This window comes from Mytilus trossulus, chromosome 10 (genome assembly GCF_036588685.1).
Source record: "Mytilus trossulus isolate FHL-02 chromosome 10, PNRI_Mtr1.1.1.hap1, whole genome shotgun sequence".
In the NCBI taxonomy this organism is placed as follows: domain Eukaryota; kingdom Metazoa; phylum Mollusca; class Bivalvia; order Mytilida; family Mytilidae; genus Mytilus; species Mytilus trossulus.
In genome coordinates this window covers 5,506,423-5,565,418 of record NC_086382.1, presented here as the reverse complement: position 1 = coordinate 5,565,418, position 58,996 = coordinate 5,506,423, and the positions used below count along the sequence as shown (strand labels likewise).

Here is a 58,996-nt window from a genome sequence, read left to right as displayed (position 1 = left end):
TATTTACATCTTTTATGTCCTTACAAGTAGAAAGAATATTAAGGTCAACGTTAGACTCTTTAACAATATTTTTAGCATATGTATACCATGAGTAAGTTCCTGTCAAATCTAGAGACTGTGCTAGAGAAAAAGCTTCAATAAAACCACTGAATCATCAAAGGTAAGTGTTCTGCAACATAAGATTATCTCAAAAATAAAGTAATTAAGTCATACATACACTATAGTTATCCACAGGAACCACAATGTAAAAGTTTGATTTGCGTTACATGCCGTGTGTTCACAATAATAAAGGGAGATAATTAGCAAAAAGTACCTATGACGCGCAGTCCACATTTACGGCAGAAAAGGTGTCAGAACAGTTCAATACTGGTTATACTAAATACAGAAATACTTCACGATGTATCATTAGTTCAATGATAATATGTATTTCATAAAAGTTTTTATAAATAGCTTCAACTGCATTACTAGTATATAACATTGGTAAAGTGCAACCTGCCTAATTGGACACCTGAATATATCAACATTCAGCTGTAACCGACATGCGTTTATGGTTCCGAAACATGCATATTCTTGTAGAAATACCTGAGTACTAGTATCCGACATCCTCATTAATCTGACATTTTATTATGGCCCCTAACGTGTCAGATAAAATATAAGTTACATAGTGTGCTAGTGACCTAATATGATATAAAGTTATATACAGGGTCAGTAAATTCCAGATGGGGTGAGAGCGAACCCTCGAACACCATATGGAATTTACTGACCCTGTATATATCATATAAGGTCACTAGCACACTATGTAACGAATTTATCTTACCGACTATCTTTATTTGTTGAATTTATACTAAGTTATAATAATAAGTTGTCTTATTTGCTATCATAAAACATCTTCTTATTTCTGTATAAAAAGTGTTCAAGCGTTCAATTCTTCAATTTGTCTGCACTATAAAAACTAATGTAAACGACAAATATCTATTATAAACAACCTTGATATAACAATATTAAACAGATTTTTTAATACTCTTTTATAATCAAACAAGTTGTAAATCCACTATTGACCGACCGTGCATTGAAATAAGCCCCGCCTCCCTACTAACCTAATATTGAATATACACGGTCTCCACAAGGTCGCTATTAACCAATCATATTCCTATAAAAAGTAAAAACACAAAAATACTGAACTCTGAGGAAAATTCAAAAAGGAAAATTAAAAATCAAAAGGCAAAATCAAAAGTCCAAACACATCAAACGAATGGATAACAATTGTCATATTCCTAACTTGGTACAGGCATTTTCTAATGTAGAAAATGGTGGATTGAACCTGGTTTTATAGTAAATATATAGGAGGAAAGATAACACGGATTACACTGTAAGACCAAAATACTGCACACGACTCTGTTATTTACTGTCCAAGAATTTAAAAAGTATCACACAAGAGAGACACTGTATACCACACGAGATCAATTATGCACTGCACTGGACGAGATCAGTAATTTAATTTTCCGGACGATATAAGTTATCCTCTGTGCTTCGTTAGATAATTATAGCCCCTTACTTCTATATTAATGACTAAGATCTGAAACCTTACGGCAAACTATCTGAGGCCAGCCAATTGTTTAAGACCGTATAAATTTGCCCTATACTAATTTTTATTTTTTACTTTTGATCAACTTGAAGTTTACTTAATATAATATATATTCAACGATCTGTATAATCAATTTTGTCCAAACTATTTGTTTCATATTCAAATGATGAGATGTGGGTAGGTAGCAGGGTCCTCTGAATTTGAGCTCTCAATGCTTGTGATACACTCGAACGAAACCATTTTTGTTAGTGATTACCATTAATTTGGAAGTTTTATCAAAATCTAAGGAGTAGGGAAAGTCTAAGTTGCTTAGAATTTCTCTGCCTGTTTTTCCATCAGGTGAGATTGCAAAGCAGTTTTTTGAACTTTCACCTACTGCTAATACAAAACCATTTTCGTCAACGGCCACATCTTTTGGAGTTTGCAATTTCGAATCCTGAAAGTGCCATATAAGATCGCCATCTTTGTTAAAGCATAATACTTTATGGCTGGACGAACTTGAAGAAAATATGTTATCCTCCCCTGCACAACAATGTGTCTGGCCAATTGCCTTTAACTTTGCTTTAACTGTCCCAAAAATAGTAGTCAGTAAGAAAAATCCCGATATTCTAATAGCCAGTGTGTCATTTAGAAAACTTATACCGTAACATGGATCAACTGTCGAGAACGTCGACAATGTTTTACCAGTAACCAGTTCAACAACTGCGACCATACTAGACGACTGACATGTCACACCAACATTTGAATTATTAATGTACGTAACAGCCCGAGGTGAAAACGATAAATCTATTTCTCGTTGAAAATTACTGACACTGTCACATGTAATTAATCGATTGTTACGGTCATCAGCAAATACCAGCAATCCTTCTGGCAGTATGGTACAGCCTAATATGTTGATACCGTTATCCCCTTGTGGTAACTGAAAACTTGCAAATTCAGAAAATTTGATATTCGATAACTCATTAACAGATGGTAGTAAAAGTTGTGCTTGTTCCTTCTTTCGCACTTCAAATTCTAAATCATTATGTTTTCTTGACTGTGAAATTTCACCTAACAATTTGCTGCTTTCTGTTATGGCAGTCACAGTAGGTGGTACATCAAGGACGATATCAACTTCACACATTGCTGCATTCGTTGTAAGTGTTTCAAAATAAGAAAGTTCTTCTTCTACTTTGAGTTCTAACGGTTTAAGTCCTAAAAAGACTTGAAGATCAGTTGCGAAACTAATAGCAGTTTTCAGTTCCTCCTGCAGAGTACTTATGTGGCTTTTGTGGACTTCTAATTCCTGCACAAGAATATCCAAATCAGAATCAAGTTGTTCTACGTCCGATGCTAGCGTATCTCTTAAACTTTGTTCCATTTCGTCCAATTCGGCATTAAATAGTTCACGTAAACGTTTAATATCATCCATAAATGCTACTTTCTGTGCATTTATTCGAGTTTTGTTTTCCTGTCTGTTTTTGATTAAAGAATCCAAATTCAGCATTAGACACTTCAAATCGTTTTCAATATCTTCTAGCGCTGGTGACGTTTTTACATTTTTTACAGCATCTTGTATTATGTCGAGCTTTTCACATTTGAAAATGTGATTCCTTTAAACATACATTACAACAACACTGGCGATGTTTACAACAATACAATTCACATTTCTGGTCATGGTCCGTGCAGTAGATACTGGTGTTCTTGATATACGACGGTAATTTGTCATATTCAGTGAACAATATAGGTTTGTGGAATTTCGCAAGTTTTAAAGAATCGTGATAATCCACACATTCCAAACAAAATGCTTCGTCGCAATCTGGACACCACGTGACAGCAGCAGTTGCACGGTGACGATGTTCACAATTATCACAAAATCTACCTGATGATGATTCCATGAGGAATTTTATGCTGAAATTATCAAAAGCAAAAATTAAGTTTTAAAGGTCACCAAGCAAATACACGAATAATTTAGTCGTTATATACCGTGGATCCACGATGGCTACATTAATATAGAAGATAATCGATTACAAAGAAACAAGAGGCACCAAAGACCCCAGAATTGCTCACCAGCATTTTTTTTTAGAAGAAACTGCATCAATGATTATTTTGCTGTTAAATGTATATGAATATGTGTTAAGCATGTCATTTAAACTTTCTCTCTGTGTATCACAGTTTTTACCAAAAAAGAGGTTACAATCATCTTCAAATGGCTTTAGTCTTAAAAGGGGCACTAGCTACGAGATATATATAAAAAAAAAATATATTTATTTTGTTCAATCATTAATTGAAGAGAAATATTGAAATAAATCGCCTTTGGCAGCCGGTATGGTACAATATTAGGTCAATATACGGTAAGAAACATTGATGAATCAGATGAATTATTCACTTGCTAGTGAATAATTCGACCTCATTGGATTAGTATTCATGTGAACTTCAATTTAACCCTTACGTTAGAAATGGATAACACATGAATGGTGTGTGTTCAGTATTTTAAAAGGAAAGAATATCAACATTAAAAAATGAAACAAAGGTGAATATTATCATTTGTTTGAGCGATTTGATTCACACAAAAAAATCATTCTTGTACAGGTAACAACAATAATAAACATATATTTTTAATCTATAAAATGAAATTAAACAGACATTAAAAAAATCCAATTGCACGAGTTCCTATCTATTTATATTTATGTTTATATTGCTTATATGACTATCAGATACATTCGGAAGTCAACGCAGTAGTTAACTAGATGGTGTCAAGACAAAAATACACATTTAGATAAGCTACATATTATCGATCCGATGCACAGGCACTTGGTATCCCAAAAAAATCCTATATATACCTTAATATGTAACGCTTGCATTTAAGTAAAAATGTGAGGTGGTGTCGATGTTCCGTTATATGCCGCTTTCTACGATGTCAACCCCACTAAAACTTGTTATATCGCAAATCTAAATTTAGTTATCTTTACAATGGTGTATAACATGTCTACATTTGTAGCAATCCTACCCAAGTATGTCAATCGTAATAATTTTGCCAACTATTATAAACAAGAGGCTGCCACAACGACAGCAAACCGGATTTATCAACATTTATTGTGTCCTGGCAATATCACAAGAACCATAACTGATGAACGGTGAAAGTGAAAATCGTCAATATCAAATTTGACCTCCATTTTGTCATCAGTATCAAAATATTAAAATTTGAAAAGCTTAGGTTGAATGGTTCATGAGTAAATGCAACAACATGAATGGAAACGCAATTTTTCGATCTTTCAAGAACCATTATTCCTGAACGGTAAAAGTCAAAATCGGCATTATTGAACATGTATTGACCTCCATTTTGTGATCAGTAACAACATATTAAAATTTGAAAAGCTTAGGTTGAATGGTTCATGAGTAAATGCAACAACATGAATGGGAACGCAATTTTTCGATCTTTCAAGAACCATTATTCCTGAACGGTAAAAGTCAAAATCGGCATTATTGAACATGTATTGACCTCCATTTTGTGATCAGTAACAACATATTAAAATTTGAAAAGCTTTGGTTGACCAGTTCATGAGTAAATACACGGACACGACTGAAAACGCCATTTTTCAATCTTTAAAGAACAATAACTCCTGAACGGTAAAAGTCGAAATCGTCATTATTGAACTTGACATTCATTTTGTTGTCAGTAACAACATATTACAATTTTAAAAGCTTTGGAAGAACGGTTCATGAGTAAATGCACGGACAACATTTGGTTGTCGCCCGACCGCCCGCCGTATATACCCAAATCAATAACCGACATTTTTGTCACAAAAATCCGGTTAAAAATTATATTCTATATTCCTCTACTTAGCTAGATGTGGAAGATACTTTACAGTACTTTAACAATATAAAAAATGTCCAAAATTAAGTGATAGTGAGAGTATACGATACACTTTCTTTAAATAATTATCGTCCAATAACTCTGTTAAATTATGATGTAAAATTGTTGGCTTATGCTCTTGCTCAAAGATTAAAACAAGTATTACCAAAAATAATTCATACTGACCAAAAAGGTTATTTATAAAAAATAGATACATAGGCTTCAATATAAGGCAAATACAAGATATTATTGATTACTCAGAGAACTTTAAAGAAGTTGGAGCTATATTTTTTTTTGAATTCTCAAAGGCATTTAACTCCCTTGAATGGAACTGTATGTCAGAAACCTTGGTAAAATTTGGCTTTAAAATAGTTTGATAAGATAGATTAAAACAATGTACATAGTGATAAAAGTTTGTATACTTAACAATGGTTGGGTTTCCAGCAGTTTAACATTTTTCGTGGATTTCGACAAGGATGACCAATTACTTCTTTAGACTTCGGATTGGTGGTTGGAGTTAAACTGCAATTAAACTAAGAGAAGATAATAATCTCAAAGGGTTAGAGGTGAAACTAGATGGCAGATATTGCTCACTAAAAAATATGTCAACTTGCAGATGATCCAACACTATTTCTAAAATCACCAGAAGATGTAAGTTTAGCAATGAATATAATTGAAACTTTTGGAAGTTTATCAGGATTACAACTAAACAGAAATAAAACAGAGGGATTTCGGTTGGGATATCATCATTTTTAACCATATATCATAGTCAGTTAGTTTTTGATTTTGCACTCCCACACCATAATTCAGGTCAAATGCCTGTCTCTATTTAAGTTAATGAAATTTAACGATCATGGTATTAAACACAATTTCAATAGTGATAATGCTGTTCTTGTTGGTCACATTATATTCAACTTGGCTAGCTAGCATTCCATTTATTGAAATTTGTGTCAGATTAAAACAATGATTTAGACCTGTAGGAATGGATCTTTTATTTAAATATGGAGCCGTAGTATGGGATCCCTACTCGGTAAAAAGAAAAAGATTGAAAGGATACAACGTTAAGCGGCAAAATCTATCACCAGAGATTACATGTCAAGAGAAGATTGACTGGATACGTCTCTAAAATGCTTGCTGAACTGGAACTACAGCAAGATCTCCAAATAAGACGAGCAAGGCGTTGAAGCCATGAGTTAATAGTTATGTAAAAATGAGTTGAGGGGCTGATTCCCGCTATTGAAGCATACTGTCATTCTATAATAGTACTGGCCTTGTTATTGGTCCATGTCTTGGTGTATTGGTCGGAGGCGAAGCCAAAGGTCAATTCTGATGGTCGAGGACAAATAATAAGGTCAATACAGAAATACACACAATAGTATCTTTATTAATTAACTACAGTGTTACACCATTTTTTTTAAATTTCATTTCACAAGAGATAAACATTTTAACCTTGAAGTGGAACTATCAATATCTCAGTTTCTTTTTATAAAATGCAATATCTAATGATTTGGTGCCGTTTCCATGTGTCTTCAGCCTTTTCTCATCTGATATTTTTTTCTACCCTTTCCATTAACTTTTAAGTGTTACAACTTTAATTTAGACACAAATTGGAAAGGTATTGCCATTGCATGTGTAATGCAAATATCTTTAAAATGAATAATTTAAGAGTTGAAATTGATACAATTATTCATAAGCCAATTATTCATAAGCCAATTATTCATAAGAACGAAGATTTGCACAATTACAGAATGCATATGCCTGGTTCGGGATTCAGAATAAAAGACCGTTTACAAAACATGAGAAGCGAAAGTAAACAGTAACCAGATGCTCCGCAGGGCGTAGCTTTATACGACCGCAGAGGTTGAACCCTGAACAGTTGGGGCAAGTATGGACACAACATTCAATCTGGATTCCGCTCTAAATTTGGATTGTGATTAAATAGTTGACACAGCATAGGTTTCTGACACAGAATGAATGTATTCAAATGAACTTAAACATTTTTTCTCTTAGAGCAATTCACTATGCTGTTGAATATTAATCCTCTCAAAAAAATGTTTGAAGAAATTTTCTTTTTATTTATGAAATTTCAAATGAGAAAAAATGAACCCAATTTTTTAATCACATCCCCCTTTCCCTTATTCCAAAACTAATTACAATTAAAATATTCTAATGGAGTTTGCAACAATTACTACTCATTTAAATACATCATAAAATATTAAGATGTAAAAAAACTGCTTGTTATCACTGAATGGTAAAGATTATTTAAATTTATCAGTTGGTAGTAAAAAGTGAATATACATTGTATATTGAATATAACAAAGATTTAAGTTGATTCTGGACAAAGAAAGATAACTCCAATTAAAAAAAATTCTTGCAGATATTTCTTGCTTACTATACTGGACAAAGAAAGATAACTCTTAATTAAAAAAAAAATTGCTATTTCACAATATTGTGAAATTAGATATTTCTTGCCATTGCACAATACTGTGCAATTGAATAGACTTGCTATTGCACAATACTTAATTTAATAATATTAGATCCTGATTTGGACCAACTTGAAAACTGGGCCCATAATCAAAAATCTAAGTACATGTTTAGATTCAGCATATCAAAGAGGCACAAGAATTTAATTTTTGTTAAAATCAAACTTAGTTTAATTTTGGACCCTTTGCACTTTAATTTAGACCAATTTTAAAACTGGACCAAAAATTAAGAATCTACATACACAGTTAGATTTAGCATATCAAAGAACCCAAATTATTCAATTTTTGATGAAATCAAACAATGTTTAATTTTGGACCTCGATTTGGGCCAACTTGAAAACTGGGCCAATAATCAAAAATCTAAGTACATTTTTAGATTCAGCATATCAAAGAACTCCAAGGATTAAATTTTTGTTAAAATCAAACTAAGTTTAATTTTGGACCCTTTGGACCTTAATGTAGACCAATTTGAAACGGGACCAAAAATTAAGAATCTACATACACAGTTAGATTCGGCATATCAAAGGACCCCAATTATTCAATTTTGATGAAATCAAACAAAGTTTAATTTTGGACCCTTTGGGCCCTTTTTCCTTAACTGTTGGGACCAAAACTCCCAAAATCAATACCAACCTTCCTTTAATAGTCATAAACCTTGTGTTTAAATTTCATAGATTTCTATTTACTTATACTAACGCTATGGTGCGAAAACCAAGAAAAATGCTTATTTGGGTCCCTTTTTGGCCCCTAATTCCTAAACTGTTGGGACCGAAACTCTCAAAATCTATACCAACCTTCCTTTTGTGGTCATAAACATTGTGTTTAAATTTCATTGATTTCTATTTACTTTAACTAAAGTTATTGTGCGAAAACCAAGAATAATGCTTATTTGGGCCCTTTTTTGGCCCCTAATTCCTAAACTGTTGAAACCAAAACTCCCAAAATCAATCCCAACTCTTCTTTTGTGGTCATAAACCTTGTGTCAAAATTTCATAGATTTCTACTAACTTAAACTAAAGTTGTAGTGCGAAAACCAAGAAAATGCTTATTTGGGCCCTTTTTGGCCCCTAATTCCTAAAATGTTGGGACCAAAACTCCCAAAATCAATACCAGCCTTCCTTTTATGGTCATAAACCTTGTGTTAAAATTTCATAGATTTCTATTCACTTTTACTAAATTTAGAGTGCGAAAACTAAAAGTAGTCGGACGACGACGACGACGACGACGACGACGACGCCAACGTGATAGCAATATACGACGAAAATTTTTTCAAAATTTGCGGTCGTATAAAAATCAATTTGTACCATCGACATGATGAAATTATGAGGTCGTCAAGAAATAAACCTGTCCTAAGATCGGTTCTATATATATACTATTAGAATAGAAATTATAATCAAGTTACAAAAAATGTAGGACCGACTGACGACATGTCTCAGCATGCACAACGAGGCTACATGTATCTTATAATAAAGGATTATCTTAGCTAGGATGTCATAACCGCTGTTATAAGTATTGGCGTATAAGAAAAATACCAAATGAAAAAAATGAAATATTGTGTAACTTCAACCAATAACTTTAATATAAAAAATAATTATTAGTGTTTAATTAAAGTTTATAAATAATTTTGATCTAATAATTGTACATTTAAACTCTATGAAACAAAACATAAGTAAAAAAAATACTACGTTATATAATTTATTAGAATTGAACAAACTAATTGTAAATAGATAAAATTAAATATATATTTTGGGGAGCTGAATTCGAAGTGTCACGGTTTCATACATGTACTTATATGCTCAAAGTCAAATCTCGTGCATTTTTCATATAAATTTTGAGTACTTCAACAATTTTATTTTATTAAGTCAAATAGCATACGTGTTAATATGAGCAGGAGAAGAGATTCGAATTTTACTGATGCAGGGCCCAGTTTCATCCTAATTATAAACCAGATGCTCCGCAGGGCGCAGCTTTATACGACCGCAGAGGTTGAACCCTGAACGGTTGGGGCAAGTATGGACACAACATTCAAGCTGGATTCAGCTCTAAATTTGGATTGTGATTAAAAAGTTGACACAGCACAGGTTTCTGACACAGAATGAATGTGGTCTATTGAACTTAAAAATAATAATTTGCCTTTGAGCAATTCACTATGCTGTTGAATATTAATCCTCTCAAAAAAATGTTTGAAGAAATTTTCTTTTTATTTATGAAATCTAAAATGAAAAAAATTGACCCCCCAGTTTTTTTTTTCACATCCCTCTTTCCCTTATTTCAAAACTGATCTCATTTCAAATTTCTAATGAAGTTTGCAACAATAACTACTCATTTAAATACATCATAAAATATTAAAATGTAAAAAAAGTGCTTGTTATCACTGACAATGACTGAATGGTAAAGATTGTTTTAATCTATCAGTTGGTAGTAAAAGTGAATATACATTGTATATTGTATAAAACAATGATTTAAGTTGATTCAACTACTATTCTGGACAAAGAAAGATAACTCCAATTGAAATTCAATTGGAATTTCTTGCTATTGCACAATATTGTGCAATTAGATATTTCTTGCTATTGTGCAATACTGTGCAATTGAAAATATTTGCTATTGCACAATACTGTGCAATTGAAGATTTCTTGCTATTGCACAATGCTGTGCAATTGAAGATTTCTTGCTATTGCTGAATTTATAACTGTGCAATTGAAAATTTCTTGCTATTGCACAATACTTAATATAAATAATTTTGGATCCTGATTTGGACCAACTTGAAAACTGGGCCCATAATCAACCAGATGCTTCGCAGGGCGTAGCTTTATACGACCGCAGAGGTTGAACCCTGAACGGTTGGGGCAAGTATGGACACAACATTCAAGCTGGATTCAGCTCTAAATTTGGATTGTGATTAAATAGTTGACACAGCATAGGTTTCTGACACAGAATGAATGTGTTCTAATGAATTTATTTTTTTTGTTTTCTCTTAGAGCAATTCACTATGCTGTTCAATATTAATCCTCTCAAAAAATGTTTAAAGAAATTTTCTTTTTATTTATGAAATTTCAAATAAGAAAAATTGAACCCAATTTTTTTATCACATCCCCCTTTCCCTTATTCCAAAACTAATCTCAATTAAAATATTCTAATGGAGTTTGCAACAATAACTACTCATTTAAATACATCATAAAATATTAAGATGTAAAAAAACTGCTTGTTATCACTGAATAGTAAAGATTATTTAAATTTATCAGTTGGTAGTAAAAAGTGAATATACATTATATATTGTATATAACAAAGATTTAAGTTGATTCTGGACAAAGAAAGATAACTCCAATTAAAAAAAAATCTTGCAATAAGATATTTCTTGCTTACTATACTGGACAAAGAAAGATAACTCTTAATTAATTTTTTTTTTGCTATTTCACAATATTGTGAAATTAGATATTTCTTGCCATTGCACAATACTGTGCAATTGAAAAGACTTGCTATTCCACAATACTTAATATGATAATTTTAGATCCTGATTTGGACCAACTTGAAAACTGGGCCCATAATCAAAAATTTAAGTACATGTTTAGATTCAGCATATCAAAGAGGCCCAAGAATTTAATTTTTGTTAAAATCAAACTTAGTTTAATTTTGGACTCTTTGGACCTTAATGTAGGCCAATTTGAAAACGGGACAAAAAATGAAGAATCTACATACACAGTTAGATTTGGCATATCAAAGAACCCCATTTATTCAATTTTTAATGAAATCAAAAAAGTTTAATTTTGGACCCCGATTTAGGCCAACTTGAAAACTGGGCCAATAATAAAAAATCTAAGTTCATTTTTAGATTCAGCATATCAAAGAACCCCAAGGATTCAATTTTTGTTAAAATCAAACTAAGTTTAATTTTGGACCCTTTGGACCTTAATGTAGACCAATTCGAAAACGGGACCAAAAGTTAAGAATCTACATACACAGTTAGATTCGGCATATCAAAGAACCCCAATTATTCAATTTTGATGAAATCAAACAAAGTTTAATTTTGGACCCTTTGGGCCCCTTTTTCTTAAACTGTTGGGACCAAAACTCCCAAAATCAATACCAACTTTCCTTTTATGGTCATTAACCTTGTGTTTAAATTTCATAGATTTCTATTTACTTATACATGTTATACTAAAGTTATGGTGCGAAAACCAAGAAAAATGCTTATTTGGGTCCCTTTTTGGCCCCTAATTCCTAAACTGTTGGGACCTAAACTCCCAAAATCAATACCAATCTTCCTTTTGTGGTCATAAACATTATGTTCAAATTTCATTGATTTCTATTGACTTAAACTAAAGTAAATGTGCGAAAACCCAGAATAATGCTTATTTGGGCCCTTTTTTGGCCCCTAATTCCTAAACTGTTGAAACCAAAACTTCCAAAATCAATCCCAACCTTTCTTTTGTGGTCATCAACCTGGTGTCAAAATTTCATAGAATTCTATTAACTTAAACTAAAGTTAAAGTGCGAAAACCAAGAAAATGCTTATTTGGGCCCTTTTTGGCCCCTAATTCCTAAAATATTGGGACCAAAACTCCCAAAATCAATACCAACCTTCCTTTTATGGTCATAAACCTTGTGTTAAAATTTCAGAGATTTCTATTCACTTTTACTAAAGTTAGAGTGCGAAAACTAAAAGTATTCGGACGACGACGACGACGACGACGACGACGACGACGACGACGCCAACGTGATAGCAATATACGACGAAAATTTTTTCATAATTTGCGGTCGTATAAAAATCTAAGTACATGTTTAGATTCAGCATATCAAAGAGGCCCAAGAATTCAATTTTTGTTATAATCAAACTTAGTTTAATTTTGGGCCCTTTGGACTTTAATGTAGACCAATTTTAAAACAGGACCAAAAATTAAGAATCTACATACACAGTTAGATTTGGCATAGCAAAGAACCCCAATTATTCAATTTTTGATGAAATCAAACAAAGTTTAATTTTGGACCCCGATTTGGGCAAACTTGAAAACTGGGCCAATGATAAAAAATCTAAGTAATTTTTTTAGATTCAGCATATCAAAGAACCCCAAGGATTCATTTTTTGTTAAAATCAAACTAAGTTTAATTTTGGACCCTTTGGACCTTAATGTAATCCAATTTGAAAACGGGACCAAAAATTAAGAATCTACATACACAGTTAGATTCTGCATATCAAAGAACCCTAATTATTTATTTTTTTATGAAATCAAACAAAGTTTAATTTTGGACCCTTTGGGCCCTTTATTCCTAAACTGTTGGGACCAAAACTCCCAAAATCAATACCAACCTTCCTTTTATGGTCATTAACCTTTTGTTTAAATTTCATAGATTTCTATTAACTTAAACTAAAGTTATAGTGCGAAAACCAAGAAAATGCTTATTTGGGCCCTTTTTGGCCCCTAATTCCTAAATTGTTGGGACGAAAACTCCCAAAATCAATCCCAACCTTCCTTTTGTGGTCATAAACCTTGCGTTAAAATTTCATAAATTTCTATTCACTTTTACTTAAGTTAGAGTGCGAAAACTAAAAGTATTCGGACGATGACGACGACGACGACGACGCCAACGTGATAGCAATATACGACGAAATTTTTTTCAAATTTTGCGGTCGTATAAAAATCTAAGTACATGTTTGGATTCAACATATCAAAGAACCCTAAGAAGTCAATTTTTGTCAAAATCAAACTAAGTTTAATTTTGGACCCTTTGGACCTTAATGTAGACCAATTTGAAAACCGGACCAAAAAATAAGAATCTAAGTACACAGTTAGACTCGGCATATCAAAGAACCCCAATAATTCAATTTTTGATGAAATCAAACAAAGTTTAATTTTGGATCCTTTGGGCCCCTTATTCCAAAACTGTTGTTGGGTCAAACCTCCCAGAATCAAAACCAGCCTTCCTTTTGAGGTCATAAACCATAGATTTCTATTTATAAATACTAAAGTAATGGTGCGAAAACCAAGAAAAATGCTTATTTGGGTCCCTTTTTGGCCCCTAATTCCTAAACTGTTGGGACCTAAACTCCCAAAATCAATACCAACCTTCCTTTTGTGGTCATAAACATTGTGTTTAAATTTCATTGATTTCCATTTACTTAAACTAAAGTTACAGTGCGAAAAACAAGAAAATGCTTATTTGGGCCCTGTTTGGCCCCTAATTCCTAAAATGTAGGGATCAAAACTCCCAAAACCAATCCCAGCCTTCCTTTTGTGGTCATAAACCTTGTGTTAAAAATTTCATAGATTTCTATTCACTTTTACTAAAGTTAGAGTGCGAAAACTAAAAGTATTCGGACGACGACGACGACGACGACGCAGACGACGACGCCAACGTGATAGCAATATACGACGATTTTTTTTTCAAATTTTGCGGTCGTATAACAAGTATATATATGTGGTATGATTGCCATGCGACAACTCTCCACAAGAGACCGGAAATAAAATCACAATATGGTATTTGAATTAATTAAAACGCATGAAATAATAAATTTAAGAAAAAAACTTGATAGAAATTTGTGTTAAAAAAAATTGTGGGACTGTCAACAAAAGCAACTTATTTATCCAATACAAAAATTTGAAAACGATGGGAGCAAAATATCATATCTTAATTTTGTCTAATTTTTCATGGAAAAAAGTATGAGTTAATTCTGTGTTTAACCCTGTTTATTGCTTAAATTACCAATCTGATTAAAATTAAAAACCAATTCTTCAGAGAACAGTTGAAGGTCTTTCCACCTCGATAATAAGAATGAAATTGAAAAAAAAGATTTTGAAAAGGTCACTCCTTGTTGATGTAATTTGATACCACAAACTGATATAATAAAATAAGATTAATAGGTATATGCACAAGACTTAATTGTTTACTAATTGACAAGAAAGAATTAAATGCAAAGGGTCAAAATCTAGAACGTCAAGTTGACCTTTGACCTTGATCTCAATTTCAAGGTCATACGTCAGTGATCTCAAATCAAGAGACCCCAGGTCAATCACTTGTATGGTTGTGGAGAAATACCGATTTCAAATAGAAAAGGGGAGAAAACTCATATAAGGATTAACCAAAACACTTCGACTTAAATGGGTAGAATTGCCCCTAATTGTAAACAGTAATTTGGTAAACACATCATAGCATTAACTGTTACCATTTTTTTTGAATGACGATAATAAGCAAAATCCAAAAATTTTAACCATGACCTTGACCTTTGACCTTGACCTCAATTTCAAGGTTATGGGTCAGTGAACTCAAATTGGAAGGTCCAATGTCAATCACTTGTATGGTTGTGGAGAAAAAATGATTTCAAATACATAAGGGGAAAAAACTCCTATAAGGGTTAACCAAAACACTTCGACTGAATAGATTGAAGTTGCGCCTTATTGTAAACAGTCATTTTGGAAACATATCATATCATTAACTGTAAAAGTTTCTTTTAAATAACGATAACAAGCAAAATTCAAAATTTATAACATGACCTTGACCTTTGACCTTGACCTCAATTTCCTTCAAATAGACCAAGGACTTCATATTAAAAGCCTGTAGGCCTCTACGATTTATACCGTATGAATTTATCCATCATATCGTCAATCTTAAATTTTCAAAGGGAAACAACTCCCATAAGACTTTAGGACTTTAGTGTAGACCAATTTGAAAACGGGACCAAAAGTTAAGAATCTACATACACAGTTAGATTTGGCATATCAAAGAACCGCAATAAGTCAATTTTTGATGAAATCAAACAAAGTTTAATTTTGAACCCCGATATGAGCCAACTTGAAAACAGGGCCAATAATCAAAAATCTAAGTACATTTTTAGATTCAGCATATCAAAGAACCCCAAGGAAAGATTCATTTTTTGTTGAAATCAAACTAAAGTTTAATTTTGGACCCTTTGGACCTTAATTCAGACCAATTTGAAAACAGGACCAAAAATTAAGAATCTACATACACAGTTTGATTCGGCATATCAACAAAAGTACCCCAATTGTTCAATTTTTGATGAAATCAAACGAAGTTTAATTTTGGACCCCGATTTGGACCAACTTGAAAACTGGGCCAATAATAAAAAAATCGAAGTACATTTTTAGATTCAACATATCAAAGTACCCCCAGGATTCATTTTTTGTAAATACCAAACTAAGTTTAATTTTGGACCCTTTGGACCTTAATGTAGACCAATTTGAAAACGGGACCAAAATCTAAGACTCTACACTCACAGTTAGATTCAGCATATCAAAGAACCACAATTATTTAAGTTTAATTTGGGACCCTTTGGGCCCCTTATTCCTAAACAGTTGGGACCAAAACTCCCAAAATCAATCCCAACCTTCCTTTTATGGTACAAACCTTTTGTTTAAATTTCATAGATTTCTATTTACTTATATAATACTAAAGTTATGGTGCAAAAACCAAGAAAAATGCTTATTTGGGCCCCTTTTTGGCTCCTAATTACTACACCTGTTCGGACCGTAACTCCCGAAATCAATCCCAACCTTCCGTTTGTGGTCATAAACCTTGTCTATTTACTCATATTAAAGTTGTTTTGCGAAAACCAAGAAAACTGCTTATTTGGGCCCTTTTTTGGCCCCTTGTTCCTAAACCATTGGAACCAAAACTCCTACAATCATTATCCCAACCTTCCTTTTGTGGTCATAAACCTAATGTCAAAATTTCATAGATTTCTATTTACTGAAACTAAAGTTATAGTGCGAAAACCAAGAAAATGCTTATTTGGGTCCTTTTTGGCCCCTAATTCCTAAAATGTTGGGACCAAAACTCCCAAAATCAATACCAACCTTCCTTTTGTGGTCAGTAACCTTTTATTAAAATTTCATAGATTTCTATTCACTTTTACTAAAGTTAGAGTGCGAAAACTAAAAGTATTCGGACGACGACGACGACGCAGACGATGACGCCTACGTGATACCAATATACGACCAAAACATTTTAAATTTTTGCGGTCGTATTAATACAGAATAACCATACATTGTCTCGAAATATCAATGTTATTTGTACACGGCTTAGAAACAGGCAGAAAGCGAGTACCTGTTTCTAAGCCTTGTACAAATAACATTGATATTTCGATACAATGTATGTTTTTTCTATATTTACATTGTCTAAGATTCAATAAGTTTTCATGTGTTGCATATATCAGAACACCCCAATGATTGTTTTTGTACAACAGAAATCTATCTTCCGACCATGTTCGTTTCCAATGCCCGTGAATGGAAACTTCATCAATATCATGAGGCACAGCGGGGACGTGAGCTAGTCGAGTTCGTGTCATTGTGGAACGGACTCTGTGGAATTCAGGAATATGTTCTCGACCCCCGCCTCCTTGTGCCACATTTCTCGCAAAGTTTTTGTATACCCACTTTATTGGGATGCTTGGGTCATGTTAAATTGCACTACGCAAAGACTGTAATGTTGTATCGACTCCTTCGTGTGTATGGGGACCTTCTTGCAAAATAGTTATATTAGGTGCTTGGTCATCTCTTGCCTCCAACATCGCCTGTATATAGCATGAATCCTTTGTCGGTTTTTCTGGTATTTGAAACCGTTGTATATTAACACTTTTCCTCCGTGATTTCCAGCAGCCATTTTAGAGATGTAATGGTAAAGGGCAGCAGAGTCCTTTATATACCATCTTTTCATGGGAACTTTCAATTTACTCAAAGATGCCAATTTCAAAACAAAATTTCTATATAAGGAATAGGGGCCAATGCAGTGCCATATTTTGACACTTCCTGTGCTTGCATCATCAACATGGTAACGCGCATCACCGTTATTACACACGTGCAAAGTGAGAAATTCTTGAATAGCTTAAAATAGGTTGAAATATGAAAGAATATTTTCTTATAAAAAATAAATAAAAAAGGGGGAATCCGCGGCACACGTGTCTGCAATTGTAATCGCTTTTATGATAATTTAAGTATCAATATTCGTTTTTTTTTTAAACAAGTTATATCTTTAAAAAAAATAGCCGACGCATTTTTGATGTATTAAAGCAAGTATATGAAGTTAAAATCCAACCATTAATCTTTATCAGTTAATTTTTTATCATAGTTTAAAAATTGCACAATTGTACATAGGGCTAACGCCTGACAATTCTTAGTCCTATAATATAAGCCTTCTGGAATAGGTTCATATCGTCTTTATACGACGTTTTTTTTTTATCGGAATTTTTTTTTAACAATCAAAAGTCTAGTGGTTCAGAATTAATAGTAAAAAAGATCCGATTAAAAACGTCGAATGAAGACGATATGTACCTACGAAGGTTAATATAATAGGACTAGAGGATTCGGAACGTCGAATATACTAACTGTAAAGGTTTTTAAAATATAAAATGTACCCTGTGTTTAATAAGCATCTTTCTTTATTTAACGCTTCAACTAATTGGCGAATGTGGTGTAATTAAGCGACTTTCTCTTCCAAAACAAGTCGATCTTTCTTGGATACGGTCTTTCTTAGGGGCTAAGTAGTCCATATCGGGATACACCAAAGACCTGAAAGTGGACATGAAATGACCTGGGCCCGTATATGTGTCGATATATTAAAATTAAAATAACTTTTTAATTCTTCAATAAACGTATTTACAATTTTGGTATTAAGCTGTATCTTGCCTCCAAATGACCTTACATCACCTCCAAATAACCTTTTGACGTCAAGCAACAATCACTTTTTAGTTGTGACGTCATATGTTTTGAATTATGAAGTCAAAGTTTACGGGAACCTGTGTGATGTTATGTACTGGCGGACAAATTTGCATACAAGTGTAAATACGTCTATGGATTTCCTAAAAATTTTAGTTTAATGAAGGGACCATTTTCAGGTCTGTAGTGTAACCTATTTATATCATATCCGGTGTGATATATCGGACTATCGAACCGTCGGACAATAGAATCGTCGGACTATCGAACTGTCGGATTATCGAACCGTCGGACTATCGAACCGTCGGACTGTCGAACGGACCCCGCAATACAAGGTCTAATGTAAACTCGGTCAATACATAATAACTCGGCCAGATTTTTTTTCTGTATTGGCCGAGTTGACGCAAGTACTGGATTTCGGAACGTCTCTAGTTTTTAAATCGAAAGTAACGATAAGCAACAGTTGTTTGGAAGACGCAGTTTTTAATTAGTGATCTTAAACGGGGTCCGCTCGACAGTCCGACGTCTTCCAAACAACTGTTGCTTATCGTGACTTTCGATGTAAAAAGTAGAGACGTTCCGAAATCCAGTACTTGCGTCAACTCGGCCAATACAGAAAAAAAGTCTGGCCGAGTTTACAGTACACCTTGTATTGCATAGGCAGTTTTCGTCATATTATGGCTAAAACAGTGTATTTAATTAATAATAAAAGTGTATTAATGTGTTTCTAAATTATTCGATATACATTTCCATGTTTAGTGTGGCGTCCATTTACACTGCCTGAGCTAGTATAGTACATTATTGTTTAGAGGGCAGCTAAAGCCAGTCAATATTTGTGCTGCCTTGATTGGTGCCTGTTTTCTGCTCTTTGATCAAGTTGTCTTTTCACAAATACCGCGTTTCCATTATCAATATTCTACTTACATTTCTTCAAAACGTTTACCAGCGATACACAACTAACTTCCTTGTCCGTTGTGTGCAGTAGTTCAAAGTCAAGGTTATTTTTACAATCTTTAATATTGATTGTAGTAACTTTCGATTTACTTATATAACGAAACACATTTAAAGCACTGATAATCTATTGAAATAATACATGTTGATAGTTGTAGTTAGAATGCAGATTGAATCAAAACCGTGAGAAAGCTTCCTATTAACTCTTTAACTTTAACCAGATATAGAAAATATCTAACACCGATAACATGTATATATATAATGTAAACATTGACCGGAGAACTGAGAATTGATATGTCTCAGTGTATGTAAAGTGCGGATCCTAAAATATCATTTTTACTGTATATGCCATAAATGTCTAATGTAGAATGATAAATAAACAGACGAACTTTTTTTAATTTTTTAAGAAAATGAAGAAAAATTAGTTAAAATGTATATATGTTCAGAAATACATAATACTAATAAAACAAAGTAAGAGATGCGAGCGGGGTTTTATCGCGCCTAAAGCCATCCAGCTGTGAAATATATACCAAAATAGGTGAAATTTTAGGACATTTCACGAACAGATCGTGCAGGTGCTTCACAACTAACAGGTAAGATGTTGTTGCAGTAAAAAATATTCATTTTAATACAATTATTAAAGTTGTATAACGTAGAATATGTTTTGTCATTCAGTTTCTTCATAAAACTAAATTCCACTATAATGATTTCGTAATGCTTGTCATGTTTACTGTCGAATAGTGATACTATTCTTTCATTTTCACTGTGGAGCGAATCATAAGTATTGTATATGCGGTGCATTTTCACTGTATAATTTTTTTTTTATCTATTACAGCTCATTTCTTAAAGCATGTAGAGCAAGACGTTAGTTGATTGCTTGCTCTTTTTTTTATTGGATAATCATTATGATAACACCCAATTTAATTCAAATATTAAAAATACAGGTTAAACTATGCCTATTCATATTGTTTAAAAATGTCAATCTTATTTACAAAGTTTGTATAAACAATTATACAAACAAAGCAAGGAAGCCAACCAAAGTTTTGCTGTACATGCATTACGAAATCAGCTGTAAAGCCATAATTTAGCCGACTTGCTCAAACAATAGATAAAATAAGACAAAGATTTGATAAAATTTAACTTACGGAGGAAAGTTTGGTTTTAAAACACTCTAATAAATTCAATAGAAATAACATTTATTTCAAATGTATTCCATTTAGTTTCTTATAAAGCGTATAGGGATCTTTATCTTTATTCTTTTTATCCATTTCCATGACACTTCACCACTAATTACGTACATCTTGATATAGATTGCACCTTTGTTTTCCCGTTTAAAAGGTTTTACACTGGAGCTCTTTATAACTTGCTGTTCGGTGTGAGCCAGGACTCCATGTTGAAGACCGTATTTTGACGTATAATGGTCTACTTTTATAAATTTTGACTCGGATGGAGAGTTGTCTCATTGTCACATACGACATCTATATATGGCTTAAGAACGAAACGAGACGGGATAAAAAGGGATAAAAAAATCCACGCTACTTTTTTAATATATTTATAATGGGCTTAATATGAGTCAAAATAGAGTAAAATAGTGGGTCGCATTTGAGTATAAGCGTCACGCCGGATTGCCGATTTTTTGCAAGCTTGACAGGTGAAAGTCAAATGATTGTGTAGTGAAAAACGGGAAATGAAGTCTAGCAGGACACGGATAATTACAAAAAATAATCTGACAAAACAATAAGCGGAATACGGGAATCTGACAAAACAGTAAGCGGGATCCGGGATCAGAACCCCCCAATGAGACCCCAGAATAAGATATTTTTGTATATTCATCCTATTGTTACAGTCATGCCTTCAATAACAAATGTATCCGATGCATGCATTTTTTTTTATATTTTTGGTCCCTTTTTCAATTTTGTGGGGTGCAAATTTATAGACAAAAGTCCTTTAATATAGATATTTGGAATTCATTGACATGCTGAATCTAACCGTGTATTTAGTTTGGGGATTTTTTGCCTAGTTGCTGAAATAGCCCACATAGAGTTCCAAAGGGTCTAAAATCAACAAAAATGAATTGTAGCATGCATTTCGTGTACAATAACCCAAATGTGCATGGTTTTACCTCTGCGGTAGTATCCATTCGCGGATCTAGAACTTTTCATAAGTAGGGGCCCACTGACTGCCTAAGAGGGCCCGCCGCTGTCACGCTCCAGTGATTCCCTATATAAGTTAAAATCAAGGAGAAACGTAATCTGAAGAATACAATATGACATTTTGAGAATCGCTTTTGTTACAAGTTTGAAAAACTATATATTTGATGAAGAATGAATGAGGAGTTTGTATTTCAATTTGAAAATACATGTATCATAAATCGTAAAGTCATCAACTAAGTTTTTTTTCATTTGTTGCAAATGCATTTATCCCATAATTCTACAATAAAAATTCCTCGCATCTTTGAAAATTCTACATTAATAATGACTGCACTAACAGTGATAATTCATCGCATCTATAGTTAAAATGGATCGCTTTCAATAATCGATATGCTATATTATAATGCTTTTATAACGCTTATTTGAACTTTAATGCTATGTTTGTATATTATAAAGACATATCACAATGAAAATATGTTAACACTTAACTTAAAATCCTTTAACTTGATATTTTCAAAACGTAAACAAATTCAGTTTTCCCATGATCCTTTATTCTACAATAGACATACCCGCATATAACAGTAAAAATGAACTTAAAATCCTTTAACTTGATATTTTCAAAACGTAAACAAATACAGTTTTCCCATGATCCTTTATTCTACAATAGACATACCCGCATATAACAGTAAAAATGAACTAGCTGGATTCGCACTTTATATACACTGTGTCTGTGATCTGTCATAGATAATTACGTTAACAGATTAGAGATGATGACTTAATTTAGTTTACTACATTGATTATAATATTTCACTAAAATATTGAAACATGTAAAATATTCTCAGTCTAGTGTCCTAAAGGTATTTGATTGACTGATTGTTTGTTGCTTAACGTCCACTCAGCAGTGGTAAAGGTATTTGAGGGAAATTGCCTTGTCATAGGGCTTTACCATGGGCATTAGTCGGTAAAGCAAGCCATCGCAGTGCTTTGGGAATCTTTTTCTAACTTTTTATTATACACTAGTAACCCCAAAATTTTGATTTATTAGTCTAAAAAGTACAAATTTTGAGGAAATGAGAGTATGCATAGATCCAAAGGGGTCTCGTAATGAAAACACAAAAGGTATATACACGTAAGTGATGTTCATCATCTCAGAATCGTCTTTTTTTTTTTATCGATATGCAACTGTTTAAATTTGTATGCAGATTTGATGAATATTTGATCCTTAATTGGAGAATGTATTGCTCCACAAGCTAAGTAAAATTCTATCATGATGCTGCGTGGTTTGGATTTTTTGACAAAGTTTACACAAATTGCTGTGGATTTCGTTTTAATTTCTACTTAGTTTGTCTCACACCAAAAAGCTAACTAATTGTAACAAAACTTGGCAGTAACGCTTGTTATTAATAATTGTAATGATGGAAGTGAGGGAAATACAACGACCAAATTATTCAGGTTATGAAGCACCTATGCATTTTATATATTCAATTCAATTCAATTCAATTCAAAGTTTTATTGCCATATAAACTTTACAGTTTGTGACATATAACAACAACAAAAACAAATAAAGACAATAACTAAGTAACTCAATATATATACACAAATTCAGGTAAATATTAAAGGGTCCCCTGTCCTCAGTTCCATTGACTTTTTTTATAAAGGATCCTAGTTTATTCACTTGTGTTGGTGTTGATGGGTTAAGTATATATATAACTTTGTCATTGTCAGTGAGATTAGCAAATAAATTACTTTCTCTATTAATGCAATCAAAATATGTTAATCTAATATTTGAATTATGAGAACAATTTATTAGGAAATGTTTCTCATCATCTAGTACTTTACATTTTTTGCAAAGTCTCTCTTCGCGAGGAATTTTAAAATGCCTCCCTTTTTCAATTAATAATGAATGGTCACTGATTCTAAGTTTTGTAATTAATTTTCTAAATTCAAAGTTTGGGTTAGAGAGGTAAGGTTTGATCAATAGATTTGGCTCAAGTGCTTTATAAAAATTTAATTTACTTTTATCATCAATAGATGTTAACTTATTTATCAACAGGTTGTTGTAGTATGAGTTTATTTGGGGTTTAATATAGCTTTTAATATTTTTTAATTGTTTTAAATTATCACAGGTTTTTAGTCTATCTATATCAATGTTAGATTCAGAAAGAATATATTTTGCAAAAGTGAACCATGAATAGGTGCCACTAGAATCCAAAGTTTTAGTTAATTGAAAAGATTCATGTAATAAGGGATTCAAATTTGAGGTGAAAAGCCTTGCTAAATACATAATAGTTTGGGTTTTTATATGACATTCAATAGGCCGTCTTCCCAATTCGTTCCTTGTACCAAAATTTGAGGCACTCTTGTTAGTGCCAAGGGTAAACTTGCAATAACCAAGATGCAAGTTTTCTATTGGAGTCTTGTCAATAAAATTAAATGGGTCCACAATTTTTCCAGAAACCAAAGCTCTTTTTTTAGCTTTGAAATATGTTATATATGAGTCCAAATATGTTATTTCAGAATTATAAGTCAATATAGGTCTCACTAAGGTGTCAAATAAGTTATTTGACACTCTGATAGGAAGGCTGCCAAGAGAATTAGTATATGTTTTAATAGAGAACAAAACCTTTTTTGCCTTTTTTGTTAATTCAGCTGTACTATGACTAAGATTACCATTTGATTTAATCAGCAGACCCAAGTAAGGATATTCTGAAACATTCTCAATTTTTTTGTTTTTATATACAAGTATAGATGTTTCAGGCTTTTGCTTTGTTGTTGAAAAGACCATACTTTTTGTTTTATTTATGTTTAGAGAAAGCTGCCAGTTTTCACAAAACATGGAAACTTTATTTAGACTATTTTGGAGACCCTCCTTAGATTCTGATAGTAAAAGCAGATCATCAGCAAACAGGAGGGAGCCTAGTTTACTATTTATAAGCTCCAATGGACTTGAGTTGTCATCTTCCAAACCTTTAGTGATATCATTTATAAAAATATTGAACAAAGTAGGACTTAATGAATCCCCTTGTTTCACACCTCTTGTAATGTCAAAATAGTCAGAAATGTGATCTTTATGTTTTAAAGAGGATTTTGTATTTAAATATTGTTGTTTTATTACTCTGTAAAAAGACTTTCCTACTCCCATTTTGCATAATTTATACAGAAGGGCTGTCCTCCATACAGAGTCAAATGCCTTTCTTAAGTCAATGAAGCATGCATATATTTTTTTGTTATTTTTGTGTATATATTTATTAATTAAAGATTTTAATATGAAAATACTGTCAGCAGTTCTGTGGTTTTCTCTGAAGCCAAATTGACAGTTATTCAGCTGTTTATCCACAACTGTGATTAATCTATTATTGAGTACAGCATTGAATATTTTAGGAAGATTACTGATTAAAGATATACCTCTGTAATTATTGGGATCAGATTTGTCTCCCTTCTTATGAAGTGCAATTATATATGAGTCCTTCCATGATTTTGGGTATATACCCGTTTTTAGAATTAAATTAAATATTTTAACAATTGACTTAATTATTACTTGATTTGAGGTTTTAATTATTTCATTTATAATTCTATCTGGTCCAGCAGACTTTTGAAATTTTAGTCCTCTGATTACCTTATTTACTTCTGAACAAGATATTGGAGCATCTGTTTCAGCTTTGAAGTCTATATTATTTTCTAATAGCTTTAACTGTGATTCAATGTCTATCATAAAAGCATTATTTATAGATGAAGGTTTACCTTGATCTTGAAAATGTTTTATTAAAACTTCTTCATCTTTTAATACCTCTGGTATTTCATCTTTTTCTGTTTTATTCTTAAGAGATTTTAAAATTTTCCAATATTCCTTTGGATTTTGATTGATATATTCACTTAAACAATTATAAAGTTTTTGTTTATATTCATACTTTTTGTGTTTAACCATTTTCTTCAATTTTTTTTTTAACTCAAAAAACTTTTGCTTTAAACTATTATTATTTGGATTATTTCTTATTTTGTTTCCTATTTTATTTATTTGACGCTTGGTTTCATATATAACATTGTCTGACCAAACTTGTTTAAATTTCCTTTTCTTCTTCCTCCTTTTAGTTTTTGGAGTTGCTTTACAAGAAAGGCTTGAAATATTATCTAAAATTTTTGTCAATTTTTCTGTAGCCTCATCAACACCAACCTGATTTTCCTCGTAATTAACCATTTCAAACTCTATTATCTCATTCTTTACATTTTCAGTCAATAAAGCATCAATAAGTTTAAGTTTAGAATTTTCTGTCCATTTATATGATTTAATCCAGTGCCAACCTTTTTCCTCAAGGCCAATTTCTTTATCTATATTTATAGAGCACTTCATATATAAAGTAATTTGAACATGATCTGATAGGTAAGTAAAATCGTTTGTTTTAAAATATTTGACTGAGGACAGGAGACTCTCGCTAACAACAGCATAATCAACAGTACTAAATCCACTGCTTATATCATATGTATAATATCCCAATGAGTCACCTAAAAATCGACCATTGAGTAAACGCAGCCTTGAAGACAAACACAAGTCTAATAACTTTGTACCAACTGTATCTTGTATCTTGATTGTTTCTATTAATTTCTGAATCAGTAATATAATTTTCAGGGAGTAAATCAAAACCATCAAAATTATTGATGTGATCAGAATCATTTACAATAAAGTCAGCTCTTTGGCCAGTTCGAGCATTTAGATCTCCAATTAATACAATCTGTCCATTCATGGAGAAAGATGATATCTCATTTTCTAAAAAATCTAAGTCATTATCATAGTGAGATGATGAAAAGGGGGGTATATAAAGAGCACACAGATAAATATCATGTACAAATCCAAAAAAGTTCTTATTCAACTTAAGCCATAGTCTATTTTGTGAGGTTGTTGCTTCTTTTAAATATGTAATGCCTTTAAAGTATGGCTTTTTTATAGTAACAATAATGCCCCCACTATACCTTCTTGCTTTTTTTCTTTTTTTACGGGACTTAGAAATAATACAATGGCCTTCCAATTTAAATTCTTTAGATTCTCCCTTCCAGGTTTCTAAAAGTATGTTTATGTCACCTTTTAAATTCTCAATAAACAATTCATCTTTCAGTTTGTCTCCAAGGCCATGAACATTCCATGAGGATATAGATAAATTTTTATAACAATTTGACATTTGAGCATATAAATCTTTCTTATTTTGTTGTAAACCTGAAAACCTCAATATTCATAATATAAAGTTCAAATGATATTACCTTGTGTATGGTCTATGGGAGGTAACTCTATTCTTTAAATTAAGAAAAATCAATATTTTAAGCCCTTGCATATATACTAGTATTTACCAATAAAAATCAATACCAAAGACAATTTGATGTAATAAACAAATTTATATTTATATTGTTGTATATATCAGTGCAAAAACCTATTTGTCATATAATTTTATTTTATTTCTAGTCACACTTTGAACATATAAAAATTTTAAAGAAATTAAAAATAAAAATAAAAAAGCTTTTCTTTTGAATTTATTTTACATGTACACCTCCCATTTGTGCAAAACAGAATAAATTATAACAGTTTCCTATATCACCAAAGTATTACTTCAAATTGTATTTGAATGGTTGTAAAATTATATATCTATGTGACTGTTGTAAAATCTTCATGACAATGTGTTTCTTGATGCATGTTTACTACTTATTTAAAAAAATATTGATCCCGGCCCCAAGTTTGACTTTATAAAATAAATTGAACCCCCTTTTCTACATTCAGAAAAAAGTTGTATTTTGACCAACCCACCCTCCCAGATAAAAAGTGATAAGTCCCTAATCAGCTATAACTTTGTATTATAGTTAGACGTTATGATTTATACCTGTTTATACATATAAAGTGATATCCTTTCGTTACGTGATGAACGTATTGAATGGGTTACACGCCATTATTCCGGTCCAGGGCATTGGTCCGAAAGGTTGTTGGTCCGAAAGGTCATTGGTCTGAAGGGTCATTGGTCAAAAAGGCCGTCTATTTACTATAAAGAGAACAAAATATTCGATTTTCTCTGGTTAATTTCGGCTACTACTCGGGATGATACGGCCTCTTTCGGGTGCACCCTCATTTCGGCACAACTCGGCCGATTCCGTAGCTACATTATTGAGGGTCGGATAGGGGACGGGAACCCAAGAGTCCAGAGGCGGGAACTTGAAGTCAGGGGTGGGAACTGGGAGTAAAGGGGTGCGGACAGACGGGAGCCGGTAATAAAGGGGTGTTATATTCCTATTTTGGGTCTTCTGGTTATCGGGACTGCCTCACACAATATATACATTTAGGTCAGAAAACGTGGAACATGTTTTAGCTATAGTCCTATAACATATGACCTCGGGGGCATTATTCACTATTTCTATTTGCTGTTCTGATATTTTCTTTTTACTATCAATGTGCCACCCGAGGTCATATCGCTATAGGCAAAATTCGCGTAGCAAAAAAAAAATCTCAAATAAACATGTGTACCTTATTTTAAGTGTGTCCAATCATACTAAGAAGCGAAATATCACATTATATTGCTTTAAATCCAACGAAAATGTGTCATAATATAACAATTCAACATTTTTCAACATTCATCAACATCAGGTTCAAACTTTCAAAACGGCTAATACAAAAACGGATTCCTTCGTGAAACGAAACGAAATTTGATTCTTCTGTGTGTAAACCTCCTTTGAACAGGAGCACATGGTGATAAACCCCCACTACAAGATAACGTATAGACATAACAGAAGTTATTTTGTTATATGATAAATTTACATGAAGATTGTCTTTGTATCTAAAATAAAAACTAGATAGAATATATAAAAAAAACTAAATGATCGGTATACTCAAAGTTGATTAATATTCAATTAACGGTCTCCCTGTACAGCTGAACTATCTCAGTCATTTTCTTCTAAGTCAGGAATGATTTTATATTTAGTTTACAGTTTGATACCATTTGCATTGGCTCAATTGAATAATTTTATAATTATGGTTTATGCTTGGTTTGTAAATAAAAATTGAAGTGAAACACCGATGATAGTATCATTATTTAATGTACAGTCTAGTTTGAACCGAACAACTCCTTGGACGAGCTAAGCAATCTTCATTCACCCATTAGTCGGATTGACAGTATTGAAATTTATTATACAATTAAGTTTTAACCAGACAAGTCTCTATGTACAACTCCATGGGTGAGCAAAGAAATCTTCATTCACCTATTAGTTGTAAATGCCACAAGAAACTTTTAACTTAGTTTGTCATCAACACATTCTTGGTTAAGGAAAGTCTGTACATTGCAAAAGTATCTCTTTTGGCATGGACACTGTTTAATGCGCACAGAACAAGATCTACAGGAAGAACAATCACAATGTTCCAAGTCGCATCCACTGCATATATTACTTTCCGACAGACTTGCAACTGTTTTCTTGTCTGAAATAAGTGACAGTACTTGCGTACGGACACACATGCTATCTTTGTTCTGTACGATTATCTCTAGCGGTATTTTTCAAAGACATGTAGTGAACATGTCGTAAATGAGACTTAGCTCTTGTAGGCCATCTCTCGCACAACGGCCTGCCTCTTGCCACTAAAAGAGTTCAGATTTAGGGCATCAAATATGTACTAACAAGTCTACGTCCCGTATGTTTAGACCCATACCAGAAATAACTATAGCAATCACACATCGGGTCCTTCTTTCTTTCAGTTTGAAATTCTTTTAAAATTTTATCTTTTGAGTCTTGGTGTGTACTTTTATGGAACATTTCTATGAATGTATAATGTGGGTTATATGCCTTTACTCCAAGACAGAGCAAAAACAAATTATATTTAATTTGAATTTTTCATTTTTTTGGCATTAAGTTTTAATTGTCTGACCGGACTTTAACAAACATCTATTTTTGGTTATCTTTATTTGAATAATCGTAGACATCAAACATGTATAATTAAATACCTGCTACTTCGTGTATGATATGCAAGAAATATTTCAGACTTTACCATGTTTTCTAATTGAGCAAATCAATCTATTCGCGAGAATACGTGTCTATGATATCAACATGGTCAACTAGAGAGCCGTGGTGTAGTGGTTAGTGCATCGGACTACTGAATAAAGATAAAAAAAAAAAAGTGCATCGGACTACTAACACAAAGGTTCCTGGTTCGATTCCCGTTTGGGATGGAAATTTCAGGAACTCAATTTTCGGCTCTCCCTTGACACCATCTGCGAGTATGGTCTTGAGGAAACGATGATAGTCCGTCGGAAAGGGACGATAAATGGCTGACCCGTGTTAAGAGAGAGCCACATTTCTTGCACGTTAAAGACACCCTTGTAGATTTCGAAAAAGAGTAGGCTAATGCCGCTACAAGGCAGCACTCGCACCCGCAAAGTGGAAAGGGATTAATATAAGTTGCAAAACTTGTTTCCCAATCCACTATAAATAAATATGTTTAAACTAACATTGTCATCCGCGGGAAATTACTTGTGACATTCTTTTTACACAACACGCAGTGCGTAAGCAATAAGACATGTTTGGTGGCTATAAGTAGGAGCACCAAATTTGTAGAAGATATAAAAAAGAAGATGTGGTATTATGCCAATGAAACAACTATCCACAAAACACAAACATCAAAAATTATAGGTAACCGTACGGCCTTTAACAATGAGCAAAGCCCATACCGCATAGTCAGCTATAAAAGGCCCCGATAAGACACTGTTAAACAATTCAGACGAGAAAACTAACTGCCTCATTTATGTAAAAAAAAATTAACGAAATACAAATATGTAACACATAAACAAACGACAACCACTGAATTACAGGCTCCTGACTTGGGACAGGCACATTCATAAATAATGTGGCGTGGTTAAACATGTTAGAGGGATTTCAACCCTCTTCCTAACCTGGGACAGTGGGATAACAGGACAACATAAGAACGAACTATAAAAATCAGTTGAAAAAGGCTTAACTCATCAGATAGACAAAAAATAAAAGTGGACGTGGCCGGGTACTTATACATCCCGACACATAGAACAGATCTGAGAGTATTCGCAGTAATCTGACAGCTAGTTCAAAGCCACTAACAACTAATAAAATAATCATGCATCTAAGACTAAACTATCAATCCGTACACATCCAACATCCTATGGATTTAGTGTAAAGACGTAATAAACCGCCAGAGAGAAACATGACCTTGTGCAAACTTGTAGGTCGTATTGCAAGTTGTGAGACGGAAAAGCCGGAGGTAATGGTTTGGCTTGGAAAGGAGGGACGAAATAAACTAAAGGGACAGTCAAATTCATTAATCGAAAATAAACTGACAACGCCATGGCTAAAAATGAAAAAGACAAACACACAAACAACAGTACACATGACACATCATAAAAAACTAAAGAATAAGCAACACGAACCCCACCAAAACCTAGGGTGATCTCAGGTGCCTCGGAAGGGTGAGCATATGCTGTTCCACATGTGGCATCCGTTGTGTTGCTTATGTGATAACAAATCCTGTAAATAGTCAAATTCGGTACGTCACATCATTAAAGGGAAGGAGATTGTAGTTACGACATAAGGAACATATCCGGTATCATTTGTGCAACAGTCAGGAATGTTGCTACTTAGAAATGGAAAGTTCACAATTTGAAAGCAGAAATCATCTCTTTTGTCGTAAAGTTTTGTTTTCAACCGACCCTCATTGTCAATTTCTAGATCTAAGTAAATCAAGATATGAGGCCTACTTAACTGTATCTGTTATATCCTTTATCTCCAGTTCGGTGGGATAGATGCGTTTAACATAGTCACCAAATTTTTAATTATTTATTGAAAGAACATCATTTATATAGCGGAAAGTAGAGTTAAAGGATATTGCTAACTTCTTATCTTTCTTTCTAAGAAGTTCCTGTATGAAGTCAGCCTCATAATAATAAAGAACCAAGTCGGCAAGAAGAGGGGCACAATTTATTCACATTGGAATACCGATCTGTTGAAAAACACGTCCTCCGAACGTAACAAATATGTTATCAATTAAGAAATCAAGCATCTTGTCGATAATGTCAGTATCAGAGAATTTTTTTTTGAATCAGAGTGGTCCTTTACAAAGTAGGATTTATCCCTCCCTAAGACAAGATACTTGTATCTACGTTGGCCATTCATTTTTATGAAACAAAGCAATACCAACTCTTTCAATTTGGAACTTGGGAGTTCACTAAAAAGGTGAGCTCACCGATATTTTTCGATCAATTCGTCTGAAACTAAAGATGGCGTAAATTAATAGTATCTATAAAGGCAAAAATATAAGAGGTTATTTTTTTTATCGTGTCCAATCTTTTCTACCAGACACTGGAATTAATACCAAGGACATGCTATTCAATTAACGTTTGCAGACGAGGACATCTAGCTTCAGAAAATAATTGAAATTTTCAGGAGCGGGTCCACGCAAGGGCGTAAAAGGGCGTACGCCCCCTCCCCCTTTCCACAAAAATAACCCCTATCATTATTTGCTTTATTAAATAATTAAACACATACTCTGAATTCTTTTTATACCAATTCCCTATCCGATGGGGACTTGGACACCTTTTTTATACAACAAAAACGGTAAGTAAATCCATACATGAAATGGTTGTTTTGTGTGAAACTTCTCCAATTGCCATTTTACTTGTACATGTACCTGGTGGATACTTGCTAGATAAATATGACACCGAGAAGGGTATGTTCCGACGTACAGGGTTGCATTTTTAGCTCATTTGTCTAAATCGGGGTATGTTTTTTCTCCTTGTATTTGAAAGGGTCAGGTTTGACTATCTAAAACGGGGTATTATAAATACAATGTTACACCATTATTTCAGATAAAGGCGAATGTTTGATACAATTAAAATGTTTAAACTCGTTGCAATTGTTTGCACCTGTCCTAAGTCAGGAATCTGATGTTTAGTAGTTGTAGTTTGTTGATGTAATTCATAAGTTTTTCTCGTTTTTATATAGATAAGACCGCGTCGGTTTTCCCGTTTGAGTGGTTTTACACTAGTTATGTTTGAGCCATGTATATCTTGCTGATCGGTGTCAGCTAAGACTCCGTGTTGAAGACAGTGACTTTTTTTTTTTTTTTTTTTTTTTATCTCTGATGGTTAACTTTTATAAATTGTGATTTGGATGGAGAGTTGTCTCATTGACATTCACACCCTTTTATATATATATATACAAAATGCAAAACAACGTTCAGAAATGCCCATATATCAAATTTTATATCATATTTGGGAACTATTCAAGAGACTGACAAAAAATAGTTGAAATTTCTAAGGTATACATAATAATTATAAAACGCAAGAAAAACATTTTTATTTTTATTTTTCAACATTTCCCTTTATCAAGGTTCTGAAACAAAATTCTGGAAAAGGAGGGGGGGGGTGTAGGGGGTTTTGATTTTATTAAAACACAATGGTTCTCTTAGGGAAAATGTGGGAGTTTTTGCGATTGAGATTTAAAAAAAAAAACTTTTCACAATGCATGATCGTGTGGTGTGACAAATTAACTCCCTTCTTTCAAGGATAGATTATCGTTTCATAAAACGCTAATAAGAATTTCCTTTTTGTCTTTTTGAAACAAACTTTATTCTATTATGTATCTTAAAGCTATAAACTACGTTTAAACAACATTGAAACCGATCGTCGCTAAACGATGCCATAAGTTCGTTTTTTTTTATTTGGATTTTATATTTTGAAAATTAATCAAATCTGGGCGCCATATTTAAACTGGTGTTATTGAGCTCCGACTCGAGAATAAAATTTTCTTAAAGTGATGGATTAACTATTTCTTTAGCACAAGTAAGTAATTTTTTTAATAGTTTTTGTGCTCAAGTTATTTAAAATGATATTTGGCCCGTTAAATATTTCACCTAGAAAGAAGATTGAAGCAATTTTGTTCCGACCTGAAATCATGTCGGAAAGTGCTAAAGGAATTTAATAACGTATCTCGATATGACTTCGCATTCAAAAAAAATAAAAAATGAAAATATCAGTATAAAAACGTTAAAAATTGAATAAGAATGCGAAGTCATATGTTATAGGACTAGTTTAAGCTATTGTGATTACATTGAGTTGTCGTCTGCCAGTGCAGAAGCATGGAGATGAAATAAAGATTGATTTGAACAACGTACAGTTTAATCGTCGCTCGTTGCTTGTGCTTGCCATAGTCCCCCAGCCAAGTACACGATAGGGGTGTGGGGAGATGGGAACCGGAAGACATAAGGGCACGGGAACAGGAAGTTGGGGACGAGAAGTGGATATTACTACCCCTCTTATCTATGTTGATTAACAAGGAGGTAGTTATTCCCACTTCCGGTCCCATTCACCCCGATTCCTGTCCCTCAATCCCGGGTTCCCGTCCCCTTCACTCCTGGTTCCTCGTTCCTTGTCTCCCGGTTCCCGCCCCATACCTCCCGGCTTCTGGCCCTGTCCATCCCCTCCTTACTAGGAGATGATTATTAACGGAGTATTAGGTAGCAATAAACAGTTAGGAAAAAATACTAAAATTTGCCCTTATGAATTTTACAATCCCCTTTTCATTGCTTTCTTGCAATATCAAGCTTACTGTTTGTGTCATATATGGGCATATATGTCTGTGATCAGAATCTTCCATAGATTTTATATCCAGTATATACAATGGTAAAATATAATTTCTTTTTGGTGTATCCATGGCAACAATCTGCATCAATTTGTTATTGCAAAAAGGGGGGGGGGGGGAGGGAATACATATTTCCCCAAAATTTTGCTAATTATAGTAGAATTTCAATCGCTTGAAGTACTAATACCTTTTCTGAAACTGTGTTCATATATCATTCAGCAAATCCAATGAAAATCATATGTCTTTCATCTCATTTTTTTGTAAAATTGCGTTAAAAACTTCGTGTAGAAAAAAGAGTGTTTGTAAACAGTACATTAATTTCTGGATTTTATTACACAATTACTTTCCTATTTGAAAAATTCACAGATGCCAAAATGCGAAACTTAACACCTAACTGTGTATTGCTACCTTACCGACTAGTACCCTTCGGACCAACGGCCCTTCGGACTATTGACCCTTCGGACTATTGACCTTTCGGACCAACAAACTGATCCCCGGAATAACCGTCAGCCCATTAGTCCGACAGTCCATTAGTCCGACAGCCCATTGGTCCGACAACCCATTAGTCCGACAACCCATTAGTCCGACAACCCATTGCTCCGACAGCCCAATACTCCGACAACCCATAAGTCCGACACTGATCAAGCCAAGTATTAGGGTATCAGGGTAAAATAAAACTTGTCTGTCTGTATTATTACGTTTAGATGTATTAACACATGGCAAGAGTAAAAATCTCTTTGTTCTTACAGTGCTATAATCTGGATAATGCAAAGCAGATATACTGCACAGTTTAAATCTATTTTTACCTTTAGGGGCGGTTCCTGGATTTTGAAAGAGGCGTTTTTCTATCAAATTAAAAAAAAATCACCGAGTAAAGCAAGACTAAAGACAATATTGACGATTTTAAGCTTAAACACCATACTTTGTCCAATCCAAGGGTAAAAGACCCGTTCGCCCCCACCCCCGAATCCGTCATCTACCTTGAAATTACGACCAAGTTGACCTTCGTACAAACATCGTACTTTGTAGTTTAAAATTAGGTAAAAAGATAGGTTTCTCATTCCTTTATTTTTTTTTATATAAGCTGGGACATAAACTATCTTATTATATTTTGTGTTCAACGTAAATCTAAATATTCAGTGTTTTAAAGTTAGAAAGATAGTTTAACAATTTCTGGTAATTTCTGCCAAAAAAGAAATGTATCTAAGAATATCCGAATAAAAGAAATCTGATTTGGATTAGGTTCAGACTCAATGGAATTTATAACGACTTTTTGAATAATAATTCCTATAAGTTATAGTTATTGACCAAGCAAGTCGGTATATAGAAGTTTAGCTGCACAGCTCAGGTGACCCTTATTAACCCGAACTACGAAGGAGTTCGTGTTAGAGGGTCACGCTGAGCGTGCAGATTAACCTCTACATACCGATTTGATTGGCCAATAACTGTTTAAACACATGACGTCATTAATTTACGCGAACGTTTTAGATGTGGACGATGTTCCGCAATTCTCGCACCTATGAAAGTTCCTTGTAGGCTTGTAGGATAAAGAAAGGGGGGAAATACGACTTGGGTAAGTTTTAAACTGATAACTTTTTTTTGGTTTAGACTACTGTAAAATTGAGATTTAATGGTAGATTTTTTTTAATGGTTCTGTTAAATCTATTCCCATATTTTATTTAATAAGTGACGATTTAGACTTTTACAAATTGTATACTTTCAAATCGTAATTGTATAAAAAAAAAACATAACTGAAAGTATTATTGAGCTTTTGAATTTCTTTCTCTCAATAATATGCTTTAAAAGAGAAAGATAAACCGAGGAAGATTACCTAAATTTTAATTAAATTAACGGTACCAATTTTCTTGCACCAGATGCGCATTTCGACAATACATGTCTCTTCAGTGATGCTCGTGGCCAAAATATTTTAAAATCCGAAGCTTATATAAAAGATGAAGAGCTAATAATCCAAAAGGTCCAAAAAGTATAGCCAAATCCGTGAAAGGAATCAGAGCTTTGCATGAGGGAGATACATTCCTTAATTTATAATAATTTATAATATTTTCTAACAGCAAATTTTAATAACACAAAAAATCCGTATTTTCATGCCAGTACCGAAGTACTGGCTACTGGGCTGGTGATACCCTCGGGGACTAATAGTCCACCAGCAGAGGCATCGACCCAGTGGTAGTAATTAAATTAACGGTACCAATTTTCTTGCACCAGATGCGCATTTCGACAATACATGTCTCTTCAGTGATGCTCGTGGCCAAAATATTTTAAAATCCAAAGCTTATATAAAAGATGAAGAGCTAATAATCCAAAAGGTCCAAAAAGTATAGCCAAATCCGTGAAAGGAATCAGAGCTTTGCATGAGGGAGATACATTCCTTAATTTATAATAATTTATAATATTTTCTAACAGCAAATTTTAATAACACAAAAAATCCGTATTTTCATGCCAGTACCGAAGTACTGGCTACTGGGCTGGTGATACCCTCGGGGACTAATAGTCCACCAGCAGAGGCATCGACCCAGTGGTAGTAATTAAATTAACGGTACCAATTTTCTTGCACCAGATGCGCATTTCGACAATACATGTCTCTTCAGTGATGCTCGTGGCCAAAATATTTTAAAATCCAAAGCTTATATAAAAGATGAAGAGCTAATAATCCAAAAGGTCCAAAAAGTATAGCCAAATCCGTGAAAGGAATCAGAGCTTTGCATGAGGGAGATACATTCCTTAATTTATAATAATTTATAATATTTTCTAACAGCAAATTTTAATAACACAAAAAATCCGTATTTTCATGCCAGTACCGAAGTACTGGCTACTGGGCTGGTGATACCCTCGGGGACTAATAGTCCACCAGCAGAGGCATCGACCCAGTGGTAGTAATTAAATTAACGGTACCAATTTTCTTGCACCAGATGCGCATTTCGACAATACATGTCTCTTCAGTGATGCTCGTGGCCAAAATATTTTAAAATCCAAAGCTTATATAAAAGATGAAGAGCTAATAATCCAAAAGGTCCAAAAAGTATAGCCAAATCCGTGAAAGGAATCAGAGCTTTGCATGAGGGAGATACATTCCTTAATTTATAATAATTTATAATATTTTCTAACAGCAAATTTTAATAACACAAAAAATCCGTATTTTCATGCCAGTACCGAAGTACTGGCTACTGGGCTGGTGATACCCTCGGGGACTAATAGTCCACCAGCAGAGGCATCGACCCAGTGGTAGTAATTAAATTAACGGTACCAATTTTCTTGCACCAGATGCGCATTTCGACAATACATGTCTCTTCAGTGATGCTCGTGGCCAAAATATTTTAAAATCCAAAGCTTATATAAAAGATGAAGAGCTAATAATCCAAAAGGTCCAAAAAGTATAGCCAAATCCGTGAAAGGAATCAGAGCTTTGCATGAGGGAGATACATTCCTTAATTTATAATAATTTATAATATTTTCTAACAGCAAATTTTAATAACACAAAAAATCCGTATTTTCATGCCAGTACCGAAGTACTGGCTACTGGGCTGGTGATACCCTCGGGGACTAATAGTCCACCAGCAGAGGCATCGACCCAGTGGTAGTAATTAAATTAACGGTACCAATTTTCTTGCACCAGATGCGCATTTCGACAATACATGTCTCTTTAGTGATGCTCGTGGCCAAAATATTTTAAAATCCAAAGCTTATATAAAAGATGAAGAGCTAATAATCCAAAAGGTCCAAAAAGTATAGCCAAATCCGTGAAAGGAATCAGAGCTTTGCATGAGGGAGATACATTCCTTAATTTATAATAATTTATAATATTTTCTAACAGCAAATTTAATAACACAAAAAATCCGTATTTTCATGCCAGTACCGAAGTACTGGCTACTGGGCTGGTGATACCCTCGGGGACTAATAGTCCACCAGCAGAGGCATCGATCCAGTGGTAGTAATTAAATTAACGGTACCAATTTTCTTGCACCAGAAAATTTGTTTCTCTTTCCAATCTTGTACTCCCCCTCCCTAAAATTGCTTTGTATCTACTGTATTAATTTTTAAGACACGTCCATCTAAATGAAGTCTGTTTGATTTCCAGCTTAACTCCCTGTTTTAAAAGAAACCGTTAAAATTACCCCTTTGAATTCGATCCAAAAATATGAAAAATAGATATTCAAAAAGTTAAATTTTCAATTAAGTCTAAAAATAATCCAAATCCGAATTGTTTTATTCGGATATTCTTAGATACATTTCTTTATTGGCAGAAATTGCCCATTTTCTTTAACCCTCTTTCTGAATTTAAAACACTGATTTAAGATTTATGTTGTACACAAAATATCATAAAACATTTTTTATGTTCAAGCTAAGATGAAAAAAAGGAATAAATAACCTTTCATTTTTCCTGTTTTGAAATTACGATGTTTGGACAAAGATCAACTTTTGTCGTACTTTCAAGGCAGATGGATGATTCGGGGGGAGGGGGCTAACATGTCGTCACCCTAGTATTGGACAAAATATCGTGTTTAAGCTAAAAATAGTTAAAAAAAAATTTAGTCTCGCTACACTCGTCGATTTTTTTTCCCAATTTGATAGAATAACGCCCCTTCAAAATCTAAGAACCGCCCCTAAAGGTAAAAATAGATTTTAACTGTGCAGTATATCTGAAGTAGTTGATGCACACATTAGCTGTGCATTATCCAGATTATAGCATAGTAAGAACAAAGAGAATTTATTCATGCCATGTGTTACTTAAAGAGACTATTTTTGGATCGGATTTAATGAGGACCATATTCAAGTTTGTTTTAAAACAGGGTGATTAGCTGGAGATCAATCAGACTTCATTAAGATGGACGTGTCTTAAAAAGTAATACAGTAGATTAAAAGAAAAAGGGGATGGAACTTGCGGGGAGTAAAAGGTTTTGAAAGAGAAACGTATTTTTTGTTTATTTAACATTTTAGATTTAGGTAATACAACATCTTCCTCGGTTCTTTTAAGCATTTCATTGAGCGAAAGAAATTCTAAAGCAATTAATCTTATCTGAGCTCAACAACCCTTGCAGTTATGTTTTTTTTTCATACACCGAATTGAAAGTACACAATTTATCAAAGTCTTAATCGTCACCAATTAAATAACTAGAGGCTCTTAAGAGCCTGTATCGCTCACCTGATTCTACTTGGGTTTTTGAAATCATATAAAAAAATATGAAATATGGCTAAAAGTAACAACACAACCTCATAAGGTAAGAAACATTCAGGCTATGTTTGATATAATTCAAAAGTCCCCCTACTGGCGGCCATCTTGGAAGATGGATCTGCTACAAATTAACAACACTTGGTCAGCATCTCATAAGGAACATTCATGCTATGTTTTGTTTTATTCCATTCAGTGGTTTTTTAAAAGAAGTAATTTGAATGCATTTCCCATAGGGTCCTATTTTAAACTAAGTCCCCCTGGTGGCGGCCATCTTGAACGTTGGATCGGCTACAAAGTAACAACACTTGGTCAGCACCTCATAAGGAACATTCATGCCACGTTTGGTTTCATTCCATTCAGTGGTTCTCTAAAAGAAGTGATTTGTATATATTTCCCATAGGGTCCTATGTTAAACTAAGTCCCCCGCTGGCTGCCATCTTGGATGATGGATCGGCAACAAAGTAACAACACTTGGTCAGCACCTCATAAGGAACATTCATTTTATGTTTGGTTTCATTCCATTGAGTGGTTCTCTAAAAGAAGTCATTTGTATGCATTTCCCATAGGATCCTATGTTAAACTAAGTCCCCCGCTGGCGGCCATCTTGGATGATGGATCGGCTACAAAGTAACAACACTTGGTCAGCACTTAATAAAGAATATTCATGCCATGTTTGGTTTCATTCCATTCAGTGGTTCTCTAAAAGAAGTGATTTGTATGCTTTTCCCGTAGGTTCCTTTGTTAAACTAAGTCCCCCGCTTGTGGCCATCTTGGATGATGGATCGGCTACAAAGTAACAACACATGGTCAGCATCTCATAAGAAACATTCATGCCATGTTTGGTTTCATTCCATTCAGTGGTTTCCTAAAAGTAGTCATTTGTATGAATTCCCGTAGGGTCCTATGTTAAACTAAGTCCCCCGCTGGCGGCCATCTTGGATGATGGATCGGCTACAAAGTAACAACACTTGGTCAGCACCTAATAAGGATCATTCATGCCATGTTTGGTTTCATTCCATTCAGTGGTTCTCTAGAAGAAGTTCAAAATGTAAAAAGTTAACGACGACGACGACGACGGACGACGGACGCCAAGTGGTGAGAAAAGCTCCCTTGTCCCTTCAGGCGAGGTGAGCTAAAAATTAACGGAAACGATTAAAAAACATATACTACTAAATCGTTATTTTAGCATGAGTCTAAATATAAAAAAAAAATTAATTTAAAACTTACCAAAGTCGTATTTCCCCCTTTCTTACCCTACAAAAAAACTTTTCTAGGACCCGTGTATTGCAGAATAACGTCCACATTTCTAAAACGTTCTCGTAAATTGATTGCGTCATGTGTTAAAACAGTTATTGGCCAATCAAATCGGTATATGTATTAAAATCTGCACAGCACGAGATGACCCAATAACCCGAACTCCTATGTCGTTCGGATTATTGTGTCATCTCGTCCTGTGCAGATTAAATAACATATATACCGACTTGCTTGATCAATAACTATAACATAATATGTTTTAAGAAATAACTCCGTATAGCCTATGTTAAACTAAGTCCCCCGCTGGCGTCCATCTTGGATGATGGATCGCCTACAAAGTAACAACACTTGGTCAGCACCTTATAAGGAACATTCATGCCATGTTTGGTTTCATTCCATACAGTGGTTCTCTAGAAGAAGTTCAAAATGTAAAAAGTTAACGACGACGACGACGACGGACGACGGACGCCAAGTGGTGAGAAAATCTCACTTGGCCTTTCGGGCTAGGTGAGCTAAAAATTGGGACCATAAATTAACGGAAACGATTAAAAAAAATATACTATTAAATCGTTATTTTAGAATGAGTCTAAATATAAAAAAAAGACTAATTTAAAACTTACCAAAGTCGTATTTCCCCCTTTCTTTACCCTACAAGAAACTTTCCTAGGACCCGTGAATTGCAGAATAACGTCCACATTTCTAAAACGTTCTCGTAAATTGATTGCGTCATGTGTTAAAACAGTTATTTGCCAATCAAATCGGTATATGTATTAAAATCTGCACAGCACGAGATGACCCAATAACCCGAACTCCTATGTCGTTCGGATTATTGCGTCATCTCGTCCTGTGCAGATTAAACAACATATATACCGACTTGCTTGATCAATAACTATAACATAATATATTTTAAGAAATAACTCCGTATATATAGCATAAGGCTGAGGTAGTTCGAATACTTTCTATACACTCAATTCGAAATCTGTATATACAATAGAACAGAAAATATTATTTCACTTTCCAAATTGAAGGGTATATAAACAGCATATAAATCAAGAACACTGAACCAGTGATGGTGCGTGCTACTGATGATGCTCCCGCACAAATACTTCGTTCTTGAGTGTTGAATCTAAAACAAAGCCTCACACCGTATAGCTGACTTATATAAAACTTGAAAAATCATTGTATTGTAGTTCCTGCGAAAAATTTTGACGAACATTTTCAACTTGGCTGTCATGTGAAAAGTGTTCGGTAAACAAGAATTTGTTGAGTAATGAATCTAAAAACGTATCACACGATATAGCCGACTTTAATAAACCTTTCAGAAATCCTTGTAATGTCGTTCATGAAAAAGATGCAACGAAAATATCCATGGAACGGACGGACGAACTGACGGAAGGACGGACGGAGGCACAGACCAGAAAACATCATGCCTATAAATTGGACATAAAAAACTTGACTGCGGATATCATACTAGACCTATAACCAGAACTACGGAAAGGCAAGAAAACATGAAATTTGCTATTATAAAATATTGGAAATCATTTGAAATTTAGGAAAATATCACGCAGAGGTCTGATAGAAGATAACAGATTATATTTCAAATTGAAAAAAAAACAAAAACACAGAAATAGCCTATAAGAATATTGGTCCATAGTTTCACGAAATAGAGCAACAAGCTTGAAAGGATTTTGGTAATTTCATGCGTCCGACGCGCTTTTCTAGAATTACCTGCACAAGGAAACTTCAAAGACAAATATATGTAGCCATGAATGAACAGAAAACAGGAAAAGTTGAGAAACCAAATGACAGATATGGACATAAAAAGAACCATGAAGAATTGTCAAAATCAATATACGATCAGCTATGCTTGAAGAAGTTGAAACCATAATTATAAACTAATCTCTGGATTTATTACCAAATGATAATTCAAAGTACAAGGTAGTTGAGAGCTGACAATCGAGTTCAAAAGTATGATAACAAAAGTATGATTTATTCGAAATACTAAAATTTTCTTATCCAGGCATAGATAACCATAGACGTATTTGGAATATTTTTTTGGGAATTTGTATCCTCAGTGCTCTTTTACTACATACTTGTTTTGCTCTCTAACTAATTTGATCTGAGAGTCACTAATGAGTCTCGTGAATATTGTAAGCTTGGTACCTTTGATACCTAAATGCTAACGTGTTTTCAAAGTTTGAAAACTTAACTCGTTAGATTAAACGGACAAACCATTATCCCAATCATATCAATAAACTTTAAATGTACTCGTTATACAATCGACAATCAAAATCTGATCATAGAGACCACGGGTAGTAAGGTCGTCATATCGAGGAGCGTTTAGTACAGTGATTTTGTCATAGTTTGGATAAGTTTGACATGACGGTACCGGTGTTAAGTCTTTTTGATGACAATCAATGCAAAAATGTAAACATTGGGATATTTTGTAAACGGAACTTCTGATCATTAATTCAAACTGGTAAGTACCTTTATATAAAGTTAATTTGCTAGTACATCACAAGTTGTATCATATGGTTAATGATTTAACACAGAACAAAGCTTGCGTATGTCAAAATTTAAAACTTGCTAATTGGTTTATCGTGCATAAAAAAGTTATATTCTTACAGTCTGTTACATCACATATATCTTTGTGATATAACACTGCGGTCAATTATTCTGAAAAAGACCTACTTTTGCAATAAATTCCAAATTACTGAAATATCTGTGTCATAGTTTGGTTCGTTCGTGTCATGGTTAAGTTCATGCTCGACATGGTTCAGTTATGTAATTCTTGTCGTGTATAATGTAGAGTTACTATCAAAATTAACAAAATTCGTTCCATTTGAAACACAAAAGGACATAAGAACGCACATACAATGTAGTAATAAGTAGATGCAATATGATTGCCAGTGATATAACTATCCACCTGAGGTCAAATGACGTACATGTAGATGTTAGCAGCTATTTGTCATCAAGAGGACTGCGACATTCAACAATGAGCAAAACCATATTTCGTATCAAGATATAAAAGGCTTCGACAAAATTCAATGTATTGGAATTCCAATTAGAAAACCATCAGTTAAATTTCGGTTCAAAATAAATAGCAAAATATTTTACACAGTTACATACCATATGCACGGCATTACAGACACTTAACTGGAGACAGTATAAACAAAGTATTGCGGAGTAAAACATGTGTGCGGGCTCTCCAACCTCTTGTTCGCCTTAACCATGCCACATATGTAAAACTCACCAGATCGGTTTAAACATGCAAGAAAATCAAGTAACAGAAACACTAAAAACACAAATAAAGTACAGATATTTAGTGGGACCTAGTTTCAAACAAATAACAAATGATAAAAAGTCATGATTCTAAGATAGCTTCTTTTAAATTTCAGGATGAAATTCTGCTGCCAATATTGTGAGCATCTTTGGATTATGTCTAGCAATAAATAACGATATATGTTTAACACTAGTTTCATTGAATAGCATTATATGAAACAATATTGAGAGTATCCTATCTTTCAATATTTGTTTCTTAATTTTTAAATCTTTTATTGCCGCAGTCATATTATAAACTTGAATCCTAAAGAACTAAATAAACAATACTTCGTTTATTTATTTCAGTAGCCATGCAATGTTTGACCAACCCCGAAGATCTACTGCTACACGTAAAAGTGCAATCGTGAACCCATATGATGGAATTGCACATGGTGCTCAAGGAAATCGTCAATATCATAAAAGAGCATGTTATGATATCTAAAAATGAGACAATATATCATATAAACTTTATGAATGCTTGAAGTGAATCAGTATCACCAACAGCTTCAAATGACCCGTCTAAAGGAGCAATAGATGTAATTGCCTCAAAAAAAATGTATGGGTCCAATTCAATGCATTTGTGTAAAATTTGGAGCCTTATCGTGTGAATAAATAACAAAAAAAAACAATTATGAATTTGACTGCGTTGTTTTTATGCTAAACATATTTAGTTACACATATTGCATTTGAAAAGAAGTTATAAACTACGAAATCATGAAAATGTAAGTTTTCAACACAGACACCAAACAGGCATTCACAAGTGCTAACTATTGTGACACGAAGGGTTTTACACATTTAATTTCAAAAACATATTTACTGAATTCGGAAGTTGCGACTCGCCAACAATGTTCAGAACCTAGTGACGCGACAAGTTGTCCTATGTCATACCTTACTATTTTACGCTATACTGAGAATAGTTTAATGGTCTCGGATCTCTGGTTGTCTCTGTCCAATTTATTTACCCATTTTATAGAAACAGGCAGATACAGAGTTTGGCTTATTTAATTTATCCTTTTATTGAAGAATTCATATGTTTGTGTTGTTGGTTTGCTGTCTCATTTATGTATTTCCTGCGTCATCTTACATTTGATATTACCTAGTAAATTGATATTCAAATGAGCAAAAATGATAAACGGCAAATATAGATAGCATAAAAATATCATTGAATGTGTGAAGTGTGCTTGTGGTATATATCAACAAACTTACCATCTGTTTCATCTTCGTTCATCTTATAATGCCAAGGGGTACAATCAAAATCACGTGATGGATATACACACACCGGAAGTTACAGTCGAACTCGCCGCTTGAAAGGTTAGTAGTTGCATTTTCTTGATTATATCAATTAAATTTTGATTAATAAGTTGGCACACCGAATGTCGGTTAGTATGTAGTTTTAAAATACACAATTGTTTTTGCTAGAAGGCGTGCAGTTATTGCAAACACTTCGACACAGTTCCAAATTTTCGACGGATAACACACACACTCAATATTTTTTCAACGGATAACCACACACTTTGAATATTTTTAATCAAAATTTCATAGAATTGTTTTCTTTATGATTTGTTTGGCAAAATAAATGCATGTCTCAATTCAACACCGCTACTATTGATGTCAATAAGTTTATTTTACGATAAACGCTTGGTTTATTGTCGAAAATCCAATTTTCAAAAATGATACCACACACACCGAAAAAACCAACGGATAACACACACACATTATTTAAGCTAATCGCAAAGAACGTAAAAACAAACAATCGTCATGACATGCAGTTCGTACTAAGTGGTTGTCTTCATGAGTTTATAGTCTAAACCATTCATTATTTAAATTTATCTCGTATAAATAATGACATTTTGGCTAGTATTAGCGGCAACATTTGTGTGACATGTGATTGGATCATGCCATGCTTTTACGTATTCTGTAAAATGTTTATTTTTTTAATTTTAGGACATACAATGACCAGAAAAAAATCAAAGCTTAATTTAAACAAAAAGAAAAGAAAGAGGGATAAATCAAAATCCACTGAGTCTGATGAGCTGCAAAGGTCTTATCTATCAGAACAAGGAAAATCCCCATCTACATCACCAAAGCGAAAAGAACTTAAAGTCACTGAAACAGGTGCTTCAGCTTGGTCACTTTTAGAAACCGCAACCTTATTTACAAACAGCAGAGCTCTTAACAAAACATGTACCAATGCCAACGAAATAACAATAAGTGAAAGCATCAGCAATCAATTAAGCGAGGAGAAAGAAAAAAATAACATCGACAATGAACTAACTTTAGATGAAGCTGAATGGAAAACAGACATTGATGAAATGATTCAACTAGCACCAATGGTGTTACATAATCTTGCGTTGGAGGGTTTGGAAAAGACAATTCCACAATTTTTTAGGCAAGTAGCTTCGGGGGTATTTCCCCTTCATAACATAGCGTTTTTGCTATGGGTTGAAATGGTTCGATGGTATGATAATACAACATCAACAAACATGAGATATTTTGATCAAACGAAGCAGTTTTGGAAGCTTGGCTGGAGAATTTTTGGAGGCAAATTTATAAGATTCATGACGGGTTACAAAAACATTTCCCAAATTTTAGATGGCGACACAACCAGGGGGTTATTTGCTCCTCATTTGTCAAACATTAATTTTGCAGTCCCAACCATCGATGTTCTGAGAGAATATAGTAATTATGGAAACGACAGTGCTAATCCAAAAACACCTGGAATATATCAAGATGTAATGAACACAGTGTCTCATGCATTACAAAGTACATCGGCATGTCTGACGTTTGACGGGAAAAAATTGAAGCAAGGACTTACTATGGACAGTGGAGATATCGATTTGCTTGGGTATGAGGAAGATGGCTGTACTCTCCAGGCTAAAAAAGACGAACGATCAAAGCTAGTTTTCGAACTTAAACAAATGGCAGATAAGATTATTTTTCTCCAAGATTCGAATTCAGAACATCTAATAAAATCAAATTTGCTTACAGAACTTCAATTACTTTTAGAACATTTTCATGAAAAAATATCAAGAAATGCACAGCAGATAAGAGACATAAAAACAAAGAAGGAATACGCTAAAGCCAAATTTATTGAACGTGGAGGACAAGATTGGAGAAACGGAAAATTTGTGTATGTAATAAGTGCAATCCATGCCTTTTTATATGATATTAACTGTTTCCTGAAGAAGCATAAAACCGTTATTCAACAAATTTGTCAGATACGATCTCAGCTACATTGCAGTGACCTGTATTCCTCTAGAAGTGAAATGAACTTAGAAGTTTTTCCAAATTACGTACCATTGATAGAAAATTATACCACAGAAAACCCTCGTTTCATCAAACAAAAAACTGAAAAGTGGTTTGAACTCCGTAAGAAAGCAAAAGTTACAGGAAGTACTATTTACAAAGCTTTAGGTATGGACAGTTTAAAGAAACAAAAGGAGTACTTCGACCATGTTATATGTGGTGTCCCCGAGAAGTCTGTATCTGCAACTCAATTATCAAACATGAAATATGGAACAGAGAATGAAGTGAATGGAATAGCAACTTTGGTGTCTAGAATTATGCCGGTAGCATACCCACAATTGCAATATTTTGAAGAAGGGTGCTTTGAGATAAAAGATGTTAACAAACCGTTTATGGTTGTTTCGCCTGATGGAAGTCTTGGTAAAATATCTGATGAAAATCAAAACAGTCTTTCGGAAGTGGCTGTAGAAATCAAGTGTCCTGTGTCTGCAGTACATAAAGAGATTCCAGTTCGATATTATTTGCAGTGCTTGGCAGAGATGGAAGTGATAGATGTTTCAAAATTAGTATTTGTCAGTTGGACACCAACAACTAGTACTGCTTTTGAAATTCAACGAAACAAACCACTTTTCCAGAAATCTTTAGATATCGTAAAAGACATTTATTGCTGTGAAAACCCAAGGAAGCCGTCTAAGCTATCTAGAGATATTTTAGACATGAAAAAGCAAATTGCAGATGAATGTAAGAAGGCGAAATTTATGGGAGAGTTCCTTTCATCTTCAAACGTGGACATTCCTTCAACGACAAAGGTGTGTAATGTTTAAGATCAACAATACACTACAGAGACAAGTGGCACAAACATCAAATTGATAGCTAATGTTAGTGATCTGCTGACCAACCTGTGTGATATTGTCAATGAGTCGTACGAACTTCAACGACAAAAGGCATCTGAAGCAATCGTTTTCTTGTGCTGTGACCTGTAATTGGTAAAAAAATCCGCTTCGGTGGGCTCCAGTTTGTTGGTTTCCAAAAGGATATTCGATTTCAACAGTAACTGTGAGAAAAGTGTTAGAACAGGTGCATACCGAATGTCATAAAGCTGGCATCCACATTCCGGCTGTCTCGTTCGATGGACAATGGCACAACATAGTAACGCGGTCTGCGTCAGGAAAACCACTTACGATCTATCAACTACAGAAAGATGTGTGGCAAGAAGCTGAAAGGACTTCGAAATCCGATATTATAAAAGTGCTTTCAAATCTTGGAAAAGCTTTTACATGGACGACATGGACGAATTTTGATGTATAAAGTATTTATGAACTTTTGGTCTTTTCATGATGTCTTTTTACATGGCCTTGAAGATATCTTTTTGATTTGAAAACTTTACTGCAAAAAGTGCATTTGGCTGATTCTGTGTTGTGTGCTTTCTTGTGCTCCTGGAGATACCGTTTTTGTATGAAGGTCTTGTTACAAATATCACATTCGTAACTAAGACCTTCAGCAACTGCGTGGGTTTTGCTATGTCTCGAAAGACTGCTTCTGAAGCGGTATGCTTTGCCGCATATCTTGCAAATGTTGGATTTTATTCCTGTGTGCATATCCATGTGGTCTTTCAGATGGGATGCACGACTAAATGTAGCTTCACACTGGGTACATTTGTGATCGCCTCCCTTGTCCTCATGCAGGCAGTGTTTCTTTAGATAGGCATCTGTTGCAAATCACTTGCCACATGTTTTGCATATGAATGGCTTATGGTTTTGGTGTTTTTCGCTTGCCAAATGGGAAGTTAAGTTTGACTTGCTGAAAAAAAACAAGCTTGCATTCATTACATGAATATGGCCCCTGTCCATCATGCCTCATCTCATGTTGTCGTAAACCACTTCGACCTTTAAATTTCTTTCCACAGTGCTTGCACAAATGTGACATATTCTATAAATAAATAGAAAGAAAATTGATTTTTTGAAAATGAATATAAGAAAAATATAAATAATCTAACAGTAGATATAATCTATTTAAAAACTTATCTCTCATCGCTTCTGATTTAAGATATGTTGGTGTCATGCCTGAGTAACTACTACGGGAGAGGTTAACGACACTGTGATTGGCTATAAAGCCCTTTTACGGTAGGAAAACTGAAATTTATGTATTTATATTGATATGCAAATGAGATTTCGGTTCTGTATGATAATCAAACCTGTTCGCCCTTCGTTATACAAAAGCGTTAAGTCCCTTCGATTAACATTCGATAAACAATCAAGGTCGTGAAAGCTGCAAAATGATTTGTCGAACAGAACACCATTCCGAGTTCACTTGTATAAATTGTAAAGACCTCTAACCAGGTTTTGTAAGATACACTACGCGACATATAAGAAAATTAAAGCGATGAGAGATTGCTTTTCAATCAAAATGTTATATAGGTTAAGGCTTATATTAAATTGTTCTTATGTTTTTAGTATAATGTAGTAAAATACATCATTTGACTTTGCTTGAAACTTTGTACATACCTTCAGTTTCGGTTTGTGTGTGTGTGTTATCCGTTAAATTAATGGGGTGTGTGTGGTATCATTTGTGAAAATCGGCTTTTCTCCTGTCAAACGACCATTTATCGTAATTATTTGATTGATTAAATCAAAATTAAAGATGATGAACTAAAAAATGAAGTCTTTTTCCGCTAAAAACTCCCATAACATTGACTTTTCAGAAATTTTGTTATAAAAACATATGAGGTGTGTGTGTTATCTGGTGAAATTTTGGAACTGTGTCGAAGTGTTGGCATTAACTGCACGCTTTCCAGCAAGGATAATTGTGTATTTCAAAACTAGATAGTATCCGACATTCGGTGCACTACCTTATTTATTAAATTTTATTGATATTAACAAGTAAATACGACTACTTACCTTTCAAGCGGTCTGTTCGACTGTTACTTCCGGTGTGTGTATATCCATCACGTGATTTTGATTGTACCCCTTGAATGCGTTCTGTCCTATAACAAACGATGATTTCTTATCTAGCCAGGTCAAAATTAACAGACTGGGTTTAAATGTACATGAGGCAGACAATATAACACGTGTTTTTTTTTAAATTTTCAATCCTTTTTTCAATCACATTTAAAATATACCACCTCATACTTAAAATTAGTTAGCAGGAGTTTTTTTCTGATAGTATAGACACTGCATTACATAAAAAGTAAAATATTTGAATTAATTTAATGATACTATATACGATATAAAAAAGAAGATGTGGTATGATTGCCAATGAGACAACTATCCACAAAAAGACCAAAAATGACACAAACATTACCAACATAGGTCACCGTACGGCCTTCAACAATGAACAAAGCCCATACCGCATAGTCAGCTATAAAAAGGCCGGACAAGACAATGTAAAACAATTCAAACGAGAAAACTTACGGCCTTATTTATGTAAAAAATGAATGATGCATTTATACAATATTAAATGAAAACGATGCATTTATACAATATTACAAAAAAAAATATTGATTCGTAATAATAATTGATAAACTTGAACATGATATCGGCTCAAATCCAAAATTGGAGTTGTGATCTTTCATATTTTAAATTCGAACCTTGAAAGAACTTTTAATTGTAATTTCACCTATTACTAGTATACATGTTATAGTTTTAAAACAAATAAGTTTTAAAACTTTTGTCCATGTCACGCGTAACTATTCGGTTTCGTAAATGGTTGACTGAAGACTTATGATGTCCTTTTAATATCTTTTGGTTAGTTTTGTAGTTGGGTTACAGTATCATAGACCTATAACCCCACATCTCCTTTTATTCATCATAAACTGGTTCAAAATTTAAAATAAAGAAAAACCAACAAATGTATAGTTTTCTAGAAAATAAAATGAAAAACAAGAATTACTTTTTGACTGGCTGCCACTTTTGAGTAGAAGTCTTTAGCTTTTTGACTAGTGATGCCGCTCATATCCCCGGCAGAGTCAAGCATGGACATATGGAGAAAGATTGTATGTGAAACAGAAGCAACGCTTTGTCCATATTTTGGGTAAAGTTATATCGAAAGCTAGTTTAAAAAAGCAGTGACTTTTAAATTTATATTGTAGAAGACTTACGAAAAGTAACATCACATGTTTAATTTACGCTTTGACGATTACACCCACTTAATTTGGTTAAACATACATTTTTTTCTTCTCAGGCAGTTAATATATAGTGTAACTTCGTTCAATAACAGGCGCTTTCAATCAGATTTTCAGTATTAAAGTGAAACACATATATATTTATTTCGATCTAAACCATGACAATCTTGACCAAAACCATGACGAATTTCTAGACTCTTAACCGAACCATGTCAATCGCTTAACCAAACCATAGCAATTCCAATATCTTGCTTATTCTGCGTTAATTTCATGAAATAACAATTCCAATATAGATCGTTTGACCTCCAATATAGATTCAAGCATCTTATTTGCTTTTTATCTGCTCGTGTGACTAGAACTGAGGCAATAGTTTGGGGGAGCAACATAAATTAACCATGTCAAACTTATCCAAACTATGACAAAATCACTGTACTAAACGCTCCTCGATATGACGACCTTACTACCCGTGGAGACTGCAATGGCTTTTCAATATATTTTATTTAAAGTTAAGAACGATAAAAAAGGTATCCAATTAACTAAGTTTATAAAAGAGCAAATCAGTATATGATAATGTTTACGACCCATGGTTGATTACTGATAGAAAATATTTAATTTACACTAGTTGCTAATGCTACAATAATATGATTGCACAAGTCCTGTCTTTTTTTATATACACGCATATCTTTAAACAAATACCTATAAATAAATGGTGGGTTGTCGATGCATATACGCGGTATGGGCTTTCCTCATGGTCGAAGGCCTTACGGTGACCTATAGTTTAATGTCTGTGTCATTTTGGTCTCTTGTGGACAGTTGTCTAATTCGCAATAATTCCACATCTTCTTTTTCATATTAAACTATACTTATATCTTAAAGTGCATTTTTTTAAAATTTCCTTTTTAAACTTATTGACGATTCTGATACGGACAAAATGTATCTCTAAAAAGAATAACACAAACATAACTGTTACAGAAGACGATTTCTCTTATTTCTAATAGTGCTTTTGATTTAGCCATTTGATAAGTACTTTCCGTTTTGAATTATCCTCGGAGTTCTGTATTTTTAGCTCACCTGGCCTAAAAGGCCAAGTGAGCTTTTCTCATCACTTGGCGTCCGTTGTCCGTCGTTTGTCGTCGTCCGTCGTCGTTAACTTTTACAAAAATCTTCTCTAAAACTACTAGGAAAAATTAAACCAAACTTGGCCACAATCATTATTGATGTATCTAGTTTAAAAATTGTGTTTTGTGACCTGGCCAACCAACCAAGATGGCCGCCTTGGCTAAAAATAGAACATAGGGGTAAAATGCAGTTTTGGGCTTATTACTCAAAAACCAAAGCATTTAGAGCAAATCTGACAGAGGTTAAATTGTTTATCAGGGCAAGATCTATCTGCCCTGAAATTTTTTAATGAATCAGACAACCCATTGTTGGGTTGCTGCCCCTAAATTGGTAATTTTAAGGAAATTTTACTGTTTTTGGTTATTATCTTGAATATTATTATAGATGGAGATAAACTGTAAACAGCAATAATGTTCAGCAAAGTAAGATTTACAAATAAGTAAACATGATTAAAATGGTCAGTTGACCCTTTTAGGAGTTATTGCCCTTTATAGTCAATTTTTAACCATTTTTCGTAAATCTCCATGATCTTTTACAAAAATCTTCTTCTCTGAAACTACTGGGCCAAATTATCTTTGGGGTATTAAGTTTAAAAAATGTGTCCGATGACCCAGCATCAAACCAAGATGGCCGCCACGGCTAAAAATAGAACATGGAGGTTAAATGCAGTTTTTAGTTATTACTCAAAAACCAAAGCATTTAGAGCAAATCTTACAAGGGGTAAACTTGTTTATCTGGTCAAGATCTATCTGCCCTGAAATTTTAAGATGAATGGGACAACCCGTTGTTGGGTTGCTGCCCCTGAATTGGTAATTTTAAGGAAATTCTGCTGTTTTTGGATATTATCTTGAATATTATTATGGATAGAGATAAACTGTGAACAGCAAAAGTGTTTAGCAAAGTAAGATTTACAAAAACTAGAACACATCCGCGAAATCGCGGGCATTTAGTGCGTGGTTGAAAGTATGTAAAGATTTGTAGGAAGAATTTTGTAAAAGATTTACTGACTTGTGAATTTTAGGAAAAGTATCAGAAGTAATAGGTACTTGGGGACAGGAAAATGTTTTTTTTTAACTCCCCTAGCTTCTTTATTTCCAAAATTCCTATTGTTTTGTTTTCTATTAATTTCATTATGAACATACATTTGTACATGTAGTATATTATAAACATTCAAGTCAGGGGCCTGTAATTTAGTGGTTGTCGTTTGTTATATATATATATGTGTTACATTTTTGTTTTTCGTTCATTTTTTGTAAATAAATAAGGCTGTTAGTATTCTCATTTGAAATTGTTTTACATTGTCATTTCGGGGTCTTTTATATCAGACTATGCAGTATCGGCTTTGCACATTGTTGAAGGCCGTAAGATGACCTTTGAATGTTAATTTCGGTGTCATTTTGGTCTCTCGTGGAGTGCTGTCTCATTGGCATTCATACCTCATCTTCTTCTTATTTTTTTATTAAAAACTTAATGACTGGAGAATTTCAGAAAATGTATTAAAAGTCATAGGTAATTTGGGACAGGATAATTGTTTTTCTAGCCCGGCTCCTCCTTTTTCCACAAAAGAAATCCCTTTTTTTTGTTAGTTCTCTATTAAATTTAATGACACATGGACAATTTAAGCGCTTGTCTTTATATTATGATGAACATTCATAAAAGGGGTGATCGCACCGGGAGGGATCCTGATCCCGATATCTTGGTCTTAAGAACATGAAATCCCGAGGTTCCGAATTTAATATAAAATAATATCTCGACATCCTGAAATTCGAAAAAAAGAAATCCAGAATCCCGAAATGGTCAATCCTGAAATTTCGATCTTTAAAACACCCGTTCCCGACGTCCCGAAAAGGTCCTGCTTTAAACTTGAAAATTGTATCAGACAGAAAATACACTTTATTCCTAGTATAAGTAATTGTTGTTTCAAAGTATACAATAAACGCAAGCTGGAGGTCTTATCTGAATTTAAGTTTCTTCCAATGACGGATATCAGACAGAAAATACACTTTATTCTTAGTATATGTATGTTTAAAGTATACAGAAAACGCAAACCGGAAGTCTAATCTGACTTAAAATTTCATCCAATGACGGAAACATATCCGGACGCCTTTTTTCTCGTTTTTCTCCCAAATTAACTCAATCTGGATAATCATATGAATGGATGACAAATGCGATTATGCACTGTACATATAGGACACAGATGCATGAAGATTAATTTATTGTGGAAAGAAGAGAAGTGACACCCAAAATGAGGTCTTCTCGTTTAATCTATAATACTAAAATTACGAGGTCCAATTTGTCAGCCGTCATCACGTTAAAACGACGAATCAAAGAATACAACTTTATATATATCTAATATAGTACAAAGGTGTAGATTAAAAAATACACCACTCCAGGCCCTTTTGTTTTCCACGTAATTAATATTGCCAATAATTGGGAAGTTCCGGGTCGAGTCCGATACCGATACCAATAGTATATTCAACTTATCTGTGCCTTATCTGTACGTTCCACATCTGACAGGTGCACCACCAAACGGTGTATTCATGATTAATATGCTATATACACGGGTCATAATCACAGGGTTGACACTACTTTAAGAATTGTCAAATTGTTACCTATTGTAGTATCTTAATCAGAAAGACTGTCTAAGATAACAATGCAAATACTAGAAATCTGGACAAAAAATAAGGCGTATAGGTACAGTTTTCAATTTGTTAGCGGACATGACGTAAAACAGCGAATATAGGAATTCAACTTTAATAATAAATAATATAGAACAATGCTGTTGATTAAAAGATACTCCATTCCAGGGCCTTTTGTTTTCCAAATAATTAATATTACCAATAATTGATAAGTTCCAGGTCGACGGGTTCAAACAGAAAAGCAGAGAAAACGGTGTATCTTATAATCGGTATGACTTTATCAGATGACAATACCAATACGAAAATAAGGCTTACGCATTGTTATATACTATAATTCAGTCACGGGACCCGCGATATCACGGGTGTGTTCTAGTAGTATAGAAGAAGTCAACAGGACCAAAATGGTCAGTTGACCCCTTTATAGTCAATTTTTAACCATTTTTCGTAAATCTTAGTTAACTTTTACAAAAATCTTCTCCTCTGAAACTACTGGGTCAAATTTTACCAAACATATCCAGAATCATTATTAGGCTATCTAGCATGTCTAGTTTAATGTGTGTTGTGACCGAGCAAACCAACCAAGATGGCCGCTACGGCTAAAAATAGAACATAGGGGGAAAATGCAGTTTTTGGCTTATAAACCAAAGCATTTAGAGCAAATCTGACATGGGGTTAAATTGTTTATCAGGTCAAGATCTATCTGCCCTGAAATTTTCAGATGAATCCGACAACTCGTTGTTAGGTTGCTGCCCCTAAATTGGTAATTTTAAGGAAATTTTGCTGTTTTGGGTTATTATCTTGAATATTATTATAGATAGAGATAAACTGTAAACAGCAATAATGTACAGCAATTTAAGACTCAAAAATAAGTCAAAGTAACCAAAATGGTCAATTGACCCCCTAAGAAGTTATTGTCCTTTATAATCGATTTTAAACAATTTTCATAAAATTAGTAAATTTTTACTAACATTTTCCACTGAAACTACACGGACAAGTTCATTATAGATAGAGATGATTTTAAGCAGCAAGAATGTTCAGTAAAGTAAGATGTACAAACACATCACAATCACCTAAACACAATTTTGTCATGAACTGTCTGCTTCCTTTGTTTAATTCACATATACCAAGGTGAGCCTCTAGTTTTTAATTTTACTTTGAGTTCAAGCACATATATCTGTTAAATTATTAATAAAAAAAAATTGAGAATGGAAATAGGGAATGTATCAAAGAGACAACAACCTGAACATAGAAAAAACAACAGCAGAAGGTCACTAACAGGTCTTCAATGTAATGAGAAATTCCCGCACCCGGAGGCGTCCTTCAGCTGGCCCATTACAAATATATACTAGTTCAGTGATAATGAACGCCATACTAATTTCCAAATTGTACACAAGCAACTAAAATTAAAATGATACAAGACTAACTAAGACCAGAGGCTCCTGACTTTGGACAGGCACAACAATGCGGCAGGGTTAAACATGTTTATGAGATCTCAACCCTCCCTCTATACCTCTAGCCAATAAAGAAAAGTAAACGCATAACAATACGTACATTTAAAATTCAATTCAAGAGAAGAAGAAGGTTTTCATTGCTTGACTTTCATAATGTTTACAAGGGTGACAACAGCGTAATAAACTCCAATTCAAATCCCATTCTCTCCAGTGCACCTTATTATACATCAAGTTTTGTAGAAATTTATATTGCACAATCAGAAAATAATAGGAACGTTTTTTTTATAAGCGATGCCGACTTATAAAAGTACAGAGTCACGACTGTGTGTGTTGTTTGTGCATCTATTTTAGACTGTTCGTAGTGTAATATTTAGGTTTTTCCTTATATTTCTGACTCTTAGTTTGTAGTTAAATTTCTTAATCAAAATCCTGAAGTGCAAGTAACTGAGTTTTTACCGATTTGATGCCGGTGGTGGTATCTTAAAATGCTGGTTAAATGCTATAGTAAATTCACAGATTTTAACGTTTAAAAAAAACTTTGCATCGCATTATGTACTTTTTTCTATACCAGATAGCTTTGCTTTAATAATGTAATTGAATGATTTAAACGAAATAAACTGTTCAATTTTAATAACAAAAAAACGAATAATAAGTGTATACTCTACAGTCTTTATCGTTCTATATGATTTTCGGGAAGTAAACTGTTTGTACCGATTAGATTTCAGTTTATATCAGATTGGTTTTCCTTTACAATAACCATCTATGTATTTATCTACAAATTAACAATTGTGTCAAGCCATGAATATTCATATGACGTTGACTTAATTGAATGTATATAAGTCCGTTGTCAAGAAACATTTAGCAACACATTGCATATTGGCCAGACTGAGAGTTGTACGCATCCATCGAAACAAACTGAAGTAAGTTCTTCATTATAATGTTGGTTTTTTTCGTGATAAATCGTACTACTGCTGAATATTCATAATAGATGTCAATATGTCAAGAAAGGTTGAAGGAACATGCTTTTCTGAATTTTCACGAAATGGGTTTTAAAGGTTTCTTTAAAAAAGCATTTGTACGTATGCAAAACAAAATGAGGGTATAGAACAAATTTCTCTCTGCTTTATCAATTTTTATTATCCACGTAGTGTGTATCTATTGTGTATTATAATTATGTCCATTATAAAAAAAAATCCAAATTGATATATTATAAGTTAATGGAAGAAATATTCTGGAATATTACTTTAACAGGACGAAATATTGCAGTATTCGTTCATACCTAAATAAATGGTATAGAATATTTGTCCTACAGATAATTTAACATATAATTGCTTATCTTGCAGCCTTAAGTTGTCTATTATTTGTTTTTGTGTACTGTTATTTACCCTAATGTCGTTTGTCATTTTTATGGGTGAAGGGGTGCAATGGCGATGTCGGTTTGATCTACCTGTGAGTTTTCTCTGGTGTGTTTAGTGTGCGGTGGTTTGCCCTTTTGTCATTTGTCCTGTTTTGTCATGGCGTTGTCTGATTATCATCTACCTATATTTTTCCATATTGTGTTTTGTGCACTGTTGTTTGCCCTTTTTCATTTGTCGTGTTTTGCCATTGCGTTGTCAGTTGTCATTTACCTATGAATTTGAATGTCCCTTTGGTATATTGTGTCTTTTTTCATTAGGATATACTTCATCCATTTATTAGCAAGATACTTAAAGAACTTGAGGACGTCGACATTCTAGGCAAAGTATCGGTTGACGAAAAGATAGCCGGTCTTCAAATAAATGACGCAAGCCTCAGAGGAGCTCAGAGTTTATGAGGTTCTTCCGTTTCAAATGTTTCAAGTGTGAGTGGCACAAGTCTCAAGTTGAAACAAAACTTTAAGGTAAAACAGACTGGAGAAGAAATGTGTATTACTGGTTGTGGTTGTGCCATGTCATCCGTCATTATCGTTGTCATCAATCCACAAGTCATCGTCACAGAGGTATACGATTTTTCAAACTTTCTTTTTCCTTTTTACATCAGAGGCCCCTGAGGGGCCTCGGGTGTATTGCCATCGCCTACTTTTCAAAGATTTTCAAAGATCAAAGAAATGCATATATAATTCGTGTTGGGAAATTAACCGTATGAACCCGCGGACATTATAGTGCAGAACAAAATTCCGTGTCGCTTCTTTAAAATTCATGTTTTCAATGGATACTAAGATTTTTTTGATTTTTTTAAATGCAAATTAATAATATGAAAATGTTTTGTCGTTAGAAATATTCGTATATTAATTAAACGATCTTCAATATCAATGATATACCGAAAAATTGTTGTTGCGGATGAATACCACGAATGCATATTCATCAAGTGAGCAAGAGCGAGCGAGAGAA

At 33.6% G+C, this 58,996-nt stretch overlaps 2 protein-coding genes across 2 annotated transcripts; one reads left to right on the top strand and one right to left on the bottom strand.

Annotated features, from left to right (window-relative positions):
• Positions 1–1,609: 1,609 nt before the first annotated feature.
• On the bottom strand, positions 1,610–19,530 carry LOC134686001 (uncharacterized). Its single transcript, XM_063545706.1, has 2 exons — positions 19,489–19,530; positions 1,610–3,475 (listed from the first exon to the last, which is right to left on the bottom strand). Exon 2 carries the CDS (start codon positions 3,069–3,071, stop codon positions 1,794–1,796), a length of 1,278 nt encoding a protein of 425 aa, XP_063401776.1. The 5' UTR covers positions 3,072–3,475; positions 19,489–19,530; the 3' UTR covers positions 1,610–1,793.
• Positions 19,531–45,335: 25,805 nt separating this feature from the next.
• Positions 45,336–48,122, top strand: LOC134686658 (uncharacterized). The gene is made up of 2 exons (XM_063546330.1): positions 45,336–45,363; positions 45,997–48,122. The coding sequence occupies exon 2, from the start codon at positions 46,005–46,007 to the stop codon at positions 48,120–48,122; it is 2,118 nt and encodes a 705-aa protein (XP_063402400.1). The 5' UTR covers positions 45,336–45,363; positions 45,997–46,004.
• The last annotated feature ends 10,874 nt before the right edge of the window (positions 48,123–58,996 follow it).

Excerpts from the sequence above, each read along its gene's own strand:
- LOC134686001 (XM_063545706.1), bottom strand. The coding sequence starts at position 3,071 with ATGCTGAATTTGGATTCTTTAATCAAAAACAGACAGGAAAACAAAACT.
- LOC134686658 (XM_063546330.1), top strand. The coding sequence starts at position 46,005 with ATGACCAGAAAAAAATCAAAGCTTAATTTAAACAAAAAGAAAAGAAAG.